At 28.1% G+C, this 72089-nt stretch overlaps 6 protein-coding genes across 6 annotated transcripts; 3 read left to right on the top strand and 3 right to left on the bottom strand.

Moving 5' to 3' along the window:
* Positions 1-31531: 31531 nt before the first annotated feature.
* On the bottom strand, positions 31532-33947 carry CORC01_00091 (uncharacterized protein; the record flags this gene model as incomplete). The annotated part of the gene is made up of 2 exons (XM_022611749.1): positions 31532-33362; positions 33430-33947. The coding sequence occupies 2 exons, from the start codon at positions 33945-33947 to the stop codon at positions 31532-31534; spliced, it is 2349 nt and encodes a 782-aa protein (XP_022481754.1).
* Positions 33948-37916: 3969 nt separating this feature from the next.
* On the bottom strand, positions 37917-38741 carry CORC01_00090 (uncharacterized protein; the record flags this gene model as incomplete). Its single annotated transcript, XM_022611748.1, has 5 exons — positions 37917-37958; positions 38009-38145; positions 38203-38334; positions 38382-38497; positions 38575-38741. 5 exons carry the CDS (start codon positions 38739-38741, stop codon positions 37917-37919), a joined length of 594 nt encoding a protein of 197 aa, XP_022481753.1.
* An 18527-nt stretch (positions 38742-57268) lies between these two features.
* CORC01_00089 (uncharacterized protein) lies at positions 57269-57418 on the top strand (the record flags this gene model as incomplete). The annotated part of the gene is made up of 1 exon (XM_022611747.1): positions 57269-57418. A coding segment is annotated over one exon (150 nt), but the record flags the coding sequence as incomplete, so codon positions are not given.
* Positions 57419-57813: 395 nt separating this feature from the next.
* Positions 57814-57966, top strand: CORC01_00088 (uncharacterized protein; the record flags this gene model as incomplete). The annotated part of the gene is made up of 1 exon (XM_022611746.1): positions 57814-57966. A coding segment is annotated over one exon (153 nt), but the record flags the coding sequence as incomplete, so codon positions are not given.
* A 4404-nt stretch (positions 57967-62370) lies between these two features.
* On the top strand, positions 62371-64271 carry CORC01_00087 (uncharacterized protein; the record flags this gene model as incomplete). The annotated part of the gene is made up of 2 exons (XM_022611745.1): positions 62371-62993; positions 63098-64271. Coding segments are annotated over 2 exons (1797 nt in total), but the record flags the coding sequence as incomplete, so codon positions are not given.
* A 3456-nt stretch (positions 64272-67727) lies between these two features.
* CORC01_00086 (uncharacterized protein) lies at positions 67728-69198 on the bottom strand (the record flags this gene model as incomplete). The annotated part of the gene is made up of 3 exons (XM_022611744.1): positions 67728-67866; positions 67925-68204; positions 68286-69198. The coding sequence occupies 3 exons, from the start codon at positions 69196-69198 to the stop codon at positions 67728-67730; spliced, it is 1332 nt and encodes a 443-aa protein (XP_022481749.1).
* Between the last annotated feature and the right edge of the window lie 2891 nt (positions 69199-72089).

Below are 72089 nucleotides of genomic sequence, written 5' to 3'. Positions count from 1 at the left end.
TTAAAAGATTAATAACCGGCTTATTTTTATATAATCGATTTAGTTTTTAAATAATAACTATATTTTTATTTTATATAAGAATATTAACTAATTTATCATTATCGAGTTTTATTTTTAGAATTTTAAAAATAGAAATATTTGTTTATTATTGCAATTTCAATCTTAAGCTGCTTTTTATACTATTATCGTAAACTATTTTAATAATTTAATATTAATTTATATTATAATAATTATTAACTTTATTTTTATTTTTTATAATATTTATATTTAAATTTTTTAAAAATTTATGAAACGTTAAGCGGAGTTTAATCCTAATAGTAATATTATTATTAAAAAGCCGGTATTTAAGTATTAATATAAGGCTTTTAATATAAGATTATTTAATTAAATTATATTTAATAATAAGGATTTATTTGATAATATAGTATTTTTCTTTAAATCTAGCGAGTTAAGTTTTCATAATATTTTTATCGACTTTATTATTAGTTTTTTTTTTTAATTAAAATATTAATAGCTTATTTTAATATAGTTTTACTATTAGTTTTAATAAAAACAATTTATCAAGTATTTATCGGTTTATTTTACAGCCTTTTTTTACTATTTTTAATAATTTTAACGAGATTTTTAATGACGATTTTAATATATTTATTTTTAATATTATTATTCTTAATATTGTTGTTTTTAATATTATTATTACGTTTTTTTTGAAAAGTTTATATCTATATTTAATTTTACTAATCGTTTTATATTAATTATAAAGTTAATTAAAAGTATTATAGAAAATTTTAAAAAGAAAAAGAATTCCCTTTTGCCCCGTTTTTATAACCTTATTATTAAAACTCTTATTAGACACCGCTATATTAATTTTATTAGGCCGTTTTTAAATATTAATTTTAATTATAATATATTTTTAATAACTTCAATAAAACTATTATAACTTTTATTATTATTATATCGTTAAGTAGTCGTTTCAAGAAGTATTTCAATATTATATATCTTTTTAATATATTTAATATATTTTTTATTATATTTATAAATACAAACGCTTTTGTTTTATTTATTTTTAATTAATCTTTTATATTTAGCGTATTTCTTTTAATATATTTAAAGAGAATACTAATAATATTTATTATTTTGTTAATTATTATACTTTTTTAAGGAGTATTATATTGTTATTAGTAATTATAGTAATTATTTTTAATAATTTGTTGTAACGCTTGGATAAGTTAGCGTAATATATTAAATATTTAATAATATATTAACGCGAGCTTATTATATTATTGCCTTATGTGTTAAAGTTAAGGCTAGCGTTATTTATAAATATAAACGTCGCCGTATTTTATTATTTAACTTAGATCGATTAGTTAATTAATAGGGGGAATTTTTATATTTCTAATATTATTAAAAGTTTTTTTTATTATAATATCGACGTAAATTTATTATTTATATTATATTATTGTTTTTAATTGTACGTTATTTATTAATTATTTTATTTATTACAGGATTTATATGTTTATTTTTTAAACTTTGAAACTGTTTTTATTATATTAATTAGGTATAATAAGGGTTTTTATATATTATACTTTATTAACTAGCTTTTTAATTTAATTAAATAACGTATTTAGCTTTTATACCCTTATTTATTTATTTATTCTTTTATTTTTTATTTTTTTAAATCATTTTTTAATTTTAATAATTTTATATTATCGTTATTAATATTTCGATAAGTATTTTAAAATTTAATTAGTATTATTAAAAAGACGTTATATATTTTTTAATATTATTTTAAAAAAGTAGATTTAATAAGCTTAAGAGCCGAATTTTTAATAATTATAATTTATATAAAACAGGGTATTAATATTTTATTTTTAAATTAAAAGCTTTTTATTAATAATTTAACGATTTATTTTTAATAATATTTTTAAGCTTTATATTTTCAATTATACTTTTTTATTTATATTTTAAGCGTTTTTTATTAATATTTTTATATTTTGTATTTTAAATTTATTATATAAATTCTTATTTTTTTTATATTTTAAATTATAATTTTTAAAATTAAAAAAGCGTATTTAATATATTTAAAAGTATAATTATATAACGCTTTTATAATACGTTTATTTTAACCCTTGTTTATTTAATAAAGTCTTAATAGTATAATATAGTTATTAAATAAAAGCAATTTTTAATTTATTAAAAACCTTTTATATAAAAATAAATTATAAAAAGTTTTTTAACTTTTTTTTTAATTCGTCTTTTTTAAATAAGGTTATTATAAGTATTATAATCCTTAAATATTTAAAAATAAACTTTTTATAAAAATTATAAAACTTAAAAAATATTTAAATTTTTTTAGATTTAAAAAAGGGTTTTTATTTAATAATAGTTTATATTTTTTTTTATTTATCGATATATTTTTTAAATAAATTATATATTTAAAAAACTTTATTTTTTATTAATATAAACTATATTTATTACATTAAATATATAAATAAAATCGCCGTGAATATTAAAAAGAATTAATATAGAAGTATATAGAATTAATATAAAAGTATATACTTTATAACGGTATATATATCTACTATCCTAATTAATTTAAAATTTTATTATTAATATATTTAGATTCTACCGATCTACTGTTATATATTCTTTTTATTCTAAATTCTTTTTATTATCGTAGTTTTTATATTTAATATTAATATATATTATTTTTAATATCTAAACCCCGGCGTAATTTACGCCGCTAAGCTATAGAACATAGCTTTAATAACGTAATATATCTTTTAAAACGCTAACGTATAAATATGTTATTATCTCTTTTTTTAATTGATAATTATCTTAATATAAATTAACTTTATAAAATTAGTGATCCTTAATTATATAATGATTTAATTAACGATTTATTAGCCCAGCTATTATAAGAAATATAATTATTATTTTATTATTAACTTTATTACCTTAAAATCGAATTAAGATTTTATTTTAAACGCTTTTTTCTCAATAAAACCGACTTTTTTTAATTTATTATATTACCTCGACTCTTATTTATTTATAACGCCCCTTTTTTCAATACCGAGCATTTTAAATTTATGTTTTATTTTATATACCGGTTTTTTAAAAAAAAAAAATTTAATATATCTCTTTTTTTCATATTTTATTAAAACGGAGTTTATTATTTTTTAATCATAATTATTAAGACCCTTCATAGCGTACTTTAAAATATTTTAATAATATTTTTAAACTTATTTAATAAATCATTAATATTAAAAAAAAATTAACGGCCGCCCTTTTTTAATAATTTAAACTAAGCCGTTATTAATAAAAGACGTAAGGTTTTAAAATAAACTTATTATTTTTATATTTATTTTTATAATAAGACTTTTTTTTAAGTTTATTATTTTTTTAAATTATAGTTTTTTATTATATTTAATTTAAGAAATTCTTTTTTTTTTAAACGCTATTTTAAATTTATTAATTTTAAATAGCTTAGACTTTATTACAAAAGCCGTTTTTAACTAATTTAATATATTTATAAAAGCTAACGGATTCGGTATTATAAGCCGGTATAAATATACTTTTCGAATAGGTCGGCTTATATAATATTTATTTTAATATAATAAATTTAATAAACTTAGTTTTTTAAAAAGTATAAGTATATAATAATACAAGTCTTAAGAATATAGTTATAAATAATAAGTAATTATAAGAATATAAAAAGAAAAGAAATAGCTTTTATATTATTTATTAAACTTTTATTATAATTAATATAATTATTAACTAAGCTTTAAGGTATTTATTCACTTTTTATATTAAAAATTTATTTAGTTTATTAAAGATTTTATTAAAAATATAAACTATCGTATTAATATTTAGGTATATAACGTCCGTATTATTATATAAAAATAATTCCTAAATTCCGTATTTATTTAGCGTAATATGTATAATATTAAAATACATTTAAATTAAAAAAAGCTAAATAGTTATTTATCGACGGCCATATTAATTAAATTATTTAATAAGCGATATATGTTTTATATTATTAAGTAAGCTAATAACGAGCCGGACCGCTTTATTAAGCTTATTTAAACTTTTCCTTATTATTTTTAAATATAAAAGCGATTTTTAAAAATAATTAGTTTTAATAATATTTATAATATTAATCGTTTTAAGCTTTTTTTATTTTAAATAATTAAATAAACGTATTTTTAATTTATTTATAATATAATATTTAGTTTTATTGATAACGAAGAGTTAAAAAACTTTCGATTTTTTTTTAAAAGTATAAAATAATTAGTTAAGTAGCACTTAATTCGTTATTTTATAATTATTATTATAAATTATAATAAATAGATAAAAGCTATAACAAACAGTTTTTAAATATTTAATAATAGCTCTATATCTATCATATTAATTTTAATATTATATTTAAAATTAAGTAAAAATAAATTAAAACTAGCGGTAATAATAATAATAATAATAGGTTTAATAAAAAGAATCTTTATTTAGTAATATAAATAGTAATAAAACTTAATAAAAAAGACCGTGCTTATATTTATACGACGGTAAATTAAATTATCTTATATACTTATTACAAAGTATTTATTATATAAAAACTTATTATTTTTATTAAAATAAAGTAATTTTTTAAACAAATATAAAAAAAGTTTTATAATAAATCTAATAATTAATACCCGATTTTATAATACTTATATTTAATATATTTATTCATAAAAATATAATAAGTTTGTTAATTAATCCGCCAATATTAAAATTTTAATATTTATATTACCTTTAATATTAAATTAAGTAATAAAAATATTAAAAACTACCTTTTTAATAATTTTAATTATTTATATCGGCTCGTCGATATTATATAAGATATAATTAATAATTAAGAGCTACGTTTTTAGTAAACTTATATAAAAAACAAGGTGTTTACCGGCCGGGATTATTTTAACCTTCGTTTAAAATATTTTTATAAACTTCGGACTATAGTTTTAGTAAAGTATTTTAAATTAATTACTCAATAATATCGGTTTATATATAAAATAATATCTTTTAAAAAAAGGCCGTTTTTATCTTTTATTAAAAAGTATAATAATAATTAACGTATATATATAGCGAGTCGCCTATTATAACGAGTCGCCTACTTTCTTTTTCTTTTACACTTTTTATCTTAATAGCTATTTTTCTTTATATATAATTATAGATTTTTCTTTAAATAAAAGTTATATTATCCTTACATTTTAAACTATCAAAAAAGACTTAAATTTATTTATATAAAAAATAACTTTTATTTATAATATTTTAAAAATAATACTTTGCGACCAATACGCTAGCTTATTATTTCGATATAAAACTTATATAAATTTAAAAAAAATAATTTCTTTAAAAAAAACCGTAATTTTTAAACGAATTATTAACTTAATTAATTAAGGATTTTTATTATGATTTAATAATATATAAAATATAGCTAATTACCTTTTTAATAAACGCGACGCAACGCATATCGAACCGCGATAAGTAAAAAACTTTATATAATACTAATTATAATTAAAGACGCGTTTTTAATATAAAATCGATTATTAAAAAGTATTAACTAAAGATTTTATAATTATTTAAACTTAATTTACTTTTATATAAAATACGATTACGAAGTACGGAATATACGATTATAATTATAAATTAATTAAAGGTAAAAAAAGGGGTTTATTAAAAAAGGGTCGGTCGGCTTAACGGCGTTACGGTATATATAATAAAATAAGCTATAATATATAAACGTATTTTAAAAATATAAAATCGTTTAATAATTTAAATATCGATAAAAGCTAATTAATATTTTATATCGTAATTATATAAATTTATAAGATATTTAGAAAGTTAGAAAAAGTGCGCGGTTAATTAATATGCGCGGCTAATTAGTAAAGTACGTTACCGTTTTTTAAAAACTAATTATTTTAATAAAAGATTTTAAAAATCCGTTTATATTTGTTTAAAATTAAAATAAAGCGTTTAAGACTTTTATTTATAATAAATTTATTAAATACTTAAGTTATTTAAAATAATATAAAACGGGTTTTAATAGCTTTAAAAAAGCTTTTTATTATTAAAACTTTTTAAATTTTAAATATATTATAAACTTAAGATCGCTTATATACTTTATATTAATCGGAATATTAATTAATTAAAAAGACGTTACTTTAAAAAGCTTTAAAAAATATATTATTACATTCTTTACGGATTTTTAAAAAAGTTATAAACTTAAAAAACACTAAATTACGTTTTAATATATATATAAACTTTTAAAAGTTAATTTTATTTTTATATAAAAGTTTTATTTAAGCGTTTATAAGCTTTCATAAGTTAGTTATTTAAAAAATAAAGGATTTAATCGTTTAATAACTTATTATAATTATTATTTGTATTTAGTTTCGATTAATATAGTTTTTAATAAATCGTTTATATTCGTTTTTAATATCGTTAAATTTAATAAAATATAGTTTCGTAAGCTTATTAATTAAAAAAGATTTAAATTTAATCGATTTTATTATTATTAAGCGTTTAAATTTCTCTTTTATTATTACTATTCTTTTTGAATAATTAACTATTTATAATAATTATTTTTTAATTCAATAGTACGCTCGGCGATTAATTTAATAAAATTTAGTTTTTTTAATAATTATATATTATCGTTATTAATATCCTTCGTATTTAAATTAATAAGATCTTAAATAAATACGTTTCTTACGTATATTTAAAAATTAATATATTAAGTAAGCTAGTCCGTTTTTATATTAAAACGTTAATTATTATTAAATATGAAAAGTTAAGCGGTTATTAATATTATTAATAAATATTTTACGCTTTTATAAGTTTTAAAATAATAAGAATATTTATCCGTTTTTATATTTTAAAAAAAGGGTTTATAAAAACTAAGTGTATAATTATTATAAGCTAAGAGTATAAAAACGTAGTTTTTATAATTTAAAATGCTTTTCTTTTTAAAAAGATATTTCATAAATTAATTAAATAAATATATTATTTAAGGGCGTTTAAAAAGTAAGTTAATAAGTATATTTAAGCGGGTATTACCTTAGCTATATATGGCTATGCGCTAGACCTCCTACGATAAATATATAATCGATCTTAAACTTATAATATATTTAATATCTAAAGCGTTTTAATAATAAAAAGCTTTTTTAAAACTATTAAAACCCGCTTTATACTAACTTAATTAATATAAACACTTAATAAACTTATTATAAATAAAAACTTAAAATACTCTATTTTAACTTTAAAAAATATAAATAAATTTTTAAAATTCTTTATTAAAAAAACTAATTTTTAAGAAATAATAATAAATATATTAGCCTTTTTATTTTTTTAAAAAACGTTTAAATAAATTTAATAATTAAAAAATAACGTTTAAAACTTATTTATATAAAAAAGATTATTATTAATTTTTATAAAACTATAATAAAATCTAAAAAAACTTTTATAAAAATATTTAAATATATAAAAAAACTTACGGATAAAAAAATATTTAAAATAAAAAACTAAGTTATATTAATAATTTTTGATTATTTTTAAATTAAATGTTAAAAAAATATTAATTAATAATATTAAAAATATATATTAAAAAAATTAAAAAAATAATAAAACCCGTTTAAAAAACTATTTTAAAAACGTTTTAATAATTATTAATTTTAATAATAATAAAAGATATTAAAAAAACGGTTTTATAAGCTTTTTAATATTTTTAATATTTTTAAAAAACGCTACGCCTTATTAAATAATATAATTAATAATAATTATAAAAAATATTATTTAATTAATAATAAGGCCTTATTAAAAAGTTTTTTATAAACTTTATTTAAAAAACGAATTTATAAAAACGGATATTATATATATTTATATTATAAAAATAAATATTAAAATCTTTATAAAAACTTTTTATAATAAAAAAACTTTAATATTAAAAACTTTATTTTAAAAAATATTGTTATTATAAAAAGCTTTTATATTAATATTAGTTTTAAAATATAATTATTAAAAATTAAAATTTTATATTACGGCTTTAATATAATTTTATATTTTAAAAATATTAATAAAAATATAATAATAACTTAATTATTAAAAAAAAAAGTAATTTTTTTTAATATAAATTTAATATTTATTATTTTATAACCCGTTTTATAATATTAATAAATTTATTATATTTTATAATAATAATTTAATTTAATATTTTATCATATTATAAACTTAATTTTAATACGGCCTATATAAATAAAATAAATAATATAATAATTTAATACTTTTTAATTAATTATTTAAAATTAAAAACTCTTTAAAATTTAATTTATAATATTTAAAAAATAAATATAAAAAAATAATTAAAAATAAAACACGAATATTATATTTATATATATATATATATAATAATTTTTAAATTTTTTTTAAAAAATCGAGCTTTAAAATTATATTATTATATTTTTTTAAAAAGAATTTATTTTTTAAAAAATTTTAAAATTATTTTTAATTATTTATAATTAAAAATAATTATTTTATAAAACTTTTTAAATTCTTTTTAAAAAATAAATAAATAAAACTAGTTTTTAAAATTTTAAAAGTTTTTAAATTTCAATATATTATTAAAAAGGCTTAATATTTTACAAAATCTAAATAAATAATAAAAAAATAAAAATTATTATATATAAAAAAGCCCCGTTTTTAATATAAATAAAATTAAAAAAATTAAATTTAAATCTTTTTTTATATATATAAAAAATTTAATAAAAAGGGGTAAGTATCGGATTAAAAACCTAATTCGACCTCGAGTCAGCGCTAGCGCAAGGGCCATCTAAAGGTCTTTATATTAGCGTTTAACCGGCGACCTAACTAACGGTTAAAACCTTTCTTTTCCACTTCACGTAAAGATTAATATAAAAATAATTAACCCTTTATTACTACGGTTCGATTAAATAAATCACCCTATAATTACATAAACTAATACTAATTAATAATTTAATTACTATTATAAATTAATAAAGCTATTATAAAATAAAAAAAGCGACCTTTTAATACTATATAAAATAAAAGAATCGCGTTATTTTAACTTTTTATAAAAATTAAAAAAAACGACTTTTTAACGCCGTACGGAATAAAGGATTTCCGATTTTTTAAATTTTTATTAAAAAAGAAGCGTTTATTATATTAGTAACGTTTTTAAACGGTTTATTAATAAAACCGCTTAAATTAACCGCCGATCGTTAAAAAAATCCTTCTTTTTTATACCTTTTTTAACTTTAAAAAACCTTTTTTTTTATTTTTTTTTATTTACTTTTTATAATAAGTATATAAATTTATTTACTTTATATTTATATTAACCGCGACCGGATTACGTAATATTTATATTTATTTTATAACTTATAAAGCATAAACGCGAAATAAAAATATAAATAGTAAACTATATAATCTATTTAATCTTATAAGCGTAAAGAACGAGCCTTCGTTATATAATGATTAAATTAAAAAAGAGATTAAAAATATAAAATAAACCTCGTAAGATCTTATTTAATTTAATCTCTTTTTTTAACTTTTTTATTACCTTTTTAAATAAACGAATAAAATACTATTTTAATAACGATTTATAAATAAAAACGAGGCTATTACGAGATTTCTAAGCTTAATTAGCCTACTACGAGCACCTATCGTACGAAGGTAATAAGTATCCTTATAATTTAATAACGGGCGTTAAAAAAAGAGGCTAGGGCTAAGGTAATTTTAAAGAAAAAAAAACTAAAAACGGATCTAAAACGGTCTTTTTTTTATACTTTTTAAAAAGAAATAAATTATTAAATAATAATAATTTACTTAACGAACGTATATACTTCCCGGGTATTTATTTAAGGAGAAACGTATATATTTAAAACGTTATTAAATTAATTATAATTTACTTTAACAAAGTATAGTAAAACCGCTTAAATCGAATAAAAAAAGCCTATAATAATTAGAAACGGCGCTAAAAGCTTATTTATAAAATAAAAAATAAATATAAAAAATATTATAAAATAAACCTAAAGCGTAAGAACCGATTTAACTTTTAATAATAAGTCGAGCGACGATAAAAGGCTGCTGCCGCTATTTTTAAACGGGTTAAACCTTAGTATATTAAAAGTTAATACGACGATCGCCTTAAATTTTAATATAGGCCGTAATATAACCTTAAGCGAATTAAACTAAGTATAAGTAAAAGTACTTATCTTAAATTAATAAATTACTATTAATATTTAAGTATATTAAAAAAATTAGCTATATAACGATACGGACGATCTTAATAGTAATTAAATTAATATAGCGTTATTATTTATAATCGAGATATATTATAAATAAAACTTAGCTAAGCGAACCCTATTTTACTATATAATTAATAACTTAGGTTATTAGCCCGATAATTAATTTAAATTCGTAAATAAACGGATTATTAAAAGATTTAGTAAATTTATTTATAATAATAAAGTTTTACTAAACTAAACGCTAGCGAAGTAGCCCTATAAGACCCTTATAGTAACGGTTTAAATAATTAATTTCTTAATTTAATTTAAAACGTAAATTAACTAAGTAGTTAATCGATTCGAATAGTTTACCTAGCGGACTAAAAAGCCCGAATTCTTATTTAAAATTATAAATAAAGCTATTTCGGTTTCGAGATCTATATTAATTAAAAAGATATTATTAAAAGTAAAGTTATTATTACCTTTATAAACCTTTATTACGGCTAACGGATCGTTAATAAAAACGAAGCTGCTTAGCCCTATTTAATTAAATACGAATATTAAATCGTAATTAACTAACTACGGTTAACACGGCCTTAATCCTTTTTTTTAAATAAATTATAAAAATCTAAGCCTAGAAATAGCTAACGTATAATAATTAACTAACTTATATAAAATCTTCTTTAAAAAAAAGAAGTATTTAAAAAGAAAATACGAGGTTTTATAAAAGACTTTAATTATATTTTATACTAATTATAAAAAGATTAAAATCTAAAACTACTAATATTACTTAGCGATTACTATCGTTTTTATTAAAAAAGCTAAAGAATATTATTATTAAATTGTATATATAATAATTAATTAGAACGACTTTATCGTAATTATTAACGCCTTTTAAAGCCGTTTTAAAACTAACGATTAAAAAAAAGGGCTTTTTACTAAACTTAAAGCCTTATCGTTCGGATCGATAATAAAAAAAATAAAAAGTAAATTAAAAATAAATTTTTTTAAAAAGCTTATCTTATAGATTAATAAAATTAATAAAACCTTATTAATAAAAAGAACCGACGAACGGAAGGTTAATTATTTATTAACTACGGTTTAATAGGTTAATAAAATAAAATTTACTTTATAAAACTAGCCTAACGATTACGAAGCGTTTTATACTTAATTTAAAACCGGGTTTAATATCGAAATTAAAATGCCTAAATAGTAGTAGTTTTAAATCGATAAAGAACCGTATTAATAATATTAAATTAACCGTATTTATAACGGTAAAAGAAAAAAAGCTAAATACGGCGCCCGATCGTAAGGCTAGAATAGAAGAATAGCTCCGGACGGCCTTTAAAAGCCTTTTATAGCAGGGTTTTACGGACTTTAAAAATACTATATATATTAAAAAAAAGGCTATTAATCTAATAGTTATTTAAAAAAAGAAAAAACCGAAATATATAAGCGATATAAAAGGGTAAAAAGAACCGCTAGTAAAACTAACTTAACTAAATATAATTAATTCCTTATCGATTATAAAAGTAAATCGCTTAAGATTATAGACCTTATCGTAAGGTTTAAAAATACGGAAGATCTAACCACTTACCTAATTAATAACGATAAGGATCTAGACGTTTTAAATAAAACCTAATAGCTTTACTTTACTTTATTAATAACTAATTATTTAATATTTAATAAGAAATAAGCCGTAGAAGCTCTAAATAAATAGGCTTTCTTTTACGGCTAACTATAATTTATTAATAAAAAAATTACTTAACCTTAAGACTTTTTAGTTTAATCCGGGGTAGAAACCTTTTATTTTTAATTTCGAATAGGTAAAAAAGGAGGTAATCTTAAAGAAGAGATAAGCTTAGTAATAACGCTAAGACCCTTTTTATATAATCTAACCGACTAAACGAAAAAGATTACATAAACCTACTTTATTAATAATTAATATAGATTAAAAACCTTTTAAAGGATTATCCTAAATATAAGAGCTTTAAAATAGTTAACGGGGGGAGAAGGGTAGTTCTAAGTTTTAAAAAAAATCTATTTAACCGAACTTAATACCGCTAAGGCCGGTATCGCTAGGATTATATTTAGACTAGGCGAATAGCTTATTAAGATCGGAATAATTAATATCTAGACCTAGTTCGGCACTATAACCTTCTATATATTACCTATTAATACGCCTTTTTTTTTATATTTAATAAATATAAATCGCCTTAGTATTATATTTAAAAACCTTACGAATAAAATTATTAATAATAAAACGTTTAAAACCGTCGAATAATAATAAGACTACGCTTTTATAAAGCTCGAGACCGATATCTTATTAATTTATTATTTTATAAAAACTAAATTACGGCGTTTTTATTAAAAGTTCGATTATTTATCGGTTTAAAAGCTCTATACCTTATTTAAATAATTAAATAACGACGTTAAGATCGCGATAATAAAACATTTAACTAAGTTCTATTATTAATATTAAATAAACGTATAAAGCCCGCGGCGATTTAAATTTAAGATCTATAATAAGCTTAATTTTAATTAAAAAATAATAATAAACGTTTTTTATTTAAATAGCCGGCCAGTTCTTTATATAATCGATTTAGCTACCTCTTTTTAAATAAAACAATTCTTTACCGATTTTTAAATAAAAACGGTTTAAATAGCGTTAAAAGCGTAATAAATTAATACGTATTAAAGCCTATTTAACAGTATATAAACTAATACCGGAACTAACTTTAAATCTACCGAATTTAAAATAAACGTTAAATTATATAAAATCGAGTTAAAAATAATATTAATTAAGGCTTATTATAATATCGGCAAAATCGAATAAGCTTATTAATAGTTAAAAAAAGTATTTAAAATTATTAAAAATAAAAGCCTAGATTTTATAAACGACGACTATTTATAAATAACGTTAAAATACTATAACGATATTACTAGATTATAAGGTTTAATTTTAACGCTTTTAATATTCGGATTATATTTTAAAACTATTATTTCGTCGCCGCTATTACTTAATATTATTTAAAAGGCGTAAATGATCGAGAAGGTAATACGAGCTTTATAAGATCTAAGGGTAAGAAGGTAGGTTAATAAAGCCTTAATAACATATAACGGGCCCGATATATTATAAAATCTTAATATTCTATTAAACTTAAATATACGAGTTTAAAAAGATATTATAAATAAATAGACCGGACTATATAAATTAATCTCTATTGACGAGCGCTTTTATATAATTATAAGAGATCGAGATTAACTATTTAAAATCGTAATAACGGCGATCCGATTATATAACTAAATAAATAAAAAGATAATCTATAAAGAAAAAAAAAAAAAGCTAAGGGAGGTCGAATAATTACTTTTTATTTAAAAAAGCGAAGACTAAATCGACTAATTAAAAATCGTTTTTAATAAAATCATTATAACTAATAAATTAAATAATTAACTATTAAATCCGCCGCGACGGCGGCGAGGTCGGCCTTAAAAGAACCTAATTCTATAGCTTTTTAATTATAATAGATTAATTAACGATTATACTAATATTTTTTATTTAATTAAAAAAAAATTAAACTTTAAACTAGCTCTTAAATTACGAAAAAAAGGGATTATTACCGTAAAAAGTAAGCCTTACGAGGCCTTAAATATTATCGAAATAAAAACCTTATAAAATCGAAATATATATCGCTTTATTCTATACGATCTAAATAAGTACGCTAATCTATGGATTTTTAAATTACGTATAGTTTAAAAGATTAAAAGTAAAGGAACTAACGCGCTATATAAAAAATCTCGTTACGTAATCTAGGGATATAATAACGTTAAAAAAGCAGAATTATTTATATAATTACCGACGGTTTAAAAAAGTAGCTAATAGTTAATATTAACTTTAATCCTTTCTTTTATTAAAAACGAATATTATATATAAAATAAAGATATTATATAAGCGTATACGCAATCCGCTACTAGTTTAATATAGAAAATCTTTACCTACCTTTTAAAAGAAATAACTAGTAAGTATTTAAAAGGTATAATTATCGAAATACTTAAACTATTATATAGGCTAATAGAATCGGGAACCTATTAATAAGCGACTTATTACGATTTCTATATTAAATAGTTAAGTATAATTACGTTAATTTATAGTTTATACTTATTAATCTCTAATTACTTAAAAGGACTTTATAAGATCGTTAGTATATAAACCGATAATATATTAAGCGTATTTAATATCGAATTTATATAGAAAGAAAATAAAGAGTTTAAAAAAGCCGGATTTACTACTAAACCGAAAGAGATCTTTATTATTAATTATTTATTAACGTTTAATAATAAGATTTTTATAATTAAAAGCGATACCGTCGTCTTTTATTAAAAAAAGTAAAGAGAGAAAATTACCTTCATTAACTTTATATTATATAATTAATAAAAAAATAATCGGGTAAAGTAAATAAAAAAATCGTATATTATTAATATTTACTAACTAAAAATAATATTTAATACCGTAAAAACAGCGTAAATTATAAATTTAATTAAAGAAAACGTTACCGCGCTAAATAAAAAGCTAAGCTAGTAAATAATAAACTTAAATCATAAGCTAACTTATTATTTATTAAATCTAGCCTTTATTAAGCTCTACGTCTTTGTCGACAGATCGTTCATAAATAACGTAAATCTAACCTCTTAATTTAAATATATTATTATCTTAATAAATAAGGCTATAAAAGACGACTAATTTACGATCTATAATAATATCGTCTATTATTTATTAATTAAAAATAAAAGAATAACTAAAAGCGTTTTAGCTTTAGAAGTCTATAAAATAATTAACGGCGTCGACTTTACCTACGCGATCTCTACTACGTTTAAACAAATTATAAATTAATTAACCTTATTTATAATATTAATAATCGTTTATATAAATTCTTATTTACTATATAAATACTTTATTAAATTAAATATTATTAAAAAAAAAAGCTAATAATAAATATTATAACCTTATGGTAATTATATGAGTAATATAAAATTCTTAAAATCCGTTAGATTAATAACGAAAATAATTTAATAAACGTTTTTATTAAATAGAACTTAAACCTAGGCTTAGAACGATTTATTAATGATAAAACGATTATAGTACGTATAAAAAGATAGGTTATATAGAAAAGGCCTAAAAAAAAAACGGAAAAAGAATTATAAATATTACTTTTATCGGCGTATTATATATTATCATAAGATCGTCGAATTACTTTTCTAATTATATAAATTTAATAATAAAAAAAAATAGTTAATATTAAATTAAAAGCTTAATTCGACCTTGAGTTAGCGCTAGCGTAGGGGCTATCTAAAGGTCTTTATATTAGCGTTTAACCGGCGACCTAATTAACGGTTAAAACTTCTTTTTTCTATTTTACGTAAAGATTAATATAAGAGTAATTAACCCTTCGTTACTACGGTTCGATCGAACAAATCACCCTGTAATTACGTAAACTAATAATAAGTATATAAAAAAAAAGCGATTATTAAAAATATTAAAATAAAATTAATAATTAAACTTTTAAAAGGCTTATAAATAATTTAAAACCTACGCCTATATTAAAAAAGCGTTTATATTTATAATTATAAAACTTACCCGTTTTTAATAAATCATAAAAAAAAAAAAAAAAATAATATAAAATATTTTTATAAAAATATATTAAATATTATATAATTTTAAAGAAATTTATTATTTAATTAATTTTCATAATATAATTATAATGATTTATTATTTTTATAAATTATTTTTTATTAATTCTGTTTTTTTTAAATACTAAGTTATATTAATTATTTATTTATATTACTTTTTATTATCCTTTTTTTATTAAAAACGCTAAATTAGCTTTTTATTTATTGTTAAAATAAATTTAATATTTAATTTTAACTTAGCTAATATATTTTTTATATAAACTTAATTAACGTCGACTTATTTTTATTTTAAATAAGCGACCTTATTATTTATTAATTACGTTTTAATTATTATAAATAATACGGGCTAAACTAATTGATTAACCTTTTTTAAATAAAACTAATTATAATAGATTAAAATATATTATATTTTTTAATTTATTATAAAAAAATATAATAATTTTAAAATTAAGGATTTATTAATATAAATTTGAAGAAAACGTTTTTTAAAAACGCTATTAAAAACATATTCTTTATTTATTAAAAATAATTAAATTTATTATTTTAAAATAGATTTTATAATAATATAAAAAATTTAATTTAATTTAAATAATATAATTTAAATTATAATTTTTTAAAAAAATTTAAAAATAGCCTCTTATTAAATAATATTACTTTTTTTATTAACTAATATTACTTTTTAATTAATATAAAATATTTTAAAGAATTTATTATTAAAAGTTTATTTAAATATTTAAAATAAGTATTTATATATTTTTAATTTATAAGTATTTTATTTTAATATAAGTTTATTTAAAATGTATTTTTTAATTATTAATTATATTTTATATAATATTAATAAATCGATGTAAATAATTAAAACCGTTTAAAAAATAATTCTTAATATTATTATTATTTAATTTAATATTAAAAATAATACAAATATTAAAGTTTTAATATTTTTAAATAAAATAGCGGGCTTATTATATTTTTAAAAATAATTATATTATATAAAAATATTAAAAAATTAAATATTAATTATTAAACTTTTTATAAAGCTTAGTCTAAACTTTTTTAAAAACGTATTTAATTTTAATAAAAATAACAAGTTTTTATACTATAAAGACCTTATAATATATATAAAAAAAGGGCTTATTAATAAATATATTAATATAAGCCTTATTTTTATTATTTAATATAGTTATTATTTATATTAATAATTAATATTCTGTGGCAGGCCAGGAGCGTAGAAACGTAGTTCTTATAGTCTAAAGTGCTTGTCCTTCTTAGAGGATATTCTATGGACCGATTAGGTAGATATACCGTCTGAGGGCGCCTAGGAAGTGGGTTGGTGGGCGCACTTAAGCGGGTACCACCTCAGCCACACGTGGCTGTGCGCTGGACCTCCTGCGACATATTCTTTGTTATTAGACTTATTATTATTATTATTACAACTATATTCCTTAACCTACTTTTATTTAGTTTTAAATATAATATTCGAATTAATATAATAAATATAAAATTATTACTAAATATTTAAAAACTACTTGTTTAATATACCCTTTATTTATTTCTTATAATTTATAATAATATAATAAAATAACGGATTAAATATTAATTTATAAATTAGCGGATATTTATTAAAAAAAAAACTAAAAACCTTTTAATTTCTGATTATAAATATAGCTAAACGTAACGTTATAAATAAATTAAAAATAAATTTATTTAATAATTTTAAAAAAAAAGTTTAAAGTAATTAATATTATAAATATTATTAAAACTAATTATTTTAAGGAATTGCTTTTATATTTAAAAAGGAATTAATATACGGGTATAAATAATTAATATACGGGTATAACTTTTACATAAATATAATAACTATATACTATTATTAGCTTAAAAATGCTATTACCTTATCTTAATTCTACTAATCCTACTTAAAATATTTAAAAATTTCTTTAGTATATAATCGCAACACGTTATTTATATTAATTAATTAAAGCTTTATTATTATATTATTTATATTAAAATCCTTTATATTTAAATCCGCCTTTTTATTATTAAAACGTAACCCGCTATATTAAATTAAAAGCTTAAATTTAAATAATAAACCTAATTTAAAACGGCGACGTAATAAGTATTGTTTTATTTTATAACTTTTTATTATTAATAATTCGGATATAAATATTAATAATTATTATAATTTTAGTAACGATAATACGTTTAAAAATATTTTTATTTTTTATTTAAACCGGTTTTATTAAATTATTTAATTTTATAGCTTATATAAAAACAATGTAATACTTATTAAAATATAAAATAGTTATAAAATCTTTTTTTGTAAGATATTTCCGACGATAATTATTTAGATTTATTAAGTTATTATATTAATATTTAGCTTAGAATACGGTCTATTTTTATTATATTTTACTTTTAAGTTTATTATATAAAACGAGGAGTATCGACCTATATAAACTATTTTTATAAAGAAATTTAAATCTATATTATATTTAATTTTAAAAATAATAAAGGAAAGGTAATAGTTAATTAAAAAACTTTTTAATTTTTTTAAATAAGTTTAATAATAGTAATAAAAATAAAGTTATTTATTATACTTATTTAATACGTTTATTTTATTACTTTTATTTTTATATTCCTTTTTTTATTATTTAAGGTATTTTTTTATTGATTTTTAAATAAATTTAATAATTTTATTATTATAAAGTTCTTACTTTTTAAATTAATACTTATTTTAATTTTTATTTAATTTAATTTTAAATTTATAAATTCTTAATAACTTAAAACTTATAATCGACGTTTTATTTAACTAAGTTAACGTATTTATTAAAAAGAATAGGTTTAATATTATTCGTCGATATAAATATATATATAAAAATAAAAAGATAAAATATATATTTTAATACGATCGCTTTAATAAACTATAGTTTATTAAAAATATAGGGTTATATTAACGAAAATCGCAAAAATATAATTATAAATAAATAATTATTATTAAAATAAAAGAAAAGGGCGCTTAGCTTTTATAACGATATATTAAAACTAAATATATTTAATATAATTACAGGCTAAGCTTTAGTTTTTTAATATATTTTTTATATTAAAGGTTTATATTATTAATTAAAAACGCTATTAAAACTATTAACCGCTAGGTTAATATAAAAGCTTACGATATTCGTATTATTATTTAAAAATAACTTTTAAATTTTATATTTATTTAATAAAATATTTATAATATTAAAGTTTTTATAAATAAAAAGAAATTAAACGGCTATTTATTAATAACTGTTTTAATAAAGCTTTTTAACAAACGAGAGGTACTTTATATTATAAAATAGGCTAATAACGAGCTTAACCGGCTTATTAATTTAATATAAATATTCTTATTTTACTTTTTAATATAAAGGCGCTTCCCGGAGGTAATTAGTTTTAATAATATATATAATACGAATTATTTTAAACTTTTATTATTTTAAATTATTAATTAAATATATATTAAACTTATTTTTAATATAATATTCGGCCTTATCGATAATAAGAAATTAAAAAGGTTCCGGTTTATTATAGAAAATATCCGTTAATTAATTAATTGATATTCGATTCGCTTATTAAATATTATTATTATTAATTATAATAAGTAAATAAAGGCCGCCTTAGCTTATAAATTCGCCGACGTATAATAATAGCTTTATATTTATTATATTAACTTTAATATTATATTTAAAAGTAAATAAAAATATATAAAAAAAAAACGGTTAATAATACCGGTAGTAATTTAGATTATAAAGATAATATTAAATTTTTAAGAATATTAATAACGAAATTAAGTAATAAAAACTAAACGTATATTTATATATTTATTAACGATTTAATCCTTTATATATATTACGGAGTTTTTATAATATAAAAGCTCGTTATCTTTATTAAAACCAAAGTTATTTTTAAAAAAATATAAAATAATTTTTATAAAAAGTTCGATAATTAATAATTAATATAATATTATTTTTATAAGATATACCTTTTTATTAAAATTTAATAAACTCGCTATTATATTTAAAAATATTAAAATTTTAATATTCGTATTATTTTAAAAACCGAGTTTAATAATAATAATATTAAAAGCTATTTCTTTAATAACCTAAATTATTTATACCGACTTATTAATTTTATATAAAATATAATTCGAAATTAAAAGTTACGGTTTATATAGTCCTATATAAAAAATAAGGTATTAACTACTTATTAATATATTAAAATTAATTTAGAATATTTAAATAAACTTTAAAATATATTTTCTTTAAAATATTTAAAATTAATTATAAAATAATACCGAATAATAAAAATAATATTACCGACCGGTAATTATTTACGGCCCTTTTTTATTAAAAATTATATAAATAGTTATTTTATCTTAATATAATTAAATATTCTTTATTATTATATAATTTATATAAAATTTATAACTAAGATATTTTTTATAAAATAAAACGTTTATTTTTATTAAAAACTAAAAAAAACGTTTTTAAAAGACTTATATTATCGGATTTTAAATTTTAAAATTATTATATTTTTTTATAATAGGCCGAGGAATTTAATATAATTTATTTTTAATTAATTAATTATATAGGAGGATAATAATTTAAGGGCTTAGCGTAGGAAACCGCTATTAATAGTTTTTAAAATAATTTAATAAGGCCGTCCGTTAAAAAGCCGTAATAAAACGATTATCGTAAAGCTTATATAAAAAAAATAATAAAAAAATAATTAATTTATAATTTTATTATAATTTTAAATTTTAAATTAATTTAATAAACTTAATATAAAGAAATTTATAAAAGTACGAGTTAGTAAATAAATATTATAAATAAATATTTAAAAAAAGAGGTATAAATAAGAGATATTAATTAATAATAATATTACGATCGGCTAGTCGTAATAAGGTTTATATTAATAAAAGTCGGGGCTACAATACTCGTAAATAATAGTCGTCGTAAGAATAGCTTTAATAAAGCTATTATTTATAAGTCGTAAAATAAGTAAAGCTTCGGTAATTAATCGTAGTCTTATTAAATAAATTCTTAATAAAAATAACTAAAAGTGATCGTAAGATTTAATACAAAGTTAATTACTAAAAAAGTTATAAAAGTCTATCTTTAAGCTTAGCTTAGGCCATCCTATATATAAATCCTAATCGTAAATATATTTTTTATAATATTTTATTTATTATTATCCGATTATTTACCGAGCGGTCGTCCGTTTTATATTTTTATAATCGCTCGTCCTATTTATTTACGGGCGTTTATTTTTTATTTTATTATACGATTATAATTATATAACTTATTTATAATTCTTTTGTCCCGAAGGAGGCCGTTTAAATTTTTATTATTATATATATAATATAATAGCCGCCGTAAGTCTTATAAGGCAGGGCCCTAGTTTAATAATACGTATTAAGTCGTAATATCAGCTCCTCCCCTCGAAAATCTAGTCCCTAAGCCTATAAATAAGTTATTTGTTCTTAAATTAAAGAATTGTTAAATATTTTTATTAAAATATATTAACGCTATATTAAATCAAATTAAAAAATCGAAATCGTAAATAACTATATCTCGTCGTCGTTTATTATATATTATTCGTTTTTTTAATAAAAATATAAAAATAATACCGTACTCGAATTATCGTTCTTGGGGTATTTATTATTTAATTCTTTTTAATTCCGATATTTATAAAATATACTATTATTTAAACATTTTATATAATATTTTTACTAATATTATTTATATTTATAAATTTCCTAAAGATTATTTTTTATAAGTCCTGATTAATAAATATAATAAATCGTTTAATAATAAAATCCAATCGTTTTAATTATAAAAAGTAAATAAAAAAGTCACGGTTTTAAAAAAGAATTATAAAGTTATAAAAAAAAACTAAGGCCTATTAAAAAGCTTAAGCTAAATTAAATAAGTCGTTATTTAAGTTAAAACGCCTTCGTTTTTAAAAGTAAATAATATTTAAAAAGAGTTATATCGTATCGAAAGAATTTCCTAAGGATACCGAAAGTATTTCCTTAGTAGCCTAAGAGACGTAAGTTAATAATACTTTTAACGTTATCGATTAAAATACCGTAATAACTAAGAGTTTTAGGTTTAAATTTAATTTTAATATTCCTTAAGAAGTTATTAAAAGTTCTAAAAGTTCGTAATAAGTTCTTATATATTATTTTCGTATTTATAATCTTTTTATTTAATAAAGTACTCTTTACGTCCTTTTTTAATTCGGTAATTAATAACTCGTTCGACCTTATATTTTAGTTTATTAAGTTCGATGATAATATAATCTTTAGTATATAAACTTTTAAGTACTAGCTTTAAGAGTAAAATATAAAAAACTAAATAATATCGCATCGTATCTAAGAGTTTTAATTTAAAATTAATTAATAAAACTTTTTTAATAATTTTAAAAAGTTTAAGTTTTTTATAATTTAATTTATTGTTTAATCGTTTTATTTTAATATTATAACGAAAAAAATATACGCTATCTCTTTTTTTTAAAATTAATCTATTAATTTTTAATCTATCGGCGTATTTTTTTATATACTACCGTATAAACTTAAGGTCTAAAGAGGCTTCTTTTTAAATCTTCCTAAATTTATTTATATCTACCACGGCTTTTATAACTTATAATTCTTAACGTACTTTTTTATATATAATTAATTAAAATCCGTAGTTAAAATAAAAAAGGGATTCTTTCGTACTTTCGTTAATTACGCTATTATATATAAACTAGGCTATTAATAATAATACTATTTAATTATCTTAATCGTAATTTATATAATAGCGGAGGTAGGTCTCGAGAATCTAATTAATCTTTTTTATTTATCTATCGGTTTATAAATAAAAAGAGGTCGATAGTTTATAATCTATACCGAGCTACGAAATTAAAAATCTTTAAAACTTAGCGGTAAATAACTTATCTTTATTAAATACTATTTCTTTAAGTAAACCGTAGTTAATAATAATTATTTTAAAGAAGGTATATATTAATTCCTTAGTATTACTTACTTTTTTATATAATATAAAATAGGTAAACTTAGTAAATCGGTCGATAATAACTAAAATACTATCGTATTATATATTCGTTAATAGCTTTTTAGACTTTAATAATTTAATAATAAAGTTTTAAGAGATTAAATATTATACCTCTAGCGGTATTAATAATAATTATAACTCTTTATAAAGTTTATAAAGGCTATTTTTACTTTTCTTATAAATATCGTAGTTTTTAATAGCCTTAGCGATTTCTATTTTTATAACGGTTTTATTATAATATTAACAAATCCGTTTTTATATTTTTATAATACCTTAATAGCCGTATACTTAAGTATTATAAACTTTTATAATAAGCTTAAGAATTATTTTTCTAAACAGGCTAATATTAACTCTTTTAACTATTATAAAAAGTTTTATAATAAGTATAAGATTACCGTTATTATCGTATTTAAAAATTATTTATATTTCTTTAAGGACCATAACTTTATAATTAAATCGTTTATTAAAAGCGTCTACTCTACCGTTTTTTAAACCTTTTTAATAAATAATTTAAAAATTAAATTTTAATAAGAATTCGCTCTATTTAATTTATCGTTTATTTAGATTTTTATTTATTATAAAGTTCGTAAAGTTTTTATAATCTATATAAATAATAACTTCGTATTTAATTTTTAAAAGTTATAATCTCTATTTTTTAAAAGCTTCGATTATAGTTATTAATTTTTTATTATAAATTTACTAATTCAATTCTACTTTATAAAACGTTTTAAAATAAAATATATAAAAATAAAATACTTTTTATTAATTTCGTTATCTTAAAATAGCTCCTATAGTAAAGTCCGAAGCGTTAATTTTAACTTTAAACGGTTTTTCTAGGTCCGGAATTATAGTTACTAATTCCGAAGTAATTAGGTTTTTAACTTTATTAAAAGCTTTTTTATATTTTTTATTTTAAATAAAGGTTATATCTTTTTTTATTAAATTATTAAGAAGTTTAATAATATTAGTATAGTCCTTAAAAAATTATTAATAGAAATTAATAAATCTTAAGAATAATTATACGTTTTTAACGTTAATAAATATAGGCTAGTCCTTAACTATTACTATTTTAAATATTTATATATAAATTTATTTTAATATAATCGTATAACTAAAGAAATCCACTTTTTATATATAAAATTCGTATTTATCGGGCTTAGCGAAAAACTTTACGTTTTAAAGTTTTTAAAATACTATATAGACGTATTTTTTATACGTTTCGAAATTAAAAGAGAAGATAAGGATATTATCGAAATAAATAATTATAAAGATATCGACGTACTCTTTAAATACGTAATTAATTATTATTTAAAATATAATAAGTACGTTAATAAGTTTGAAAAGTATAACTAGGTACTTATAAAGTCTTTTATATATTTAAAATACCGTTTTCTATTCGTCTCTTTTTTTAATTTTAATTTAATTAAATACCCCTTTAAAATCTATTACGGTAAATTATTAAACTCCGTATAATATTTCCCTAAGTTCTATAATAAAAGGTAATAAATAATAATTCTTTTTAATAATTTCGTTAAGTCCTTTATAATCGATTATAGGTCTAAGCTTCTTTTTACTTTTCTTAAGTATAAAGAAAATTAATACTTTTATTAAAGAGGATAATAGTCTTATATAACCCTTTTTAAATTTATTATTAATATATTCGTTAAGTTCGTCGTATTCGAATTAATTTATAAAATATAATAAATAAAACTTAAGCTATATCCCTTTTTTTAATTCGATTTTTATATCCTAATTATTATATTCTAATAGTTTTATTTCTTTTTTTAAAGCGAATAGTTTTATATAAATCCGGTATTTTTTAAATATAGTTTAGAATAGGTCCGATCCTCGATCGTCCGTACCGAATATAAATATTTTAATAAGTTTTATCGTTTTAATAAAAGCGATATATTTAATTTATTTTCGTTCGTTAAGTATTATGTAAGACTTATTTAAACCCTTTTTTTTAAATCGTTTAATAACTAAGTTTATTTAATAAAATTAACCGGTTTTTTAATTTATCCGTAGATTATATTTTTATAACCACGAGATTCTTAAAATAACGTCGGTATTTCCGATCTCTATAATATTATATTTTAATTATTTTAGTTAATTATTAATATATATCGTAAAGTATATAGTCTCTTAGTTAATATATCTATTATTATAATTAACTTATTCTTTTTTTATTATTCGTAAGGTATACGGGTTTATTTTCCGTATTTATAATAATTTATATTTATTTACTGTTTTTAATAAAATAAAAATTCTTTAAACGCCGTTATCGATAATAGCGCTTATATTATATCCGTTTATTTAAAATTTAAATCGTAAATATTCCTCGTCGGGGAGTATTATAAAATATAAGAATTTATTTATTTTAACCGCTTTTTATCGTTTTTTTATAATTAATATACTTAGTTTTTTAATATCTCGAGGGCTAATACCTATTTTTTTTTATAAACTATTTATAATTAGTTATTAAATCGGGACGCCTCTATCCTTTAATAAATAAATATAATACGTTAATAATATTATAAATATTATTTATTTTTTCGTTAATAAGTTCTTTCTTTTTAAAAAATAATTTATAATTTCTAAATACTTTAATATTAAATTATATATTTAAAATATATCGGTTATATAAATAATCTTTTAAATCCTTAATAAGCTAATTTAGTTCTCCCTAAAAACTTATAAATTTTTATTATTTTAACTATTTATTTAAATCGGCTTCCTTTTTAATAATAAAATCGTTAATATTAAACAATATTTTATAATCGATTTTTAATTAAATACGTCGTTAAGCGACGTCGCAAGGCCCGTCCGAATTATAAAATAATTATTAACTTATTAACTATTTATAATCCGATATATTAATATTATTTAAAAAAGGGTCGTAATCTAATCCCTTGGTATTAAATTCCGTAAATATATCGTTAATAATTTCTTTACTTAAATTATTTAACTTAGTATTTTTTTTAAATATAAAAAAGTTTTATTTTAAACGGAGTATATTATCTTTTATTATTACTTTAAATTATTTATATAATCGCTATTATAAAATAATAAAGACTATTTTTATAATTAGATATTAAAAAATATAAGTATTTACCGTATAATAAGCCTCGTTTAATTCTTTAATACGTTAATAATAACGTTCTTTTAACGTCTAAAGTCCGTATATTAAATATATAATATCTATTTCTTTACCGATTTCGTATTTTAATTAAAAAAAGTCTTTTTTTATTTTAGCTTTTAATCGTTTCTAAAATCGTTACTAAAATAAAACGAATATTATTTTTATGTCTAATCGCTTTTTCTTTAATAATCGGCCGGTTTTATAATAGCTAATTAAAATACAAATATAATTTTTATTATAATCCTTTATCGTTAAAAAGCGCTATTCGTAATATTAAATTATTTTATTAAATATTTATTATATTATATAAATAGATTTATTTAAAATCTATATTTTATGAATTAAGATTTCGTTTTTTAACTAAAATAAGTCGTCTTTATTTTTAACTATTATCCTTTTTTTTAATTTACCTTTTACTATCGTAAGGGTTTACGCTCAATTAAAAAAACTAATAAGTTATATTCTAATTACTTCGTATATTATTAATAATATTTAAATATACTCTTTATTATAATTTTTAATAATCTTAAGGCGTTAAACTACTTTTTACTTATTTATTATAATAAGGGTTTTATTAAAGGGTTTCTTAAGGTATTATTTTAATTATTCCTTATTATCTTAATAAATAAAGTAGTTATCGTCGTAATATATAGTTTAAAAAAGTAATTTATAAAATACTTTTTTAGAAATAATATTAATTTATTTCTTAGGGATAAGTCGTTATTAAATTCGTTTAAGCTATTTATAATTTTTAATTATATATCTTAACTTATCGTAATTATAATATTTAAATTTTTTTTTTAATAGGATTAGTTTTATTTTACTATATTAAGATTTATAAGTCCGCTATATTATTTATAAATAATAGTTTATTAAAGGTTATTATTCTTATTATAGCGGTGTTTTTAATTAAAATTATATTAAAATTACTATTAATACTTACGTCTTACGTTAAGTTCTTATTATTATTTTTTCTTTTCTTTTTTTTTTTTATAAAAGCGGTTATCGATTTTAATTACGAGTTTAATATATTAAAAAAAATCATTTAATTTATCAATCTTAATAAGTTCGTCCTTAACTTTATCCTTAAGTCCTTAATAAAATATAAAAATCTTAATATCGTTAATAAAATTAAGTTAAGTATTAAAACGTTTAAACTCGGTTAAGTAATCCTTTATTAATTTAATTTATTAAAATTATAATATATTACGCTCGGCTTATCGTTTTTTATTTAGATTTTAAAAAAGCGATTTAAAAGCTTTTTTAAACTTGTTAAAATTATAATAAATATCTCGTATTTTAATAAAGTATTCGTTAAGGGTTTCTTTTTTAAAATATTCTTCTTAAAAAAGTTCGAATTATTTAAAAACTCGTTTTTTAAAAAAGCTAACGGCGTATACGACTTTTTTAATTTTATTATTAAAATCTCTTTAATAAAAATTTTAAAAATTCTTAATTTAAATTAAAAATCTTTTTAAAATTCTAAAAGTCTTATTAAAAATAATAAATACGTTAAGTTTAAGCTTTTATTATCCTCTATTAAAAAAAGTAATAACGATATTAATAGTACTTTAAAATGTATTTACTTAATTAACGAGGTTTAAAACCTTTTAGCGTTTGTTCTTAAGTTTTTTAAATATAACGTTAAATATTCTTTATATCTCGGTAATATTACGGTCGTTTTTAATTTAAATTTCTATTAATCGAGTAGTAATAGTATTAAAAAGGTCCGTTAGTTCTTTATTATATTAAATACTTTAATTAACGACGTAACGTATTTAAGTATATATTATTTTATTAAAGACTGCGTCCTTATTAAAATTATATTTAATATCGGGTATCTCTACGTCTCTTTTAGCTTAAACTAGCTCGGCGTTTAAAACTTAAGGCTTTTTACCTTTATTAAAAAAAGATTCGATAAATATTATTCGTATTATTTAATAAGTTTTTATAAAGTCGATTTACTAAATAAGAGTAATTAAAATATTACGATCGATTAATTATAATAAGGTTTATATTAATAAAAGTCGGGGCTATGATATTTATAAATAGTAATCGTTATAAAAATAATTTTAATAAAACTATTATTTATAAGTCGTAAAATAAGTAAGGTTTTAGTAATTAATCGTAGTTTTATTAAATAAATTCTTAATAAAAATAGTTAAAAATAATCGTAAGATTTAATACGAAGTTAATTATTAAAAAAGTTATAAAAATCTATTTTTAAGCTTAGCTCGGGCTATTTTATATATAAATCTTAATCGTAAATATATTTTTTATAATATCTTATTTATTATTATTCGATCGTTTATCGAGTAGTCGTCCGTTTTATATTTTTATAATCGCCCGTTTTATTTATTTATAGGCGTCTATTTTTTATTTTATTATACGATCGTAATTATATAATTTATTTATAATTTTTCTGTTTTAAAAGAGGCCGTTTAAGTTCTTATTGTTGTATATATAGTATAGTAGCCGCCGTAGGTCCTATAAGGTAGGGCCCTAGTTTAGCAATGCGTGTTGGGTCGTAATAAATAATAACGAGGCCGTTTTTTAATAAATACGATTATTTAAATAAGGCTTCGATAAGATTTAATATTAATTTATTATTTATTATATATTATAATAAAAGGATATAAAAAGCGTAAAAGTTAAAAATAAATATAATATAATTTAATATAAAATAATTTAAATAAATATATTAACGTAAGAAAATGTTAATAAGCGAGCCTTTACCGCTTTTAAAACGAAGTATTTATAGTTTATATATTTCTTTAAGCTAATAATAGTGTATAGCTATTATACCCGTGTAAGAGTTATGCCCGTATATTAATTATTTATACCCGTGTATTAATTCCTATTTAAAAATAATAAAAAAAAGTTTAAATAAAGTTAATAAAGCGGTTTAATTTAATATTTACTTATTTTATTACGTATAAGATATTTCGTTTATTAAATAACTTAATTAACGTTATAGTTAATTAATATTTAATTAGTTTTTTTTAATTTATACAAGCTCTAGCGTTATAAATATCTTATTAAATAAATAAAAATTTTGAAAACTACTTTTAAATAATAGTACGTATATCGTAAATTTAAATCTTAACTTATCGGTTTACAAAGTTAATAATATCTTAAACTATTTAAATAAACTTATAATATAAAAACTATATAAAAGTTTAAAAACTAAAGTTATAATTATATTAATTATATTAAAAGTTTAAATAATAATATAAAAGTTATTTCCCTTTTTCTTAAACTTCGATAATAATTTATTATTTATAACCGTATTTACGAAACTTATATTATAAAATACTAATATTTTATATAAACTTAAGCTTATTAAACCGATTATATTAAAAAATATATTAAATAATTCGGCCTTAAGTTTTATACTTATTCCGTTTTATAATATTAAATTTATTAGCTTTTATAAATATATTAACTTAATCAAAAAAGGCATTATAAATTTATTTTAAATTATTAAAAATCGATAAATTTAAGATTTTAGTGATAAAAAAAAGATTAATTATTTAGAATATAATAAAAAGCTATAATTTAAAAACACGCTTCGTTTTGAAAACAGGATTAATATAAAAATAAATAAAGTAATAAATTAACTTAAGGACCTTATATTTCTTATTATTAACAATTATATTTTTATTATTAAAAAAGTATTATTATTAATTATTAATTAATTTTAATAACTGATAAAATAAATTAAAAAGTATTGTTAAACTATTTTATTATAAAATTAAAAATCTATTAAAACTATTTATTAAAAAAAAAAGGGGGTTATATTTTAAAACAAAATCGTAAAAAAATAATTCACTAAGTTTTTATTATTTGTTTTAAAAAATAATAAATAAAATATAATATAAGTTTTATATTAAAATAATTATTTATCAAAAGTCGCGTATTTTATAATATATTAGCTAAGAGTTTAATATAAAGTTATACTATTTTTAAAGATTATTAATTTTATAAAATTAATTAATATTTAAATAGCTATTTTTTTTAAAAAAAAATAATAGCGATTAGTTAAATAATAATAGGAGGCCGTAATTAATTAATAATTTCTCTTATAAAAAAAAAGTTTTATTAATATAAGTATTATTTTAAAATTAACTTCATAAAATATTTTTAATTTTAATTAAAAAAGCTATTATAGATAAATAATATAAATTAGATTTAAAAACTTAATAATATAAATTTAAAATAAAAAGATTAATAAAATAAAAGGGTTAAAATATTTTATAAATATTTAATAGAATTTAATTATATTAATAATATTTTTTTTAAATTTATTAAAAGGTCGAATAGCGACGTCGGTATAAGAGCGACGCCGGTATAAGAGCGACGCCGGTATATTAATTTCCTTTTATTAATTCTTAATATTTCTTTTATTAAACAAAGCATTTTTTATTATTCTTATATTAATAAAACATTAACCTCGGCTTATAATAATAAATAATCTTTTTAACTTGTCAATATTTATATTTACTAAATTAAAAAATTAAATATTTTTTTACTATTTTATTAATTATTTTATTTATTATTTTTTAATTTAATTAAAAAGTTTTTTATTTTATATTTATTATATTAATTTATAAAAATTTAAAATTCAAAATAATATAATAAAATATTTAAAAATAAAAAAAATAAAAATAAATATAATTTAATTTTAAAATTAAATTTTAAGTTTTATGTAATTATTATTGATTTTTTAAAATTTAATTTAATTTAATAAAGTTAAAAACTTATTAAACCGTCGTTATTTAAGCGTAAAGTAGCTAAGTTAATATAGCGTACGGTAGCGGCATTTTTATACCCTAATTTCATGTATACGTTAGGTCGTAATACTTAGCTATTGACGTTTTATAAGGTCTTCTAATCTCAAATTCTCCGCTTTAGCTCTTAAGACGATCTTGCCTCTTTCCCTAAAAGCTCTATATAAATCCACTGACAGTGTAATATAGTTAAGGTTTTTAATTATTGAAAGCGACCCTGGTTATATACGTAAAGAATGTCTTGTAGGGTAAAGTCTTATAGAGGCTTTAAAATGAACAACTGCGGTAACAAAGTTCTGACGAGGTTGGGTAGACGATCAAGTTTTGAGCGTCTATCACCTGGCCCTTATTTCACTCCAACTTTTGCTTTCTTATTTCCACCCTCATAAATGCCGGCTTTTGTAGTACGGGAAACTTTTCTCATGAATTAGGCGAGAGACCAATGGTCTGATCATTGATGGCATTTGGCATCTTCGAGGCAAGGAAAATAAATTTTATTATAGAGTATACAAGGCCCCTCCGCAACCTCTAATCGTTGTGGCTAGAAATTTCTCAACCGTAAAAAAGCTCAAATTTGGTGGCGAACCCTGGGCTGGTTGGATTTACATCCTTGATAGGGTGTAGGATCATAGGCGGCAAACAAGGTCTGCCGTTGTTGATCTCCCAGTCTCGCCCCCCAATATCCGTATCAATGTATCCCATCCAGTTGTTATACAGCCTTGAAGGAGGTTCAGCACGATAGTACCACGTGATTCCTTGGTACCTACGCTCTCTACCATAACCCATTGCACTCCCTTGGCCACCACTTTCGCCATTAGGTCCAGGGTTGAACCAGTCGTCAAGGAACTTTCCGTTCCAAGGCCGATCAAACCACGTAGGGTGAGGAGCAAAAACCGCTTTCAACCCATGGAGTAGTGCAACTGTCTGGGGCGTCATTTCTGAGGCTATGTGATTACCACGGAGGTTCTCAACATGCATGATATCCAAAAGACGCTTAGATATGCGCGACTGCGTCACGATAGTACATCGTCGAGGGAGTGATGTTGCCGGATGCCGTTCATCTTTGTAGCCCCAAATGTGGTCTGCAAAAATCCAGCTGCTGTTGACAGGGTTGAAGATGGGACCAAGTGTGATCAAATCTGCCTCCTCGTCAACTCCCCAGGCATACTGATCATCTCGTGGATCTGCCGTTGGTGGCTTTGGTCCAACCGGGTTGATGAAAGGCACTTTCGGAGGTCCCCAAACTTGGGCACCGCTAGTCTGCTTCTCGACGTATTCGCGGAAGTCAGTCCATGTTCCGTGATGGTCAGGAATATAATATCGCTCATTACGTTCCCATAAACCCCTGCGCGGCTGGTTTCTTGAAAAACCTCTCAGCTTCTCCAAAAAATCATAGTTGTGTCCAACAACCCTGACATCCATCTCCCAGTTCCAGATGTAATCGAATTCGGGGTGGTCCGTACTGAACTTTTGAACGGACAGCCACTGTGCATGGTGAACACTTTTTTCATCATCTTCAGTGAGTGCTGTATATATGTCCCATACGACTTGGTCGTTCCAGAGCTTGGTAATTCCATGAAACTCTCGAGGTACATGTTCATCTAGAACATGTTGATATGCTGTCTTGTCGCCCTTCAGGTTGACCGAACGGTCGTGGACGTGTAACAGAAGGAAGACTTGGTATTCTCCGCCCGAACGAAGGGAAAGTTCGGAGATAAGAGACCTAATGGCTTGCTTGTCATTCTCGGTGTATCGTTTGCCAGTAAAAGTGCGAAGGAGAACCGCGGTTCGAGACTCAGTCTTTGTTGTTGTCGTGGACAACCTGCCTGAGGTCTCTTCTTCTTCCGCTCCTGTCTTTCGTCTCTGAATGCTTCCGGTATTCGTGTAAACGGTGTCAACATAGGCGTTTGGCTTCCCGGTACTAAATCGGGCGGCATTCTCCTTGACACAGTTTGCCTGTAGACTGCCCCAATCAACGCTATTCCAATCTACGGGCAGACTGTTCGTTTTGAGCTGAAGAGTGTGACCGTAGGGGCCAAGCCTACTTTCGCGTTCGTAGCAGAGATTGCCGTCCATGTTGAAAATGTCGAAGCTGCCGAAGGAAGGCTGGGGAAACTTTGCAGGGCGGCCTCTGAAGACAAGCAGATCTTCCACATGCTCCCCATTAGCACCCAGACATGGCACATACGGGGGGCGTCCATCTTTCTTCCAATCCTCTCCATTGTAGTCAGGGTAGGGATTGAAATGGACAGGCTGGTGGTTCGAGTATGGTTTCTCTTCCTCGCTGGAATCTCGAAGACGCGCCGCATGTGGATCTGTCCTGTTGTCCACATCAATTAAGGTATTCAGAGTATTGCCGTAGATTGCACCACTGCCGGGAAGCCTATCGACGAAGTCAAGTTAGCTGCATGTATGGACATGATGACGGCAGGCCATCCAAAAACACCTACTTCTTAGCAGCCTCATATTCCCTGGCAAACTCGTCCCGTAGCTTTTGTTCATATTCTTCCTCTTTCTGTTTGATTGCTTCCTCTTCCTGTTTCTGCTTCTTTTCTGTCTGCTTCACAGCCTCTGCTTCATGCTTGAGTGCTTCTTCTTCCTTTTTCAGCGCATCCTCCTCTTTCTTCAATGCTTCCGCTTCTTGCTGTAAAGTTTCCACATCCTGCTTCAAGGCGTCGGCATCCTGTTTTAGAGTTTCCTCTTGTTGTTGTTCGTGCTCTTCTTCGCTGTTCTCTGGTGGAGTGATAGATTCAGTGGGATGCTCCACGGGATAGGCGGGTTGTTGCTCGGGAAGGTTTTCAGGAGGCGGGTTATGCGTTGCGTCTTGCCAGGAAGCAAACTGGACACCCGGTTCATTTCCTACTCTGAGAAAAAAATGAATGGCAATGCCAGCAAAAGCCAGCAAGAGCAAAGTTCTAGGACGAACTCTCGGGGCAACCAAACCTCTGGGGAAGGTTTGCTTGGCCATTTTCGATTTTTCTGACAACCAGGACTGAGACATGTCAAAACCTAATCAAATCGGATGGAGTTGCGGGAACCATTCGTTGAGAAGCCTTATGATCGAGGTTGAACTTTCTTGAGACGAGAATGACATGAGATGGCACGCTAAAAAATGTCAAAGACAGGCTATTTTGGACTGTCTGGAGACACTGAACTTCATTTCCCTTCATGTTTGCTAACCGGGTTGACCGGGAAAGTCGGAGCTTAGAGTTCAGCCAAGAGTATGAGCAGAAAGGTTTATTTAATTAAATGAAGCTCTAAACGCGTCCAGAAAACCTTATTCAGATTGACAGTGACATTACGAAACCTGATTTGCTTCAACCGTAAAGAGATACAACCGTCAAGAAATCCGATGACTGACTCAGGAGGCCCTGGGCACAAATTGTGTGACCACGACAATCCCCGTCGCCTGCTGGGAAACTGCTTCAGCATTCGATCAATCCAATACTATTCCACCAATAAGCCAATCTATCGCTCACACCAGAGACCAAGTTGAAAGAAACAGAAACAAATTAACAGCATGAGAATAAGACGTGAGTGATACCAAAATCATAAAGTAATGGAATACTTCCCTACAATCAATTCTGAGTGGAAACAGTTAAAGGATGATCGTGATTTCTAAGTCTAGCCCTCGACCTCTGGTGTCGACTCCCTAGTTAGTGTCAACATTCTAGTCTATGGATACCGACTTATATGATAAGGTTTACCTTATCTTGATAACATGCACAGCTCAATATCATTTACTTTCGCGGCAAAAGTTAAATTAGCAGAGAGAAAAAAAGGGGGTGGGGGGTTTGGAACATGCAATCTTGGCATCAGGCGTCGCTGCATCAACAACTTGCCCCGTCGTTACAAAAATTCCCAGATGAAAGAAACGCTGCTACTAAATCCTTTCGGAGACTTAAGCTCGCGAAAGTGTTGAGAAACTGAATTCCCGACCGCAAGAAGCGCTGGAAATCTCGCCTGAGCGTCACTTCCTTGGCCCCTGCTGTTAACCCTCTATCGCTCAAGTGGCAATTACCTTGGGCGCTTCCAAGCCCTCCTCTGTGAAAGCTGTCTAGCTGCAGTTTTGATATCTGTCAGTATGGCATTATAGTCTACTATCGCGCGCAAGGACAAGAGCAAGTATGGTATTTCAGTATAGCCTGCGGTTAGCACAACCACACTGTTCAACCCAGTCAGGATGGGATGCACGAAAGATCTTTGAGCGAGTGATATGTCCAGCCCATCGATTAAATCTCCATCGTCGACTCCAGCCTATTGACATCCCGCAGAGCTGATGGTCCGCGTGCGAAAGCTGACAGAGGTTGCCGTGGCCGGGGCTCCATCACCGCTCGCGATAAAGCCGGCGTTGACCAGGCTCTGGAAAACCAGCTTCAGTCGTACCTGGGATGCTAGATTTTGGTGCGTGCACTCGAATGCTGATTTCACTTACCGTCACTCCTATCTGCCAACTTCTGGTGCGCAACCAGTCAAAAAGGCTAGGAAGCTGAAGACCTCATTTTCGTTGCAAAGGGAATGAGCTCTGCGAGGCGTACTTATGTAAAGATAATTACCAGGGCTTTTCCGAGTCACCTTCTACAATATATTGTGTTTCTTTCGAATCCCAGATTTTCAACTGTTGTAGATATGAGGATTTCTTTCCTTCTGATGTCCTGCCTCATTGACTGCCAACAGTCTCAGCCTGGAACAGTTAGCTGGAAGACTCATACGGGCTATCAGCACAAATTATTGTAAGAACACGAAGTGGGGTAGCTAAACAATGGTGCTACTTCGAGCAGTAATCTTATTACTTCCATAGAAGTTAATGATGATGAAGATCTTTGTTGCGATTTGTCCGTTCATCTATACACCCACCCGATCACCCACGCATCGCATAAGGTGGAGAGCAGCTTACTTTCAGACCAATGGAATTGCATCATCCGAAAGCACATTACGCCGCCCAAAGTTTGCTGATAGTCTCGGGTACTGATGTCACAGGATGACCGGTCATGTACCATATTGTACCGTGTCCTCTACGCCTGATTGTATGATTTAATTCCCATTAGCTAAGGCCCCTTCTGGTCGTGGCGGCTATCTGGGCTGTACCACAATGCGAGGAATCAAGTGAGAGGCATCTATAGTAGAAAAATGACTTCATTCGGCTACAAGGAGCTCCTACAAGGGATGACCTATATATACGCCGTAGAGAGCGAGCCCACAGAATGGTCGTTTCGTGGTAAGCGGTCTTGTTGGCAGTTTGCTAGCCAGCGCCACGTGTGGCGCTGCGACAGGCCGAATGTATCCTCAAAGATTATGACCAGCGCCACATGCTTCGAGTACACTTCCAAAAAAAGAGCATTCCGTAGTTTCATCATTAATTCAGTAGCGGGGAGAGAAGAAAACAAGCCGTTCAATTTCAATCTAGTTCTTCCCTCTGCGCCAGCCCAGAACCCAGTACCCTTTCCTAAGCCTTGGCGTCTGAATCCTCAATTAGCCACTACCTAGTGGCAAACACAGGGCTTCTGACTGTTTTTCTTGGCGGTGCGCGCATGAGCGGCACGCGCCTGCTTGGCCGCCTTCAGCTTCTCGCGCTTGGCCTTGTTCGCGGCTCTGGACGCGCGCGCGTGGGCAGCGCGAGCCTGCTTCGCCTCCAAGATTTCAGTATCGGCACGGGACATGTTTTCTGGTCTGCGTAGTGCACTGAGTGAAATTGAGGATTGTGAAGTTGGCATAAACTGGTGGGCTGCTTCCTTCGTGATGGTGATGTGTATTGAAGTAATGATGTATGGCGCAGACGCGTTTTCGTTCTTCGCTGTTGAACACTTGAGTTTCAGATATCGCGCGGAATCCACTATTCTTTACAGGGGATTGAGCCAATTATATCATCTTTCCCTAACTGCTCATGCACAGCCACTTCAGCCACTTCAGCCACAGCCATCAGACACGTACCGCGTCGTGTCGTAATGCGCTGTGTCGCGTTGTCTTCTTGAACATCGCAAACCTTCGAAGAACACTCATGTAGAATTCTCAATTTAGTAAGCTTGCTGGAAGTGTCCATTCTCGATCAAACCGGGTGGTGACTCAGCCAGCTCGTTCTTGTTATCCGCCTGGATTTGAGACCACAGACAGCCTAAAGGATCGCCCCACCCAGCAGAAAACGAGTGTTATCATTACAAGAGTCTCAGTGGTTCTTAGTTCACTCTACTGCGTGTGTCATTCAATCGGGGATTCTTTTGATACTTTCTCGATCCCAGATTTCAGCGACTTTGCGGTATTGGATGTCTTTCTACGACGGTGCCAGACCTTTCGCCGTGGTCAGAAATTGAGGGAATCGCTACCCGCAGAGAGAGAAAAATGGACTCTCGGGGTAGCAAGAAACGATTTCCGAGGATGATAGAGTCAGAGCCTTGATATTCAGACCAACTTTAGATGGATCAGCGCTTGTTCGTTTATGAAGTCGAGCCTGCGCAAGACTGTTTACCGGGGCCTTACTTTACCCCAGCAGTGATGCCGGCTATTTCTTTGAGCCTCTCCTCTTGCTAGACATGGCAATAACCAATGGTCACTCAGTCGCTGCACCTATTGATCTCGTGGTCAAGACGCCTTGCAGTGAGCCCGAAGCTCTGAAATGGCCACACAAAGAAGTTGCTGGGGACTACGCTCGCTTCCTTCCAATGGGCCGAAGGGCGCTACTGAAATAAACGCATAGTAAGCCCATGGACAGCGATTCAGACGACCAAGGGTTCCACTCGCCCACTTAGCGATATCCAGCGATGTGATATTTCTCGATTGGGCTGGTAAGCTTCCTTTAGCTCTATCTACCGCGAAGGGGTTTACAGTCATTGAAGACTCTTCCAATACAAACGTCAAGATAATCAGCATGGTGAAGGAAAAGCTTGACTTTTGACCCTTTTTGGGACAGCATCGCAAAATCGTTTGGTTGAAGGTCTTCTCTCTAAGCGGGAGGAGAGCAGGCACGACATCGGATCGCGATTCCCTGATAATCCAGTTAATCCAAACAGTCCAGAAATAAGGGTTAAAACATACTAAATCAGTTCCGTTGGTCTTTGAGCATTCGCTCGACAGTGGGAAGTACTGTTGAATAGCCCAAAGGGACGTGACAGGCGAGTAATTGAACAAGATCCTAGCGCGAGGTACCTCGTCCCGGTACAATTGCACAGTATCTGTGAATCAAGAGATTTAGTACATGGTCAAACAGCTGACTTGAGAGAAGAACAAACCCATGAGGCGGCGTGTGATTACTGGCGAAGGACTTCCCCGAACGCCGAAGCCAACACCTGTTCCGGTCCAGTCCACACCCTTCAATTCGTCAGAGAGGGAGTCCAAGCTATCTTCAGGGCCGAGGAGGACAGCTGTAATTATATCAGTCAATAGTATCTCAATAAAAGATGCAGCCAACCCTTGATGTTGTAGCCAGCCTTTGTTATCGCGGCCATGTCCGCGCGGATGCCGGCCTCGACCTGCTGGGGAGTGAACCCGCTGGTTACGACAGCGGGATGATTCCATGGTAGGCCGCTGGAAAGAAGTGTGTCAGTCATTATGGACGGCCAACGAGATTGTCGGCGTTTTTATTCCTGAGTCAAGATGCCTACGTGAAAACAAAATTTTGTTTGCCGCAGCTAGATGAGCATTTGCCCTTGCCGGACTGATCCGGGGAATTGGATCTAGGGCCAATCAAGGGCACAATGTCTAAATTGACAGGTGAAGCCGCAACGATGCTCCCAACTCCTATTACGATACTTGCCCAGAGTTTGACCATGATGTTGTTTGAGTAGAAATATCAGTTCGAAGGTCGATGTGGGAGATTGTTGGTATCCGTATTACAAGATAAATAAATGGGTTCGAACTGTAGTTCGAACGTGATGACGAAGGGTCAATTGACTGTATATTGAATCTCTGCGTGAAGTGGAAAAGAGTGGTGCTAACCGTAGTCAATTGGAAGCTAATATAGAGGTCCGTAGATGGCCCCTGCGCTTGCGCTGACTCGAGGTCGAATTGTACTTCCAATCCGGCAGAGATACTGTGTTAATGGGTTGGCTGAGAATGACGAGTGAACCAGTTGGGGGTCTGGAAGCAGCTCTCGTAGGCAAGGGATAAGCTCTGTGGGTTTTAATCTTTTGAAATGGGGCTTTCAACCCTCCCTGATCGTCACAGGGAGAAAAGGCTATTGAGGCAATCCATCCCTGGCGACTTCGCACGGACGAGAGGGACGAAAGGGCTGACTTTAGTTCGACTCGGAACCCCGCACTATACGGTATGAGTCCATTCATTGCCGGAGAAGTTTATCCGCGCAGCAGGGGCCAAAATATGAACGTGATGATGGGTTCTATTCTCTATTTTATGGTTATGTCCCACCTGGTGTGTTTAGCCCATGGGAGGGTTGCCGCGGAGCTTCCGGATCTGGAAGTGCTCACCCACCCGACTGATTCTTCCACCTTACAGCCGGGGCCAATTTGGGGTATCTTCACGTGGCAATCTAGTGGTACTTGGCTTAAGGGAAGCTTGGACAGGTTTCACAGCCTAATCCATTAGTGTGAGAAACGTTTCTTAATCGTCCAGAGCCATTAAGGCATTGAAAGTAAGTTCGGTTTCGGTTTCGTGCAATATTCGTGTATAGCTTATGGTCGAGTTCAGAACCTTAAAGAAGGCGTGTAGTATAGAAAGTCGAAAGGTCTTGGAGGAAGCGAAGCGCATAAGTATATGAACTTGTTCTCCACACAGTGAAAGGATTACGAAGCCTAAAGGGACACATTGTCCAAATTATAAACATTCCGCCTTGAAAGCTTGATAACGATATCGAGCAGAGCCTCGGTGCAGTAATCGTTGGTCTTCTTGTTGTTATGAGGGCCTCAACTAAATGCGGGCACAGCCAAACCATCTTGATGATAAGATTCAACTACTTAGAACAATGGTTTTATTAGATCAAAAGAGTTATGGCAATGTATACATGTAAGTATTGGTCTTTGAATTCTGGAAAAAGAGAGTGATTTCCAGGGTGAAACTATATGTGAAAACCATAGATACCAAGTCAAGGAGACATTGGCATTTGAAATACTCATGGGATGCTCGTCAATAATGTAGATGACTGGACTGTAGCGCTCACTGCGACAGGCAGTATGTCTCCATCGATTTCTCCATCCTCCTGACTTGTGTAATTATCTACCTAGAGACTCTCTCTGTGGTAAGCACTAAGTCAACATTGAGGAAAACCAAACTGGAAGCAAATAGCGGCTTTTCAATGCAATTTTCTCTCCTAATACGTGGCCCAGAGTCTCGATCATTTTTGGGGCACTGGCTTTTGCACAATGACCCCTTGCAACTGCCTCCCAAGTCGGGGCATTGGCCGGCAATAGTGGTTTCATCAGCAATTCCGGTAGGCATTTCATGCCTACTCTATCGCTTGGACATTCTTTCAACAAGGCTCTTCAACGCTGTGTGACCAGAGACATTCTTGTGCCGCGCCAGGTTTTATCTGTACGTCTTTAACCCAGAACACCTCCAAAATATGTAATGGCCCGTCAATCCAATTTAAATCCATCGCTCAATAAAGCTTCTGCTACTGAAGCTACCGAATTCAAGAAACTCGGGTTCACAACGGTGTTACACGATGAGGGGTTATGGAGGCCACCCACCCCCGGAGCTAGACGAGGCGTGGGCTCATCTCTCAAACGCCATGGTGATAAGGGTCAACACAGAGACAGCAATCAAGGTAGGCATAAATTTGTCTCCGCTCCCACGCTGGAAGACGAGCAGGGAGTATACGTAGCGGAGCTTGATGTGTTCCAATAGTTACATTATCTAGCGAGTCTTCACCAATATTTTCATTGTCTTCCGATCTCTGATGTTGGGCTGAAGAACGATACAAATAGCAATGACACCGGAGCTGTATCCTTTTGAAACTAGGCGACTGACCCTCAAGGAAGGCGAGCTTATTCTTCGCATGTTGATCATTGAATTGACCACCTCCGCCAAGTTGTCATGAAGGTCGATGTAGCTCTTGGCACTTTGACCAGGTAGACTGGTTTGATTGGCCGTGGATGAAATTCAGTGTTAGTAGCATGACTGCGTCAATTGGGATCATATATTTCAGTGGTTCACGGAACATCATATTCATCTCGAATGGTGATTTGGTCCATCCAAAATACGGTACATTCTATATTGCGTTCCTTTGAACAACTGAAATTTAATTTTTGATTGATTGTTTAAAAAAAAAAAAAAAAAAGGTCTAGTCGAAGTCCTCAAACAAGGACGTTTCTATGACAAACCGCTTTAACGCCGAATTACAGTTAGTCAACTTCACTGGCTCTGTGGGCTAGACCAAGTCTTACATTTGTATTAGCTGCAATCTTCATCACAATTTGTCCTCCAGTCGTTCTTATATTAATGATACAGCTCTAGATCTCGGGACCTAGATAGCTGTGTTCTGCTAAGCAGACGATAGGTTTGGATTCCCTATTCTAGGCATTATCTTCTGCAAATTTTGCTTTGACGACCTTACTGACGAATGATTTGAACTCGGTGGGTTCGCCCTTAATTTCGGGTTGTGTAAAGATGTACGGTTGAGATTGCATCCGAATGCTCGACGGACGTAAGATACGTGGCCCATCCCTCACGTGATCCATCAAACGTCGCTTGATATTTAGAATCAGTTTACGATAGGATGAGGAAAGCACACTTACTACTCTCAATGTCTAAGTGGTCATATCAAGAAATGGTGCATCAATTTCTCTCTGATATCCTTTATCACCATTGTAGGAATTTGGTCACAGGGCTCACTGGCTTCAAAGATGAGGTTTTAATTTCTTGTTCTAAAATCTCAGTTCCCATGATCAGCATGCAACTGTTCTTACTTATGCATCCTAACATGACCGTGACATTCAATTGAAGGCCCTTACGACAGACCAGATACCATCTAATGGGCTTCAAACCATCTAAAAGCCGCATCCTGAAGCTCGGATTAGGATATGAATGTTTAATCAAGGACGGGGCCTGTAGAAAAGATTGCCTGGCTCTTACACTGTTGCACATCACCAAATTCACTAATGCAGACATGTTTCGGATCACTGAGATCGACGTCTCTATACTTTAAATTAATGTCCATAGACCATTGGAGGCTTTAAAGGATGTAGCCAAAACAATGTTTGAGCTCTGCTTGCATTAGTAGTCTTCCGAAGAATACCAACAGTCGGCAGCAAGCAATCTTCCATGGCTAATCATAGAAATTTCATGGTTAGTTCTGTTTGCATCAAGGACGAAGGGGTCAAAGATCTTGTGCTCCTGGTGGAACTGATGCTAGAAAAGTTTTCTAGGTGATGCTTATGTGATGAAAGTACAGATTTGTTACTTCATATACCATGCTTATTGGGGAATGGCTTGAAATTTTCTGTTTTTTTCAGCCTACCAAACAATTCAGCCCATAAGCCCAGCTGGTTCCATAGGCTCCCGAGCTGTGATTCAGTGGACTTTAGGAAGAGATTCCTTGATATCAAGTCCAATGGCGTGAGCTTCAGTGTGAGAAAATTTCACAAGCCCGTAAACCTGGTAGCACCACAGCACGCCATTTCGCGTCGCTCTGCGGTCTGGACTCGTCCGAAGAGGCTTAACCGTTGACGCCAAAATGGATCGTCCTGGTCCATTAAACTGCATTGGAGTTGTGATTGCTACATCGTGGTATACACATCGTCAAATTTGGTTTCCGAATTGTCTCACCTCACAATCTGGTGCCACCTTGATCGCGCCCTCGCATGTAGGGATGGCCGTGGTTAGCAGACGAGAGGGAGAGGAAGATAGAGAGGCAACCAAGAGCCCAGAGGTAAACCCAGCGAGGGCAAGAGTGATCATGAGATACCAGGATTGCCGAACGCGCGCGTAGTCGCTCCGTTGCGACTGTATAAGCAATTCGCCTTCTCCTGATCCTCAAATCCAGGTTCGCTGTTACTATCATCAGCCTGAAGACAATGATACGACCTGTTGGCACGGAGTAGGGATTGATATCACACATCGTCAAATCTGGTTCTGCAAGAAATCAATTAAGAATTCGTTGGGATTGCAAACCCTCTGACGACTTGGTCTTCGCTTACCTCCTTAGTGGAATGGTGTAATAGAGCTATAGTCACGAAGAGACGGACTAGTGTCAGACGATTAACAGCCGAAGTGTAGCTCCGCTGGTCAGAATCTTGAATTCAATGCTTTGAGGAGGAAGCACCTCAACTTTTACCAGCTTTATCGTTATTTTAACATTCACTTAAATTGGGGCAACAAACTTCTTATGAAGCTTTAATTATAGGGAGTTCTCATAGACACGGTGTAACCCAGTGTTCTATCTTGTCTCAGCGAACGACGTCATTTTTCTACCCAAAAGCTTGTGTTTAACTTGTTATGACGAGGGGTTTTTACACAACATTTAACGTTTTGTTTGTCGTTTATCTTCAGAGACGCGTGATTAGCTCCGTTTCCCTATCATTAAAATTTGTGGATTCACGGGCCATTTTCCGTAAATATATTAATTTCAAAAAGAGATAATCATCCGTTTCTCTGCAACATTACGGCCTCGAAACCCTCCCTATAGACCGTGGGATCGGCCATCCGACTTTAAGCTTTGTCGCGGCATCTACACTAACGTATATACATAGCGAGTCGCCTATTATAACGAGTCGCTTACTTTCCTTTCCTTTTATACTTTCTATCTTAATAACTATTTTTCTTTACGTATAATTATTAATTTTTTTTTTAAATAAAAGTCGTATTATCTTTATATTTTAAACTATTAAAAAAAACTTAAATTTATCTATATAAAAAGTGGTTTTTATTTATAATATTTTAAAAATAATACTTTACGACCGACATTTTAATTTATTATTTTAATATAAAATTTATATAAATTTAAAAAAAATAATTTTTTTTAAGAAAAACCGTGATTTTTAAACGAATTATTAACTTAATTAATTAAGGATTTTTATTACGATTTAATAATATATAAAATATAACTAATTATTTTTTTAATAAATATAATATAATATATATCGAACCGTAATAAATAAAGAACTTTATATAACGCTAATTATAATTAAAAACGCGTTTTTAATATAAAATCGATTATTAAAAGATATTAATTAAAAATCTTATAATTATTTAAGCTTAGTTTATTTTTATATAAAATATAATACAAAATATAGAATATATAATTATAATATTTATAATTTTAATAAAACGGGCTTTTTAATAAGAATATTTTCGTACGTAAAAGTTATTATAACTTTTAATTATTATAAAAAGCCTTATATAAAATAGTTTAATAATTAAAAATAAGTTTTTATTATTTAAAGTATATATATAAATAGCTAAGCGCTACCTCCGTACGTTATTATAAAAAGTAAATATTATTTCTTTTTATAATATATTAATAACTAATTCTTTTTTAAATAATTTATTTATTTTAGCGAAAATAAATAAATTATAAATAAAATCGGTTTTAATTAACTAAGTTATTTGAAAAATATATAAACTCTTATATAAAAAATAATAAACGGCTTTTAATTCTTAATAATTATAATAATTATAAATTAATTAAATTCGATAATTATTATAAAAAGTATAGTATTATCGCTTTTTATCTATTTCTTTATTTATTATACGAGTTTTAACTTTTTAATATTAATTATCTTAATCTATTAAAAGCTTTATATAATAAAAAAATCGAGAAAAAAATATAAATATAAATTATATATATTATTAAAAACGACTTTTTTTTTATTTTTAAAATAGCTTTTTTTATTTTAATAAATAAAGAAAACGTACGAGCTAGTTTTAAATAAGCTAAAATTATACTTTTTAATTTAAAAATAGTTATTTCTTACTTAGATTTTAAGCTAAAAACGCTAATATTATTTAATTTATATTTAAATAATTAGGGCTCTTAGGACTTAAAAAAATTAATTATAATATATAACGCTATATAAAGCTCTATTTTATTTAAGAAACGGATTTATAATTATTAATATAACTTATTAATATATTTATATAAAGTTATTAATTTATAAATTAAAAATATTAATAAGTTAATATATAAATTAGCTTTTATTAAAACTAAATACCGCGGGCTTTATATAATAAATAAAATATTAAATAAGCGCCGGAAAATTAAAAAAACATAATTACGTTTTAAAAACTTATTTAATATTATTAAAACTAAAATAATCTAAATAAAAAAAAGGGGTTATTAATATTAAAAACGAAAACATATATTTAAAAGGTATTTATATAAAAGGGGTTAAATCGCGTAGGTAATAATATAGTAATTATAAAAAAATTAAATATAATATATAAATATATTAAGTAGTTTAAAAAACTTTTAAAAAAGAGGTTAATAAGTAGTTTTAATTAATTTTATATAATATAGCTTAATTAATTTATATAAATAGTAAGAGGGTATTTAGAAGTAGGCGACTCGTTATAATAAGCGACTCGCTATGTATATACGTTACTTATAAAGTATTTTATATTGAAACTTTTGTGAGAATTTAAAACCGTAAAGACGAAATAACCTTTCTTAAGTCTTATTATCGGATTAGAAGCCTAATTCGACCTCGAGTTAGCGCCAGCGCAGGGGCCATCTAAAGGTCTTTATATTAACGTTTAACCGGCGATCTAATTTATAATTAAAACCTCTCTTTTCCACTTTACGCAGAGATTAATATAAAAATAATTAACTCTTTATTACTACGGTTCAATTAAATAAATCACTTTATAATTACATAAACTAATATTAATTAATAATTTAATTACTATCGCAAATTAATAAAGCTATTATAAAAAAAAAAAATAACTTTTTAATACTATATAAAATAAAGGAATCGCGCTATTTTAACTTTTTATAAAAACTAAATAAAACGACTTTTTAACGCTATACGGAATAAAAGATTTCCGATTTTTTAAATTTTTATTAAAAAAAAAGCGTTTATTACGTTAATAACGCCTTTAAACGGTTTATTAATAGAACTATTTAAATTAACCGCTAATTATTAAAAAAATCCTTCTTTTTTATACCTTTTTTAATTTTAAAAAACTTTTTTTTTTACTTTTTTTTTTTATTTACTTTTTATAATAAATATATAAATCTATTTATTTTATATTTATATTAACCGCGACCGAATTATATAATATTTACGTTTATTTTATAGCTTACGAAATATAAATATAAAATAAAAACGTAAATAATAAACTACGTAATCTATTTAATTTTATAAGTATAAAAAATAAGCCTTTATTATATGACGATTAGATTAAAAAAAAGATCGAAAATATAAAGTAAACCTCGTAAGATCTTATTTAATTTAACCTCTTTTTAACTTTTTCACTACCTCTTTAAGCAAACGAATAGAATACTGCCTCGACGACGATCTATAAGAAAAAAAAAAACGAGGCTATTATAAAATTTCTAAGCTTAACCGGCCCACTACGAGCACCTACCGTACAAAAGTAATAAGTATCTTTATAATTTAACAACGGGTACTAAAAGAAAAAGCTAAGGCTAAGGTAATCCTAAAGAAAAAAAGACTAAAAACGGATTTAAAACGGTCTTTTTATACCTCTTAAAAGGAAATAAACTACCGAATAATAATAATTCGCTTAATAAATATATACGCCTTTTAAATATTTATTTAAAAAGAAATATATATATTTAAAACGTTATTAAACTAACTATAATCTATTTTAATAAAATATAACAAAACCGCTTAGATCGAGTAGAAAAAGCTTATAATAATTAAAAATAATATTAAAAACTTATTTATAAATTAAAAAATAAATATAAAGAATATTATAAAATAAACTTAGTGCGTAAGAACTGATTTAATTTTTAATAATAAGTCGAGCGACGATAAAAAGCTACTACTATTATTTTTAAATAAGTTAAATTTTAATATATTAAAAACTAATATAACGATCGCTTTAAGTTTTAGTATAAGCCGTAATACGACCTTAAGCGAGTTAAGCCGGGCGTAGGTAAGAGTATTTATCTTAAATTAATAAATTATTATTAATATTTAAACGTATTAAAAAAATTAATTATATAACGATATAAACAATCTTAATAACGATTAAATTAATACGACGTTATTATTTATAATTAAAATATATTATAAATAAAACCTAACTAAGTGAACTTTATTTTATTATATAATTAATAACTTAAATTATTAACCCGACAATTAATTTAAATTCGTAAATAAACGGATTATTAAAGAATTTAGCGGATTTATTTATAATAATAAAATCTTATTAAATTAAACGCTAGCGAAATAGCTTTATAAAACCTTTATAATAACGGTTTAAATAATTAATTTCTTAATTTAATTTAAAGCGTAAGTCGACTAGGTAATTAATTAATTCGAATAGTTTACTTAGCGGATTAAAAAGCCTGAATTCTTATTTAAAATTATAAATAAAGCTATTTCGGCTTTAAAATCTATATTAATTAAAAAAATATTATTAAAAATAAAGTTATTACTACTTTTATAAACCTTTATTATAATTAATAAATCGTTAATAAAAACGAGGCTATTTAGCTTTATTTAACTAAATACGAGCGTTAAATCGCGATTAATTAACCACGGCTAATATAGCTTTAATCCCTTTTTTTAAATAAGCCGTAAAGATTTAAACTTAAAAGCGGCTAGTATACGGTAGTTAATAAATTTATATAAAATCTTCTTTAAAAAAAAAAAGTATTTAAAAAGAAAATACGAGGTTTTATAAAAGATTTTAATTATATTTTATATTAATTATAAAAAAACTAAAATCTAAAACTATTAATATTACTTAGCGATTATTATCGTTTTTATTAGAAAAGTTAAAGAATATTATTATTAAATCGTATATATAATAATTAATTAAAACGATTTTATTATAATCGTTAACGCTTTTTAAAACTATTTTAAAACTAATAATTAAAAAAAAAGGCTTTTTATTAAATTTAAAACTTTATCGTTTGGATCGGTAATAAAAAAAATAAAAAATAAACCGAAGATAAAATTTTTTAAAAAACTTATTTTATAAATCGATAAAATTAATAAAACCCTATTAATAAAAGGAACTGATAAATAAAAAATCGATTATTTATTAACTACGGTTTAATAAGTTAATAAAATAAGATTTACTTTATAAAGCTAGCTTAACGATTATAAAGCGCTTTATACTTAATTTAAAACCGGGTTTAATATTAAAACTAAGATATTTAAATAATAATAGTTTTAAATTTAAAAAAAACCGTATTAATAATATTAAATTAATTATATTTATAACGGTAAAAGAAAAAAAACTAAATATAACGCCCGATCGTAAGGCTAAAATAAAAAAATAGCTCCGGACGGTTATTAAAAACCTTTTATAGTAAGGTCCCGTAGACCTTAGAAATATTATATATATTAAAAAAAAAGCTATTAATTTAATAATTATTTAAAAAAAAAAAAACTAAATATATAAGCGATATAAAAAAGTAAAAAGAACCGTTAGTAAAACTAATTTAGCTAAGTATAATTAATTCTTTATCGATTATAAAAGCAAATCGCTTAAAATTATAAACCTTATTATAAAATTTAAAAATATAAAAGATTTAACTACTTATTTAATTAATAACGATAAAGATCTAAATATTCTAAATAAGACTTAATAACTCTATTTTACCTTATTAATAATTAACTATTTAATACTTAATAAAAAATAAACCGTAAAAGCTCTAAATAAATAGGCTTTTTTTTACGGTTAACTACGATCTATTAGCAAAAAGATTACTTAACCTCGAGACTTTTTAATCTAATCTAAAGCAGAAACCTCTTATTTTTAACCTCAAATAAATAAAAAAAATTTTTTTTTTAAAAAAGAAATAGGCTTAATAGCAATATTAAAACCTTTTTTATATAATTTAACTAAATAAATAAAAAAGATTACGTAAACCTATTTTATTAACGATCGATACGGATTAAAAACCTTTTAAAAAATTATTTTAAATATAAAAACTTTAAAATAGTTAATAGGGAGAAAAAAGCAGTTCTAAACCTTAAAAAAAATCTATCTAACTAAACTTAATACCGCTAAGGCCGGTATCGCTAAGATTACGTTTAAACTAAATAAATAGCTCGTTAAAATCGAAATAATTAATATTTAAACTTAATTTAGTATTATAACTTTTTATATATTACTTATTAATATATTTTTTTTTATATTTAGTAAATATAAATCGCTTTAGTATTATATTTAAAAACCTTATAAATAGGATTATTAATAATAAAACGTTTAAAACTATTAAATAACGATAAGGCTACGCTTTTATAAAACTTAAAACCGGTATCTTATTAATTTATTATTTTATAAAAACTAAACTACGGCGCTTTTATTAAAAATTCGGTTATTTATTAATTTAAAAACTCTATATTTTACTTAAGTAATTAAGTAATAACGTTAAAATCGCGGTAATAAAATATTTAATTAAGTTCTATTATTAATATTAAATAAACGTATAAAACCTACGGCGATTTAAATTTAAAATTTATAACGAGTTTAATTTTAATTAAAAAATAATAATAAACGTTTTCTATTTAAACAGCCGGCTAATTTTTTATATAATCGATTTAATTACCTCTTTTTAAATAAAGTAGTTCTTTATCGATTTTTAAATAAAAACGGTTTAAATAATATTAAAAACGTAATAAATTAATACGTATTAAGGCCTATTTAACGGTATATAAATTAATACCGGAATTAATTTTAAATCTATCGAATTTAAAAAAAAACGCTAAATCGTATAAAATTAAATTAAAAATAATATTAATTAAAGCTTATTATAATATTAATAAAATCGAACGAGCCTATTAATAATTAAAAAGAGTATTTAAAATTATTAAAAATAAAAGCCCGGATTTTATAAATAACGACTATTTATAAATAGTGTTAAAATATTATAATAATACTACCGGATTATAAGGTCTAATTTTAACGCTTTTAATATTCAGATTATATTTTAAAACTATTATTTCGTCGCCGCCGTCGCTTAATATTATTTAAAAAATATAAATAATTAAAAAAGCAATACGAACTTTATAAAATTTAAAAATAAAAAAATAAATTAATAAAGCCTTAACGGTATATAATAAGCTTAATATATTACAAAATTTTAATATTTTATAAAACTTAAATATATAAATTTAAAAAGATATCGTAAATAAATAAACCGGACTATATAAACTAATCTCTATTAATAAGCGCTCTTATATAATTATAAAAAATTAAAACTAACTATTTAAAATCGTAATAACGGTAATCCGATTATATAACTAAATAAATAAAAAAATAATCTATAAAAAAAAAAAAAAGTTAAAAAAGGTTAAATAATTACCTCTTATTTAAAAAAGCAAAAACCAAATCGATTAATTAAAAATCGTTCTTAATAAAATCGTCGTAATTAATAAATTAAATAATTAACTATTAAATCCGCCGCGACGGCGGCAAAGTCGGCTTTAAAAAAACTTAATTTTATAACTTTTTAATTATAATAGATTAATTAATAATTATATCGATATCTTTTATTTAGCTAAAAAAAAATAAATTTTAAATTAGTTTTAAAATTATAAAAAAAAAGGATTATTATTATAAAAGGTAAGCCTTATAAAGCTTTAAATATCGTTAAAATAAAAACTTTATAAAATCGAAACGTATATCGCTTCGTTTTATATAATCTAAATAAATATACTAATTTATAAATCTTTAAATTATATATAATTTAAAAAATTAAAAATAAAAAAATTAACGCGCCGTATAAGAAATCTCGTTACGTAATTTAAAAATATAACAACGTTAAAAAAGTAAAATTATTTACGTAATCGCTAACGGTTTAAAAAAATAGCTAACGGTTAATACTAACTTTAATCCTTTCTTTTATTAAAAATAAATATTACATATAAAATAAGGATATTATATAAACGTATATATAATCCACTACTAATTTAATATAAAAGATCCTTACTTACTTTTTAAAAAAAATAATTAATAAATATCTAAAGGGTACGATTATTAAAATATTTAAATTATTATATAAGTTAATAGAATCGAGAACTTATTAATAAGCGACTTATTACGATTTCTATATTAAATAGCTAAATATAATTATATTAACTTACGATCTATATTTATTAATTTTTAATTACTTAAAAGGACTTTATAAGATCATTAATATATAAACCAACGATATATTAAACGTATTTAATATCGAATTTATATAGAAAAAAATAAAAAAGTTTAAAAAAGCCGAATTTATTATTAAATTAAAAAAAATCCTTATCGCTAATTACTTATTAACATTTAATAATAAGATCTTTATAATTAAAAGCGATACCGTCGTTTTCTATTAAAAAAAATAAAAAAAAAAAATTACCTTCGTTAATTTTATATTACGTAATTAATAAAAAAGATATTAAGTAAAATAAATAAAAAGATTATATATTATTAATATTTACTAATTAAAAACAACGTTTAATATTATAAAAATAATATAAACTATAGATCTAATTAAAAAAGACGTTATTATACTAAATAAATAATTAAGTTAATAAATAGTAAACCTAAATCGTAAGCTAATTATTACGACCTAATACGTATTACTAAACTAAGGCTTTGCCCTATAGGACCTACGGCGGCTACTACACTATATATATAATAATAAGAACTTAAACGGCCTCCTTTAAAACAAAAAAATTATAAATAAATTATATAACTACGATCGTATAATAAAATAAAAAACGGACGCTTATAAATAAATAAAACGGGTAATTATAAAAATATAAAATAGACGACCGTTTAATAAATAATTAAATAATAATAAATAAAATATTATAAAAAATATATTTATAATTAAAATTTATATATAAAATAGCCCGAGCTAGGCTTAAGGATAGACTTTTATAACTTTTTTAATAATTAATTTTATATTAAATCTTACGATTATTTTTAATTATTTTTATTAAAAACTTATTTAATAAGATTACGATTAATTACTAAAGCTTTACTTATTTTACGATTTATAAATAATAGTTTTATTAAAATTATTTTTATAACGATTATTATTTACGAATATTATAGCCCCGACTTCTATTAATATAAACTTTATTATAATTAGCCGATCGTAATACTTTAATTACTCTTATTTAATAAGTCGATTTTATAAAAACTTATTAAATAGTATGAATAATATTTATCAAATCTTTTTTTAATAAAAATAAAAAGCCCTAGGTTTTAAACGCCGAGTTAATTTAAATTAAAAAAAACGTAAAAATACCCGATATTAAATATAATTTTAATAAAGACGCGGTCCTTAATAAAATAATATATATTTAAATACGCCGCGTCGTTAATTAAAATATTTAACGTAATAAAAAACTAACGGATTTTTTTAATATTATTATTACTCGATTAATAAAAGCTTAAATTAAAAACGATTATAATATTACCGAAATATAAAAAATATTTAATGTTATATTTAAAAAATTTAAAAACGAATGTTAAAAAGTTTTAAACCTCGCTAACTAAATAAATACGTTTTAAAATATTATTAATATTGTTATTACCCTTCTTAATAAAAAATAATAAAAATTTAAATTTAACGTATTTATTACTTTCGACGGGACTTTTAAAACCTTAAAAGGATTTTTAATTTAAATTAAAAACTTTTAAAACTTTTATTAAAAAAATTTTAATAACGAAATTAAAAAAGTCGTATATATTGCTAGCTTTTTTAAAAAATAAACTTTTAAATAATTTAAACCCTTTTAAGAAAAATATTTTAAAAAAAAAACCTTTAATAAATATTTTATCGAAATATAAAATATTTATTATAACTTCGATGGGTTTAAAAAAATTTTTAAATCGCTTTTTTAAAATTTAAATAAAAAATAATAAGCCGAGCGTAATATATTATAACTCTAATAAATTAAATTAATAAAAGACTACTTAGCTAAGTTTAAACGTTTTAATACTTAACTTAATTTTATTAATAATATTAAGATTTTTATATTTTATTAAAAATTAAAAAATAAAGTTAAAAACGAACTTATTAAAATTAATAAACTAAACGATTTTTTTTAATATATTAAACTCGTAATTAAAATCGATAACCGCTTTTATAAAAAAAAAAAAAATAATAATAATAAAAACCTAATTTAAAACGTAAATATTAATAATAACCTTAATATAACTTTAATTAAAAATATCGCTATAACGAAAATAATAACTTTTAATAAACTATTACTTATAAATAATATAACGGACTTATAAATTTTAATATAGCGAAACGAAATTAATCTTACTAAAAAAAAGAATTTAAATATTATAATTACAATAAGTTAAAATATATAATTAAAAACTAAAAATAGTTTAAACGAATTTAATAATAACTTATCTTTAAGAAATAAATTAATATTATTTTTAAAAAAGTACTTTATAAATTACTCTCCTAGATTATATATTACGACGATAACTACCTTATTTATCGAAATAGTAAAAAATAATTAAAATAGTATTTTAAAAAACCCTTTAATAGAACCCTTACTATAATAAATAAATAAAAAGTAATTTAATACCCTAAGACTATTAAAAATTATAATAAAGAGTATATCTAAATATTATTAATAATATACGAAATAATTAAAATATAACTTATTAACTTTCCTAATTAAACGTAAACCTTTACAATAATAAAAAATAAATTAAAAAAAAAGATAATAATTAAAAATAAGGACGACTTACTTTAACTAAAAAACGAGATCTTAATTTATAAAATACGGATTTTAAATAAATCTATTTATATAATATAATAAATATTTAATAAAATAATTTAATATTACGAATAACGCTTTTTAATAATAAAGGATTATAATAAAGATTATATTTATATTTTAACTAGTTATTATAAAGCCGGCCGATTATTAAAAAAAAAGCGACTAAACGTAAAAATAATATTCGCCTTATTTTAATAACGATTTTAAAAACGATTAAAAATTAAAACAAAAAAAAACCTTTTTTAATTAAAATACGAAATTAATAAAAAAATAAATACTATATACTTAATATATAAACTTTAAATATTAAAAGAACTTTATTATTAACGTATTAAAAAACTAAGCGAGGCCTATTATATAATAAATACCTATATTCCTTAATATCTAATTATAAAAATAGTCCTTATTATTTTATAATAACGATTATATAAATAACTTAAAATAATAATAAAAAATAATATACTTCGTTTAAAATAAAACTTTCTTATGTTTAAAAAAAATACTAAACTAAATAACTTAAATAAAAAAATTATTAACGATATATCTATGGAATTTAATACTAAGGGACTAAATTACGACCCCTTTTTAAATAATATTAATATATTGGATTACGAATAGCTAATAAATTAATAATCGCTTTATAATTCGAATAGGCCTTATAACGTCGCTCGACGACGTACTTAATTAAAAATCGATTATAAAATACTACTTAATATTAACGATTTTACTATTAAAAAAAAAGCTAATTTAAATAAGTAATTAAAATAATAAAAATCTATAAGCTTTTAAAGAAAACTAAATTAGCTCATTAAGGACTTAAAAAACTACCTATATAACCAACATATTTTAAATATATAATCTAATATTAAAATATTTAAAAATTATAAATTATTTCTTAAAAGGAAAGAACCTATTAATAAAAAAATAAACGATATTTATAATATTATTAACGTATTATATTTACTTATTAAAAAATAAAAGCGTCCCGATTTAATAGCTAATTACGAACGATTTATAAAAAAAAAACGGGTATTAACTTTTAAAATATTAAAAAACTAAGTATATTAATCGTAAAAAAACGATAAAAAGCGGCTAAAATAAATAAATTCTTATATTTTATAATACTCCCCGATAAGGAATATCTATAACTTAAATTTTAAATAAACGGATATAATATAAACGCTATTATTAATAACGACATTTAAAAACTCTTTATTTTATTAAAAACGGTAATAAATATAAATTATTATAAATATAAAAAACAAACCTATATACTTTATAAATAATAAAAAAAAAATTAATTATAATAACGGATATATTAATTAAGAGATTATATACCTTACGATATATATTAATAATTAATTAAAATAATTAAAATACGATATTACGAAAATTAAAGATACCGACGTTATTTTAAAAATTTCGTAATTACGAAAATATAATTTATAAATAAATTAAAAAACCGGCTAATTTTATTAAATAGATTTAATTACTAAACGATTTAAAAAAAAAGGTTTAAATAAATCTTATATAATACCTAACGAACGAAAATAAATTAAATATATCGCCTTTATTAAAATAATAGAACTTATTAAAATATTCGTATTTAATACGGACGATTAAAAATCGGACCTATTTTAAATTATATTTAAAAAATATTAAATTTATATAAAACTATTCGTTTTAAAAAAAAAAATAGGACTATTAAAATATAATAGTTAAAATATAAAAATCGAATTAAAAGAAAGGATATAGCCTAAGTTTTATTTACTATACCTTATAAATTAATTTAAATACGACGAACTTAACGAGTATATCGATAATAAATTTAAAAAGGGTTATATAAGACTATTATCCTTTTTAATAAGAGTATTAATTTTTTTTATACTTAAAAAAAATAAAAAAAAGCTTAGACTTATAATCGATTATAAAAAACTTAACGAAATTACTAAAAAGAATTATTACTTATTACCCCTTATTATAAAACTTAAAGAAATATTATATAAAGCCTAATAATTTACTATAATAAATTTTAAAAAAATATTTAATTAAATTAAAATTAAAAAAAAAAAACGAATAGAAAACGGTATTCCGAATACGTAAAGAACTTTATAAATACTTAGTTATACTTTTCGGATTTATTAATACACCCACTATATTTTAAATAATAATTAATTACGTATTTAAAAAGTACGTCGATATTTTTATAATTATCTATTTTAATAATATCCTTATTTTTTCTTTTAATTTTAAAACGTATAAAAAATACGTTTATATAATATTTTAAAAATTTTAAAATATAAAACTCTTTATTAAGCCCGATAAATATAAATTCTATATATAAAAAATAAATTTCTTTAGTTATACGATTATATTAAAATAAATTTATATATAAATATTTAAAATAATAGTAGTTAAAAACTAGCTTATATTTATTAATATTAAAAACGTATAATTATTTTTAAAATTCGTTAACTTTTATCGACGATTCTTTAAAAACTACGTTAATATTATTAAACTTTTTAATAATTTAATAAAAAAAAATATAACCTTTATTTAAAATAAAAAATATAAAAAAGCTTTTAATAAAATTAAAAACTTAATTACTTCGGAATTAATAATTATAATTCCGGATTTAAAAAAACCGTTTAAAATCGAAATCGACGCTTTAAACTTCGTTATAAAAACTATTTTAAAATAACGAGACTAATAAAAAATACTTTACTTTTATATATTCTATTCTAAAACGTTTTATAAAACAAAACTAAATTAATAAATTTATAATAAAAAATTAATAGTTATAATTAAAACTTTTAAAAAATAAAGATTATAACTCTTAAAAACTAAATACGAAATTACTATTTATATAAATTATAAAAACTTTACGAATTTTATAATAAATAAAAATTTAAATAAATAATAAATTAAATAGAGCGAATTTTTATTAAAATTTAATTTCTAAATTATTTATTAAAAAGGTTTAAAAAACGGTAAAATAAACGCTCTTAATAAACGACCTAATTACAAAGTTACGGTCCCTAAAGAAATATAAATAATCCTTAAATACGATAATAACGGTAATTTTATATTTATTATAAAACTCTTTATAATAGTTAAAAAAGTTAATATTAGCCTGTTTAGAAAAATAATTCTTAAGCTTATTATAGAAGTCTATAGTGTTCGAATATACGATTATTAAAATATTATAAAAATATAAAAACGGATTCGTTAATATTATAATAAAACCGTTATAAAAATAAAAGTCGTTAAGGCTATTAAGGACTACGATATTTATAAAAAAAGTAAAAATAGCCTTTATAAGCTTTATAAAGAGTTATAATTATTATTAATACCGCTAAAAGCATAGTATTTAATTTCTTAAGACTTTATTATTAAATTATTAAAGTTTAAAAAGCTATTAATAAATATATAGTACGATAATATTTTAATTATCGTCGACCGACTTACTAAGTTTACTTATTTTATATTATATAAAAAAGTAAATAATACTAAAGAATTGGTATATATTTTTTTTAAAATAGTTATTATTAACCACGGTTTACTTAAAAAAATAGTATTTAATAAAAATAAGTTATTTACTATTAAGTTTTAAAAATTTTTAATTTCGTAGCTCGGTATAGATTATAAATTATTAACCTTTTTTTATCCGTAAACCGATAAATAAATGAAAAAGATTAATTAGATTTTTAAAACTTACCTCCGCTACTATATAAATTACGATTAAAATAATTAAATAATATTATTATTAATAGCCTAGTTTATATATAATAGCGTAGTTAATAAAAATATAAAAGAATCCCTTTTTTATTTTAACTACGGATTTTAATTAACTATATATAAAAAAGTACGTTAAGGATTATAGGTTATAAAAGCCGTAGTAAACGTAAATAAACTTAAAAAGATTTAAAAAAAAGCCTTTTTAGACTTTAAGTTTATATAATAACGTATAAAAAAATATATTAATAGATTAAAAATTAGTAAATTAATTTTAAAAAAAAAAATAACATATATTTTTTTCGCCGTAATATTAAAACAAAACGACTAAGCGATAAATTAAATTATAAAAAACTTAAACCTTTTAAAATTATTAAAAAAGTTTTACTAATTAATTTTAAATTAAAACTTTTAAATACGATATAATATTACTTAGTTTTTTATATTTTACTCCTAAAGTTAATACCTAAAAGCTTATATATTAAAAATCGTATTATTATTAAACTTAATAAATTAAAATACAAAGTTAAACGAGTTATTAATTACTAAACTAAGGAAAGACGTAAAAAGTACTTTATTAAATAAAAAGATTATAAATACGAAAATAATATATAAAAACCTATTACGAACTTTTAAAATTTTTAATAACTTCTTAAAAAGTATTAAAATTAAACTTAAACTTAGAACTCTTAACTATTATAATATTTTAATTGATAATATTAAAAATATTATTAACTTACGCTTCTTAAGTTATTAAAGAAATACTCTCGGTATTTTTAAGAAATTTCTTTAATACGATACGACTTTTTTTAAATATTATTCGCTTTTAAAAACGAAAACGTTTTAATTTAAATAACGACTTATTTAATTTAGTTTAAGCTTTTTAATAAGCTTTAGCTTTTCTTTATAGCTTTATAACTCTTTTTTAAAACCGTAACTCCTCTATTTATTTTTTATAATTAAAATAATCGGACTTTATTACTAAACGATTTACTATATTTATTAATTAGGACCTATAAAAAATAATCTTTAAGAAACTTATAAATATAAATAATATTAATAAAAGCATCGTATAAAATACCTAAACAATAATATATTCCGTAAATATCGAAATTAAAAAGAACTAAATAATAAATACTTTAAAAATAATAATTTAAATATAATATTATTTTTATACTTTTATTAAAAAAATAAATAATACGTAATAAATAGCGACGAAACGTAATTATTTACGATTTCGATTTTTTAATTCGATTTAACATAGCGTTAATATATTTTAATAAAAATATTTAACAATTCCTTAACTTAAGAACGAATAACCTATTTATAAGCCTAGGGACTAGATTTTTTAAAAAAAAAGCTAATATTACGACTTAATATATATTACTAAATTAAAGCCCTATTTTATAAAACTTATAACAGCTATTATATTATATATATAATAATAAGAACTTAAACGGCCTCTTTTAAAATAAAAAAATTATAAATAAATTATATAATTACGATTATATAATAAAATAAAAAACGGACGCTTATAAATAAATAAGATAAGCAATCATAAAAATATAAAACGGACGACCGCTTAATAAACGATCGGATAATAATAAATAAAATATTATAAAAGATATATTTATAATTAGGACTTATATATAAAATAGCCCGAGCTAGGCTTAAGAATAGACTTCTATAACTTTTTTAATAATTAACTTTATATTAAATCTTACGATTACTTTTAGCTATTTTTATTAAAAATTTATTTAATAAGACTATGATTAATTACTAAAGCCTTATTTATCTTATGATTTATAAATAATAGCTTTATTAAAGTTATTTTTACGACGATTATTATTTATAAGTATCGTAGCCCCGACTTTTATTAATATAAACCTTATTACGACTAGCCGATCGTAATACTAATTTATTATTTATTAAATTTAACCTTTATTAAGCTTTACGTTTTTATTAATAGATCGTTTATAAATAATATAAATTTAACCTCTTAACTCGGATTTATTATTATTTTAATAAACAAAGCTATAAAAAATAATTAATTTACGATTTATAATAATATCGTCTACTATTTATTAATTAAAAATAAAAAAATAACTAAAAGCGTTTTAACTTTAAAAGTTTATAAAATAATTAATAATATCGACCTTACTTATATAATCTCTATTATATTTAAACGGATTACGGATCGATTAACCTTATTTACGATATTAATAATCGTTTATATAAATTCCTATTTACTATATAAATACCTTATTAAATTAAGTATTATTAAAAAAAAAAGCTAATAATAAATATTATAACCTTACGGTAATCGTACGAATAATATAAAATTCTTAAGATCCATTAAATTAATAATAAAAATAATTTAATAAACGTTTTTACTAAATAAAACTTAAACCTAAATTTAAAACGATTTATTAATAACGGAACGACTATAGTATATATAAAAAGATAAGTTATATAAAAAAAGCTTAAAAAAGAAGCGGAAAAAGAATTATAAATACTATTTTTATTAGTATATTATATATTATTATAAAATTATCGAATTACTTTTTTAATTATACGAGATTAATAATAAAAAAGAGATAATTAGTATCGGATTAGAAGCCTAATTCGACCTTGAGTCAGCGCTAGCGCAGGGGCCATCTAAGGGTCTCTATATCAGCGTTTGACCGGCGATCTAACCTACGGTTAGAACCTCTCTTTTCCACTTCACGCAGAGATTAATATAAGAGTAATTGACCCTTCGTCACCACGGCTCGATCGAACAAATCACCCTGTGATTACGTAAACCAACACTTATTAATAGAGGGATAATAATTTATTCGGCAATCTTTCGAAGGCAACTTACATGCTTATCTATGTGTTTCAATTTGCGATAACAGAGAGGCGGTTTTGGGTTGTATCTATCTTCGTATTACTGAATACGGAAGTCCCGCCTTATTTAGAAGACGCGGTAAAAGTTTTGGATACTTGCGCAGGGAGAACCTATGGTGCATTCTTAATGATTTTGTCATAAAACTGATCATTTGCGTGGTAAATAATAGCTTTCATTGTGAGAGGTGCCACAACGTCGCTTCAAACTAAAATTCACGGCGGGTGTCTGCAGTTGGGAAACGATTATGGTAACTTGGTACATTCATGTGAGAAGTTACTCTCGATTTGATATCTCTGCGGTGGTGCTGACCTCAGTGACTGCATTGCCATGACATTGGCTTCAGCTCCAAGCCAGTCCTTTGGACCCCGAAATTAGACGATCTGTGGGCGAGAGCGGAAGCTTTCACAATAGCCTCAGTGTTGAAGAAGACACCGAGCAGATGGCATGATAGATTCGGTGCATGTAAGACACATCGCTTCTAGCTCAATTTCTGATGACGCTCTAACGACAATCCGCTTTCCGCATTCCGCAGTTTACGTGCCTGCCCTTGATTACCTATGACCTTAATGGCCCACAAGTCCCTTTCAGAGACGGAACACTGGCGATTGGTGTCTTTCACCAAATGTATTGTCTCATAAGTCATCTCAACACTTCTTCAATACCCATTCATGTCTGATAACAGGCATAGACGGTGATTTTGGAGTATTTCGGACGTCTTGCTGTTGGGACTCCGCCCGAGAAGCTGCCTTCTTACAAGGATGGACCTTGGGATTACCGGGGCAAGCTCAAGGCACACTGCTCCAACCAGAGACGCCAAGCCCTTGAATGTGTTCTGATTCTACTGCAGAGGGCCACGACGAGCTGCTCGACCCAGAAAGATTCCATCACTCGATAGCCGATACAGGTGTATTCCATACGTGTGACGACTTTTCAGCCCTTACTACGACAAGATAACAGCGGAAATGGACTGAGCTGATATTGAAAAATCCACAAGACTACTTAACAATTGCACATTGCAGCGGACAGTTCCTGCAAGTACTACGCCATAATGATGTTAGAGACACCCTTACGCCGGGCAGTCCCTTCAAGTCATAACCTGAGATAAATTGGTTTGGAATGCCCTGGCAAAGCTCCTTCTCGATGCATCGAATTAATTTTAAACCAAGGGAGGATCAGTGTCTTTTGGCCGTCAGCGAGGAATACGGCTCATCGCCCCACGTGACTGGGGTAGTCCAAGATTCCGACAATCAACCGAAGGTAAATACCTTACGGATAGTGATCCGTTGCTCCCTCAGACACCAGCCTCGGATGTGTGCCAATGGCGGCAGTTCCATCATCCTCGGGAAAAGCCCAGAATCATCGTAAATTAGGTTCGCCCAGGTGCCCCTGGCGTTTGCCCTTTGGAGGAGGTGGGCGGGGAGTGATCCTTGACTCCTTGATCCTATCGCAGCGGGTGCATTCCAGCCTATCAAAAGCAGTCCCAGAGGCTCACCAACTGATTGCTGATGCCTGTCGACAAGGGCTGGACAGCTGGGCTGACGTAGTACTCTATCTGGAAGCGTGCCAAGTGCTAGGATGGATCAAGAAACGAACATCGGGCGCGGGGTGCACCCAATCATACAAGCCCAATTTCAACCACCTAGGACGGGTAACGGGGCCAAGAACCTTGGTCTCCGTACTCCGTAGTAGCCCCTGGTTCCTTATCATTGGATCGGCCCTGTCGCGATACGACATGCAGCGGTTTCTGCAGATAATACTCTGTATCCGTACCGATGGGACCATTCAGACCGATAACAGTCGACAAGCTACCTTTCCTCAGCCTACTGCTTCTTCTTTTTGTTTAACAAAAGCGACTTGCTCTCCCCCCCCTTATCCGGTCCTGCGTGTTCCACCTCTCTCTCCTTCTTGTTTTCGTTGCCCGAGAAGAGGACCGCCAAAAGTCACCTGTCCTGATTTCACGTGTTGTTCTGAATCGACCTCCTAATATTCCCGTCCTTGGTTCGTTCTCGTGGTTTATCTCCTTGGCTGCGGCCTTTGTTTTCTCATCCGACGCTGCCACAATGAAGGAGTCCAATGCAGAGAAATATACAAGCTCCCGCGAAGCGGTTACCGCCGAGCTTGGTAGCATCCGGAATGTCGACTCCGAAGACGAAATGGGCCACCTGCATCGGAGGCTCAACAATCGCCAAATCCAGCTGATCGCAGCAGGCGGATCAATTGGAACGGCCCTCTTCATCAGCATCGGCGGCGGCCTCGCCAAAGGTGGTCCCGGCAGCTTGCTGATCGCTTATACCGTCTATACCCTCATTCTTGCCCTCGTCAACAATTCTGTTGCCGAGATGAATACGTATATGCCCGTCGCCGGCGGCTTCGTTCGTCTAGCTGGCTACTGGGTCGATGACGCGCTTGGTTTCCTAGCCGGATGGAACTTTTTCCTCTACGAAGCCATTTTGATCCCTTTTGAGATTACTGCTCTCAATATCGTCATTTCGTTTTGGAGCGACGAGGTCGTGAAACCAGGCCCGACAGCTGGCATTTGTGCTGCCGTGATTGTTCTTTATGGGTGAGAATATTATCCTTATTCGCAGGGCCTCTGTTCCTCTCTCTTTCTGTTGCATTGAGGGGCCACAAGCGAACACGCAATGTGACACTGACATGCCAAAATAGGTTGATCAATGTCCTCGCGGTTCGAGGTTATGGCGAAGCCGAATTCTGGCTTTCCGGAGGGAAGCTGATCTTGATCTTCATGCTTTTCGCATTCACATTTGTGACCATGGTCGGCGGCAATCCTCAACGGGATGCGTACGGCTTCCGCCACTTTACGAACCCCGGCGCGTTTGCGACATATCTATCGGGCGGCGACCTTGGTCGTTTCGAAGGGTTTCTTGCCGCTCTTTTCAGCGCCTCCTTCACCGTTGTCGGTCCTGAGTATATCTCCATGGTATCTGCTGAAGCCCAACGCCCCACCATCTACATCAAATCAGCTTTCATTACTGTGTATTACCGATTTTGTATTTTCTTCATCATCGGCGCATTAGCTGTCGGCATCGTAGTTCCGTATAACCACCCGACCCTAGTCAACCTCTACTTTGGTGATGGTGGTGGCGGTACTGCTGCGGCCTCTCCCTACGTGATCGCCATGGAGACCCTGGGCATTGGTGTGCTTCCTCACATCGTCAACGCCCTGATCCTGACGTCTATTTTCTCGGCTGGCAATACCTACACCTACTGTGCCACTCGAGCGCTCTATTCACTATCGCTCGAAGGACGAGCCCCTCGTTTCCTGCGCCGCTGCAACAAGAATGGAACTCCTATATACTGTTTTGCTATTGTTATGCTGTTCCCGATGCTATCTTTCCTACAAGTCAGCAGCAGCTCTGCTGTTGTCATTACATGGCTCACTGCGCTTATTACTGGAGGTGGCCTGATCAGCTTCATCATAATGTCGATCACGTTCATCAATTATCACAGGGCATGTGTCGCTCAGGGAGTTGATCGCAAAACCCGACCATACTATGGATACTTCCAACCTTACGGCGCATATATTGCATTGGGCTGTCAGCTACTCATTCTCTTGGTGTATGGTTATTACGCATTTCGTCCATGGTCTGTAGAGCTCTTCTTCCAGAGCTACACTATGCAGATCCTGGCTGTCGTTCTCTTTTGTGGATGGAAGTTGCTCAAAAAAACCAGATACATAAGGCCCCATGAGGTTGATCTTGTTTGGGAGCGGCCTCTGATCGAAGCCTATGAAGACTCGTTAGTTGATCCACCAGTCGGTTTTTGGACTGAGATGGCCCAAATGGTTGGATTCAAAAGGAACAAGGCAGGCTCTTATTGAGACCTCTTGGAGATGATAGAAGCTGACCCGCTCAGGTTTAACAAGCTTCCCGCTATATCTTATATAGGATAACCCAATGCGAATTTTTGTTCCATGCATTACTCCGGCCGTGTTTTTGCGCCTGTATAAATCCCTCAAGGACGTCGAGCTGACAGTGATTGTGTGGTTCGCCAGGATGATTACTTTGCCCTCCGTGGTCTGGCCGGCCGCGAGCTTAGGCTAGAGTCTGGCAGCGACGGATCTTACTCAGATGGAGCGAGCACAACCCGAAGAGCTTAAGATCAGCAGAACATAAACTTAATTTCTGAAAGGTTGGTGGAGCTGAGATTATTCTGAAGCTCCAGAGTATTCCAGGGCTCAGGCGGTCCAATCCTACACTGCCGTCATGAATTATGCAAGAATTCCCCTGCTATTCATAAAGGCCACAAACCATCGCTAGGATGGTGTGCAAGCAGATGATATGCGCAAAATGGCTCCGATTCACCGTTCCACTAGTTGAACTGTTGACCTTCTCCTATTGAGGAGTTCCTTAAGCGTACCTAATTCGGCCTTTGGAATCTGAGGTGGACAATTGATATGCTTAGATAATTCTAATTAAAGCATAACGAGCTCTGGCCTCTCCTCACAATGATGCAATATCTCCAGTTTCGCATAGAATAAATTTGACAAGGCCCTCTTCAATTGTCATCTCTGAAGTCCGAATCATTCTAATGTCTTTCGTCTCTAAATCAGATCTCCCCCTTTCGTGGTTTTCATAGCGTCTCGCATGGCCCGGCTTCGTAGTAGTACTGCGCGCTCTGTATCTCGCTGCAAGAAGAGCCTCGCCGTCGCCCTCCGCCACACTAGCATCCGACTTCAATTCATCAGCACAAAATAGTGGAACCCAGGTTCTCTGACACAAGGCTAACCCTTCTCTTGAGCTTTCTACATTCTTGACACGCGGCAACGATTCATCGTCGTTGGACAGCAATGTCCTGACCGTCTACAGCGCCGATCCATCGGGGCCGGAGTGGACGCAACCGCGTTTCCCGGTAGCCCATAATATTCCAAAGTCTTCCCTTGGGGATAGTGGGACAGACGCGGTGACAAAGAAGCCGACGGCGTTTAAAGATCCATAGAGATACAGAAGAGCATCGGGTCTGAGCCGGCTAGAACTTACCGAGAGCCCGTCCGTCTGAATGGTAGCAGGCCATGCAGAGAGTGACGGGAAGCCGGGCAGGCCCCCGATCAAATCAGCAAATCCAGCATCTACAAAAAGGCGATTACGTCCCGAGGGACTTTTAGTCACCATCTCTTGCATCTGCAGGTCATATGATGGTTGTTTTGTGCAACAGATCAGCAAACAGGAGCCAGCTTGCTAGCACGCACAGGTCTGAGAGTTGCAGAGTGCCAAGGCCCTAGAACAATTTGTTAACAAGAACGCGACTGTTGGAGAAGCAGGAGCTTTGGCGGCAAGGAGCGGCCCGAGTTGGCACTGCCTAAGCTCGTTCCCAAAACCTGTTGCGAAGTATAAAGTAGACCTAGAAGTAAATAAAGCGACTGGATTGCACTAGTATTAAGGTAATGCAGATAAGTGAACCGACGTAAGCCTTACCCCCGCGACTGTATCACCGGGTACAATAAATCATAAGTTGCTACTTAGTCTACCAATTACTTTTAACGATATGCCGAATCGAATTTAAACAAAAATTAACTGCCTACGTGTCTAAATTTTTCAACAGTGTATTCTAGAAAACGATCCTGCTGGAGATGTGTGGAACCTGCTTCATAGTAGTACCCTTCGCGTAGTATTGCAAATAAATGGGTCCTTGTCGTAATCCAATTTCAACAAGACTATATGTACTGTCTAGAGCAGAATATTCGTAGCAAGGATTAATAGGACGGAATGCCGTATACTCGAGTGGTTGTCTGTTTAGTGTTAGTTCTCATAGAGAAGCATAGAAACTGCTCAAGAAAAAAGGGAAAAAAGCACGATCGACCTCTTCTCACCATCGTAGAGATTATATACATCACAATGTTGGATAGACATTTCAAGACGAATAAGTCCATTCGAGGATAGAAATCTAATTTCCAGGTGCGTCGATCCCGGATCGATTTCATAGAGGTGTCCGAGACTAGAAGAATCCAAGCCACGGAGTCGGTAGAGAAGCATTTGGGCTCCTCAGAATTTCAAGTTGAGAACGTCGGAGAAATCGCACAGGCAGCTGCTGCGGTAATGAACTTGGCACCCAATCATAACGTATCACAATATATTGTGTCCCTGAAGAAGGTTGTAAGAATCCTCCTGCTTCCATGTTTCAAACTCGCTTCAAGGTCGTAGTGAAATCACCATTCGCTTTAGTGAGACGCCAAACTCGACGTCAATACCCCATAGGGGCCTGGAGAGCGAACATGGTCCACCTCCTTAACAAAGATGGGAACACATTATTGATATATGCTCATGTGTGGTGACATGAAACAAATTCGATCATATCAGCTGCTATCTCCCTTAGCCAATAGGAGCTCCTCGTACATATGTATGCTATGTGAAGGTATGAGTGATCTGTGTATGTCTTACACTAGGCTCAGAGTAAGTTGGATTGGCAAGTGAGAGGAGTTGTTGAGCGTCGCTGATATGACTTGAACACCTCAAGCAGCTGAGCCCACGTGATTGATATCCGCAGTTGATCGTACTCCAGGCTTTCCTCGCCTGGGAATCGGCATTGAACCGCAGTGGTTGACCGGGGTTTAAATCGGACCTGTCACCTCCGCGTGCATCTTGGCATTGATCAACTCGCTCTGGCTTAATTTGAGATTGCCAAGCCAAGCTTGCATTATGTCTTTTGCATGGCACCAGACGAGGAGTATCAGGGCAGATAGTTGAAGCTGTGTTGGTCCTGCACTCTAGCAGGGATCGGCTTCAGATCGTGGCGACACATCAGATTAGTGCCGTACGTTTCAATTGTGTGGTGTATGGGTATAGGGAGTCATGTACCCACCACAACCTTGTGAGTTCCGTTGGTCTTGTTGTTGGCCGTCGACTTATTGCTTCTGATGTCTTTCTAAACTCAGCATCGTTTGCTGTGTTGTAAGGCTTGCAGAGGTTGACAGACCAGAAAACAGTCAACGGAGCGGCACGATCTGTCTGCAATGACCGTATGCCGCCTTGGCCAAGTCCTTTATGATCAGATTGCTTGACCAGATCTTGTACAGACTGGGTGACCCGACGGGCCTGCTACCTTGGACCCAGGAGGGTCTTCAGGGACCGAGAGTATTCTTTCCCCAAAGATGGGCTCTTACCGGGTCATGCCCAGGTTGATACAGTCACATGCAAGATCTGCTGACCGAGTGGCCAGCCGCGGCCGCATATGTAACTCTGACTCGGGGTCAACACCGCCTGGCTCTGACCAGATTACGGCCAGGAGGTTCGAGATGGATGATCTAAGGCAGGTGGCGGAGATGAGCCGCCTGGCAGTCTCACCCAGTGGCCGACTCGTTGCCGGGACCATCCTCCTTTGACTGGAGAGAGGGGGCGCTTGATCTTGGTCGCCGTCCCCTCTTGACTTTGGGACGTTGCGCATTCCCCAAAGCATCGTTTGGTGAAGCCTCCCGAGTACTAAAGGGTATATCAGCCGGTTACCCAAAAGAAATGCGGGTTGGCATTGACGACTTACTCTTTGTCTTTGAATCTTCGGCGTTTGATCATCTGCAGAGCCTCCTTACGCATATTGCAAGAAAAATGCTCATTGAAGTCGAGAGTGATGAGCTCCCACATGCAGTGGCGCTTTGTGTGCCGGTAATGATCAAGGAGAAAGAAGAGATACTCTTCCTGATCCTGGCGTCTGGCGTTGGCACTAACGCTGGGTACGGAACGGTCCGACGCCTGTTGGGCGCTGGCATGACTCGGAGAGAAGTAGCCCAAGCAATGGATGCCCATGCGTGAGCAGTTCTGGCCTGTTTAGCAGGTCAGTACTCGGACCATGGAAGCCATTGATCGACAAATAGACGCGACTAATTCAGCGAAGTGAAACTTACATGAGGGACGCCCCTCATCACAAGGCATCTTGCGGATCTGACAGGTCTTGCAGCCAGGTTCCGTGTGCTGGATTTGGGAGGTCTGCAACTGAGGCCTAGTGGTCATAACGACGTGAGAGGGATTTGGACGGGCCACAAAGGTCGGCGCCTCCAATGGATCCGGCGTCGGAGAAGCAGGAATGGAAGTTGGGACGGGAGGGTTCAGTACATCAGCAAGATGGGGGGGCGTGGGCGGGTGACTTGAGCGCGACGAGGACATGTTCACATCGTCATCCGGGTCGCACAGCACGTTCTGTAGGTCCATGACGGAACAGCGGCTAGGCTTCGGGTCGGAACGCGGGGTTGGTGTGGCATAGCCATGGCTGGTGCTGCTGATGAAGCTTGAATTACTGTGATTTCTGTCGTGGTTGCTGCTGAGGGTACCGAAGGTGGTGGGATGCGAGGGCGTCGGCGACGGCGAGGGGGGAAACATGAGCGCGTCATGACGGGAGGCTGCAGCAGCAGGAGGAGCCGGCAATGAAGCCGAAGACAAAGCTGGGGCCGGAGCCGGAGCTGGAGCGGCAGCCAAGCGGCGGTAGTAGGTTTGCGGCGGCGGATGGTTGACGGCGAAGGAATAAGGTTCGAGGCGGCCGGCAGCAAGGGCGGCGTCATGGCGCGACGGGCGAGCCAGCGACAACGACATGGACGGGACCGACGGAGGGGGAAGAGGAAGAGGAGGAAGGGAAATAGGAGGAAGAGAAGGAACAGGTGGTGGAGGAGGAGGAGGAGGAGGAGGAGCAGCAGCAGCGGGAGCGGGAGCAGGCTGGAGAGTCTCGGAAGAAGCAGCAGCAGCAGCAGTAGCGGCGGCCGGCCGGTTGTCGGCTGTGACGGTGACGGCGACGGCGACGGCGTTCGCGTTGGCGGGCATCCGCATCGTGTCTCACTTCCAGTTCCAACAGTCCACGTCCACGTCCACGTCCACGTCCACACTGCACACTGCACACTCTCGCCGGGTGCGCGAGCGGGCGAGTAAGGGGAAACCCAAGGGGGCGGAGACGAGACGGGACGGCTTTTGACACGTGGTGGAGGCTCCAGCTCCCAACCTCTTCCGAGCAAGGCGAAGCGAAGCAAAGCAGGCAGAGCAGAGCAAAGCAAAGCAAAGCAAAGCAAAGCAAAGCAAAGCAAAGCAAAGCAAAGCCAGGCAAGCCGCAAAGCAAAGCAACGACAATTACCTTGCTGCATCCGTACGAATACCCGTACAGTAATTAAGCTAGAGGTATCCGTAAGCTAAGCGCCCACTCACTCCTCTCTCGCCTGAGCCAGAGCCAGAGCCAGAGCCAGAGCCTGGCCGCGCTCGCCTCGCTTTACCTCGCCTCACTCACCTCCTCTCCCTCTCTTGCGCTCTCTCTCCTCTCTTTCTCTCTCTCACACACACACTCTCTCTCTCATTCTCTCTTCTCTTTTCCTCAGCCAGTTGCCGGAACTAGACATGGGCGTGTTGAATGTGGGCTCGAAAGTCCAAGAGGGACTGGGTACTGTGACTAGGGGCGGGCCATCACCACCAGTTGGCACTGGCAGCCGGTACATACGCAGTAGCAGACCGTAGAAAACAGGGCACAGACATGTTTTTTCCAAATGTGCTCCATGATCCGTGCTGGCCACTGGGCAGTCTTGTGCGGCGTGCCCTGTTTGGCGGCTGGCCAACAACGACATGGATGAAGGATGATGGGTGCTGCGGCGTGGTATGAGTCCATGGCGGATCACGGCGGTCTGGACGCGTCCTTCTCCATCTCTCTGCTCCCTAAACGAGGTACGTACCGGCTGCGGGTCCACTCTCGGTTCTAACGCCAGGGATTTCCCCCAATCACAGCTCGGGCGGTTACAAGCCATTCATTCTGCTGACGAGAACGGCTTCTGGTTGGTCTCCTAATTCGGTCCATCTCGGCCAGGTCCGCCCAACGGCTAATTTATCGTTGTCACACGGTGCAAAGGAGGTACCTCACAGTACCTTGCGTACCTAGTACGTAGTACGTGCCTCACTCACTCTCTCTTCTCCCAATAGAAGTCAGTCCCCGCAGCCCCCCTACATCCTCTTTCCGTCCCCTTCATTCTCTCTGCGTCTGAAGTGTGCCCCTCTCACTCTCTCACACTCTTTCTCTCTTTCTCTCTTTCTCCATCTTCTCACCCTCCCCTTCCCCTTCTCTCTTTCATCTGACTGCTGCATCTCTGCGCCTACTCTTATCCCCCATAAAGGCTAGACACTCCGTATTGCATATCTATATATAGCACGCTTACAGCATCTGATCTGACAGTTATGTGTCTCCTCTCTTAACTCTACCCCCGAGCCCCCCGTGTTACCCCCTTTGAGACTTCCGTCTCACGTGACATTTCGCAAGTCCCACGTACTGGTTGGTAACTTATGATCGCATTTTGAGCAGTACGGATACAGAGGCGCCGCTTCGCCCCAACCAAGGCGACCTCATTCCCTTGCACCCAACTATGACCTTGATTGAGACCAACAGGCATGGCCGCTTTTAAGGTTAAGTACTGCCTCCCCTAATTTGACAGAACCACCAGGGGCGCCCTGCGCATCTGCATCACAGGCTTCACAGCCACATCATGAGAGAACCCTGGCGCCTGCTTCTGGGGTCTGAAGCGGGACCGCAGTAGCACCGTACACTGAATCCCGCTGTCCAAACTCATCGCCATGCCATCCGGAGCTCGTGCTTGACGCCAGGATGGAAAAGCTTAAATGAACTGATCCGGCGGGATGCCACCGAGCGTTGGCCCGTCAGTAAAGGAAAATGCCAAGGGAGCATGATATACGTCCAGCTGTGGCCCTCGTCTGAGGCATACTTTATCATTATTGGTTTCCGTCGTGGCACCAATATAATGCTCCAAAGTAGAACGGGTTTAGCTCCTCTGCTGCAACTTCATGTGGCCAGCCCTTGGTACTCCTCTGACACCATTACTTGAGAAAAAGTTAACGCAGAACCCGCTCCTGCATAATGGGACTCTTGATTAGTCTCCCCGTCTTTTTCTAAGACGATTAATCAATGGCCAGATCGGTCGCAAAGCCGATGGGCTGAATTTGAAGAGCAAAAGTTGTGTGGTAAACCCCAGTTCGTAGAACGAGCTCGTGTCTGGGAGGCCCGAGTCTTGTCCCATCAAATACGACTGCACGTTTTGGCTCCAAATGATTTCACCATCTTCGCTGGCGCGATGTCTCGAAAGCTTCATGTCAGCGTGTATAGAGCTGGGTGTAGTACTCGGAGTTGCCCACAGAACCTCAGTATTAATAAATCCTCAGTGTATGCCGACCTATCTGCTGCTTCACCCCCCCTTATTTTTCTTTTCCTTTTTTTTCTTTGGTGCTTTTGGATCCGAAATATGTCGCACTGGAAGCTCAGTAGACACACATTAGCTACAGTTTCTCAAAGAAGCGTGAGGCATCCGATTTCTATCGGCTGCAAGGGACGACATTCAACTAAATTTGTATATGTGAATGGAAACTTAATATTTGCAATAGGATTCAGGCTTAACTAAATTAAAGGAAATCCAGGATAAAGGGCTCTTGTTTCGGATTTTGAAGAAACTCCCCATCGAGATACAAACACGTAACATTGTAAAGACTAGTAAGCTTGTGTAAAAGGGCATTGTAAATCTATCTTTTAGGTCAATAGTAAAAAGCAATAGCATGAGACCGAACGTACTGCGCCGTAAGTCATCACAAAGAGCCTTTGTTTGTGCGAAAGGTCGATTTGGTTCTGCCCTGTTGGCGAATAATCCGGAGCACAGTTCTCCTCTTCGAAATATTGCCTCAGA

This window comes from Colletotrichum orchidophilum (assembly GCF_001831195.1).
Source record: "Colletotrichum orchidophilum strain IMI 309357 chromosome Unknown Scaffold_1.1, whole genome shotgun sequence".
Taxonomy (NCBI): domain Eukaryota; kingdom Fungi; phylum Ascomycota; class Sordariomycetes; order Glomerellales; family Glomerellaceae; genus Colletotrichum; species Colletotrichum orchidophilum.
Note: the sequence above shows the minus strand (reverse complement) of the source record. Positions and strands in the feature narration are given on the sequence as shown.